The sequence below is a fragment of the Amia ocellicauda genome, chromosome 19, assembly GCF_036373705.1.
Source record: "Amia ocellicauda isolate fAmiCal2 chromosome 19, fAmiCal2.hap1, whole genome shotgun sequence".
Classification (NCBI taxonomy): Eukaryota; Metazoa; Chordata; class Actinopteri; order Amiiformes; family Amiidae; genus Amia; species Amia ocellicauda.
In genome coordinates, this window is record NC_089868.1 from 22,958,846 (window position 1) to 23,030,934 (window position 72,089).

The 72,089-nt window shown below is 37.9% G+C and overlaps 3 protein-coding genes across 3 annotated transcripts; 2 read left to right on the forward strand and 1 right to left on the reverse strand.

Annotated features, from left to right (window-relative positions):
- Positions 1-3,813: 3,813 nt before the first annotated feature.
- Positions 3,814-6,293, forward strand: LOC136714705 (regulator of G-protein signaling 16). The gene is made up of 5 exons (XM_066692306.1): positions 3,814-3,925; positions 4,315-4,404; positions 4,687-4,748; positions 5,227-5,393; positions 5,503-6,293. Exons 1-5 carry the CDS (start codon positions 3,882-3,884, stop codon positions 5,689-5,691), a joined length of 552 nt encoding a protein of 183 aa, XP_066548403.1. The 5' UTR covers positions 3,814-3,881; the 3' UTR covers positions 5,692-6,293.
- Positions 6,294-23,365: 17,072 nt separating this feature from the next.
- Positions 23,366-33,522, forward strand: LOC136714492 (regulator of G-protein signaling 5). Its single transcript, XM_066692021.1, has 5 exons — positions 23,366-23,473; positions 25,528-25,641; positions 28,302-28,363; positions 30,816-30,982; positions 31,126-33,522. The coding sequence occupies exons 1-5, from the start codon at positions 23,430-23,432 to the stop codon at positions 31,285-31,287; spliced, it is 549 nt and encodes a 182-aa protein (XP_066548118.1). The 5' UTR covers positions 23,366-23,429; the 3' UTR covers positions 31,288-33,522.
- A 4,904-nt stretch (positions 33,523-38,426) lies between these two features.
- rgs4 (regulator of G protein signaling 4) lies at positions 38,427-43,308 on the reverse strand. Its single transcript, XM_066692279.1, has 5 exons — positions 43,180-43,308; positions 42,586-42,693; positions 41,810-41,871; positions 40,444-40,610; positions 38,427-40,069 (listed from the first exon to the last, which is right to left on the reverse strand). The coding sequence occupies exons 1-5, from the start codon at positions 43,221-43,223 to the stop codon at positions 39,821-39,823; spliced, it is 630 nt and encodes a 209-aa protein (XP_066548376.1). The 5' UTR covers positions 43,224-43,308; the 3' UTR covers positions 38,427-39,820.
- Between the last annotated feature and the right edge of the window lie 28,781 nt (positions 43,309-72,089).

Consider the following 72,089-nt stretch of genomic DNA (forward strand, 5'->3'; position numbering starts at 1 on the left):
ACTGGATAGGATCCTTGATCACTTAGTTATTAATGGACACCAGACGAACATGATGGGGCGAATGGCCTCCTCTCGATTGGACACTTTCTAATGTTCTTTCTTATGTTCTAAACCACAGTCATAATCTTGTCACTTTCAGCCTCAAGCTGGGAGCAATACAATTCAAACACAATGGTTTTCTAAACATACTGCGCACTGACAGAGGCTGACACATGTGTAGAGCTGAGGTGTTTCATATCTTGGCACATATAAGTGGTCAGTGTTGTATTTTCCACACCAGTGGCTTTGCAGGTGCTAACAGCCGCCTCTTGTTCGCCATGTGTACGTGTCACTTTGCGAGTTCCTTTTTTCTGGTGTGTTTGAAAGATATGTACTAAACAGGGAAAACATAAATACATACACGTGTAAATAGACAGACAGACAAAACTGGCTTCAACCGGTGATTGTAGACAGGGAGAAACTTTGCACTTTGTGTTTCTGTTGCACTGAGCAGAATGTAGCACCCTTTTCAAACATCCTTCCTCCGAACACTGTCTGCCTGCCAACACATCCAGACCAGCTTTATTTTTAATGTAATTAATTCACAGTGAGATATTCTGAGGTGTGACATGTACAGCGCAGTGCTGTATCAAGTGCTTAGTGTATTCATTTTAGCTACTTAAAAGTTTACCTGTGAATGTCATCTAGCTACATTTAAAATACCTATCTGTTTCTCACATGTGATGTTATTTGATGAATCATTGAACTACAAAAGTGGGTCAATGCCAGTACTGTAATTGTGCCTAAAATATAAATAAGTATTCTGTAATCTTAATTTACCTTTTCTATATATAGAAACCTATCCTTTATCCATCAAACTTTTCAACCTCGCTTCATTGATGTTATATATAAAAGATAAACAGATTAGTGCTCTTTAGTAGCTGTATGCACTGGAATTGAATTAATTGAACATTATTTTGAAGCAACCAGACTAAAAAAAGCTCCATTCCCCAATCAATTTGGATGAATAAAGCATGTTTTTTAAAATAAAAAATAGGTATTTATCTTGTATGCAGATTCTTGAAATTATAAAAGTTCACGTGGTAATCGTGCAACAGTTATATAAAGTAAGAATGAAGTTGTTTCTGCAAAACAAAAGTTTGGAATATCTAATCTCCCCCAAAACAGTTGTGTACAAATAACATGTCTATTGGTGAGAATATAGGCATTGAGCAGAGTTTATTTTTACATAGTTTCCTACTTAAAACTTAATGGACTTTGTCAGAATATAGAAACCATCAGCCACTGTGTATTTGTGCCCCATCAATTTCTCTAAATCCCATTTGCCAGCCTGCCATTAAAAATACTTTTCTGTGCACTTTTGCTCCCTTCGCATTTCCTCTCATGTTATGTTTCCTAGAAAAATATATAACAGAAGATGTGACTCATATAATGGTATATTAGTTTTGTAAATAGAAGCAGATTGTGCTCAATTTATGTTGGGTACCATAATTCCCATTTCAGAGTTATACAAATAAAAATAAAGTCATTATTTGAATATAATGTGTGATAAAACTGTTAATTGCATGACCAAAACACACACACACACACACACATTCATATATCATATTGGTATGCTAGAATCTTCTTTTCCTTTACACTATTTTTTGTGCTGTACAACACACATGCACTAACATTCAAACACCACTGTAACAACCTAGTGCAACATTATGACGGACAATTTGTTCATTCAGAATATAATTAACAAAATTAGTTTTTAGTAGTGAAACAACAAACCAGCTAGTTTAAGTTGTGCCTAAACTAGTAGTTGATCTGTAACATCTCAATGCATATCATAAAGGCCCTGTTGTTTTTGTCTTGATGTTTACAAACTGTACAAACATCTACAAAAGAAGCAAATGTACGATTCTGAGGTGTATTTATAACTTTACAATGTACACTGCACACATTTTCACACATAACAGAATCATGCGAGGTCAACGGCCTCCCTGGCTGATCAGATGTTGTCCCAAAGTTGTCCCTTTCAGTGACCTGTCACATGTCACAATATCCAGAGCTCAGAGAGAGAACACAGCACGGCTACACACTTCAATAACAACGCTGGTAAAGCGCTTGTGAAAAACTTGTTTTCCAGGGTACTGTTTGGTTAGTTCATAGCATAACAAGTCCATTCCCAAACTGGGACTCTTACTAGGACAAACATTGGCTTTCTGACTGTACCTGGCATGTCTCCCACATATCTGGAGACTATATTTTGTCTCATATATAATCTCTCTGTCTCTTCTTGAGTTTGAGCAGAAGCTGAAATAGTTGTTTATAATGAGCAGAACACATCTATGCAAACATATACCAGGAGCTTAACAGTTATACTACATTTAAAAAGCACCACAAGCTATCAACACATATTGAATTGGCATAATTGCATTTTTACATAGATGAAAAACAAATTGACAGTCCTTATTCTAGTTTCTAGTTTCCGCATATAGACTCATACCCCCCAGTCCCCTTCCCTATCCGTCCCACAGAGGACACAGTATAATGTGTCTCCTCTGCCTGTTCATTTCTCTAGACCTGATTAAAGTCAGAGGCTGATCTGCGTCAAGGCTTCCCTGCGCCGCTGGCTCTTGCACAAATTGCAATGTACAAACACATTTATTTGCCCGGGCCTTTGGAAGATAATAGAATCTTGTTTTCTCCCCAGAGTGTTCTTCTGAAATTAATTGATCCTCAGCGGCGGAGTGACAGTGGGGGGGGTTACATCATCCCTGAGACTAATGCGCTCAAGGACGGCCTTTGCAATCTCTCTGAATTGTTGCTCCAACAGGAATCCCCCCACGTTTCTTTTTTTTTTTCCGAAAGTATGTAGCAGACTAATTATAATAGGAAAGTACAATGGGTGCCTGCAGGTATAAGCGCTTTGACATCATCGTTATTAAAGCTCTCTGTGTGTAGGTGGGCTCCCCCAGGTTTGAAATGAAGTGGTGTTTATTTATTTATTTAGAAATGAAACGTCTGTGTACTGTCCATGTGAATGCACCAGTGCCTCAGCAATTAAATCTCATTTCTGAATCTCTAATCAGTCCTTGCTTTGTCATTGTGGTGTATCATCACACACGTGGGCTCTATTATTTTTCCGAGTTCTGTATAACACTCTTAATAAGTTGTATAACTTGTAATAAGGGATATAAACATACGAAAAGGTAAAGAATAATGAAACCTGACACTTCTAAACACGGTATTATTCATTATAAATCATTTGTGACTTACGATGCAGAAGACATTTTATGTGTAGTAGTAGAAGTAATAGAATTAATTGTGGTATGATTATTATTATGATTTGTGTTACATAAAATGTTAGTTAAAATGAAGTAAAATGTTTTTACATGTTCTATTTGTCTAACCCACTAATGGACAGCAAATGGTGACTTTTATCCTAAAGCTGGTATTCAGAAATTAGACATGACTTAATTCATTAAATAACAAACAATCCACATTTCAGTACCAAATAAATCATAGTTATCAAATTGCTCCTCCTATATATGCTGTTCCACTTTGCATGTAAGAGTAAAAAGTAAAGTGTAAATCAGTTTATTCCTAACCACTTCAGTTCTACAATATACACGTGTATATTTATATCATTCGAATGCTGTCTGACTGGAAATAAAGGCCTCAACAATGCCCCAATAGCTCATGAGCAATGGGTTGAGCTGTCCCCCCCGTCCACTCCCCCACACTGTCTTTGATTGGCCGGCTGCGCTGCTGATGTCAAAGCTGCCAGCCCATATAAGACCATCCTACCCGGCTCCACACAGCACAGACCTGCGACTGCACACTAACCCCTGAGCATCTGAGGATTAACTGCTCTCTCTCTCGCCTTCACAATGTGCAAAGGGCTTGCATCCCTGCCGTCCACCTGCCTTGAGAGGTAAGCACTTGTGTCCTTCACACAGATGTGCGAAACATCTGCTGGATTACCTGGGAGGCATGGGATCTTTGTGGGATGATTGTGGGTTTTTTTATCATGAAGAAGGCTGACAATATGCTATAGTGCTGCTATAGTACAGTCTGTTTATACAGGGTGGTTACACACATACAGGAAGATGTTTAATGCAGGTTACTTTGGCTATATTTAAAACTGAATCCCACAAAAAATATATGTATATAGTGATTGGCAATGGTTATGTAAAGAGAACAGGATACAGTACAGTATGCCTGATGTGTTATGGTCCCTTTTAAGTATATATACATATGTGTGCATATGTTCTTGTAAGTGTGAATATAAAATAACTCCGGATTTGTCTTTTTTTACTTCAGGGCCAAGGAATTCAAGGCACGCCTGGGTATTTTTCTGCAAAAGACAGAATTCAGCCATCACGGAAGCTCAAACAAAGCCGACAAGCTCAGGTGAGGTGCTAACTGCTGCAAGAAGCCTTCTGTTTGCTCACAGAGTATTTAAAATGTGAATAAATCATAATTAAAACATATTTGGAATGATACTGAGGAAATAAATGCAGCTGTAAATATTTAATCTGTCTTTCACATTCAGAAACACCAGTTAAGATGCTTAATTACATAAACTAGAAAGTAAATAGTCGACAACTGTAAAATGCTAGATATTTAATCCAATCTGTTGAAAACCTGCTGTAGAGACTCATGGGATGTTTCTGTTCAATTCTTTACCCTCAGGCCTACGCAAGAAGAGGCTCTGAAATGGAAAGAGTCGTTTGAAAAACTCCTTGAAAGCAAACGTAAGTACAGTTTCGGTTTTTCACCATCCTATATTTTCATCCAAGTTTCAAACACTTGGCTCAGTTTTGTAGTTATTATTTCGAGTTTGGTCTCTCAGAAGGATATGTGAAAAGCTTGCCTACTTTTGACGTAGACAATCTTTTTATGTTGGGAAAAAAAAACACCAAAAGCCTACTACGCAAGAACAAGAGGTTTTGGGAGTTCAAAGAGGACATCCTAATGACAGAGTATTTCTTGTGCTGTGTGATTCCAGTCCCAGTTTTTAGTTTAAATATTTGTGTTGGCCGAGTTAAAACCATCTTTCTGGAAAGCCACAAATCACACACAACATTTATTTAATAATAAAATGAAGCGTGCATTTTAGAAGAAGTGATTAAACAAGATAATGCATGTTTGGTGATTGGGTTTAAATTGAAAGGTTTTTATCTGTATGATCAGCCAAACATTAAAAGCATATTGGTTTTCTCTCCTGAACAGATGGTTTATGTGCCTTCAGAGCTTTCCTGGTATCCGAATTCAGCGAAGAGAACATCGCTTTCTATCTGGCCTGTGAGGATTACAGGAATACAAAATCAACAGCCAAACTGGAGGCAAAGGCAAAGAAAATATACGAAGAATACATTAAAAGCGACGCCCCAAGAGAGGTAATTACAATGTCATATTAATACCAATGAACTTTGACAGTTTTTTGCGCAAATCCGTCCGGAGAAAACCCTGGCATTGTATTCAATCTTCCTTTCTTCTCTTTCCCAGGTGAACATTGACCATGAGACCAGACAGATCACAAAGGACAACCTTGAGCATCCCACGCTCGCGTCCTTCGACCTGGCGCAGAATAAGATCTACACGCTCATGGAGAAGGACTCTTATCAACGTTTTCTGAGATCGTCCCTCTACCAAGACTTGACCACCAAGCCCAGCAACACGAAGTTGCACACATGAGACCCCCCCCGCATTGGCCTGCGGTTCAGAAACAAGGTGGCGAGGCATAGGGAAGCCCAGTCCATACTGCAACGCGTCAGTCAGTACAGGAAGTCCAATACTGCCTTGGGCAAAGGAGGGAATAAGTTAGGTACATACGAATCTACCGAAAGCTTTTCCACCTGATAATAGTAAAGACTCAGTCCGAGAACTAAGCTGTTTGGGACACAGAAGGGTGAAAGAACGATTTTGAATGTTGGGACGCTCCGTAACGCAACTGGAGAAGTGTTTTATTTCAATATTTGACACAAGAAACACCATTTTGAAAGCTGTTACTACTGATTTTTTTTGTATTCTTTGTACTCTTGTGTATTTATTTATTGATGTATTTATTTATTTAAATGTGACACATTGCAAGAAACGATTATCCTTATTTATTTGTAAATGTTTAAAGTCAATTGATACAGTCTATTTATTGCACAATTGAGAAAAATATGGCAATGTTTTATTCCATGGTTTACATGAATATGCTCACCAGATATCTGAGTGTTGGAGAAGTATTTGCTGGATCACTGGAAAAATAAAATGTTTGTATGGTACACAAATAAACCATAATATCAGCCCCCTTGGTTTTAATGTTTTCACACATACTATCTCCAATCATTTTATTATAATAGAGATACGTATTTTATGTCGACACACATTGTAAGATATTCATACAAAACTAAGTAAATGTATTTTCTTCCTCTCATAATTGAAAACTAAAATATACAGGTCATGTTGGACATGCTACATATGATACAGGTGTTGCACTAGCATGTTTTACAGACATGCAAAACATCTGTATTCTATTTATCTATCTATTTGTAATCTTGTAATTCAGTGACGTCGTTAAAAAACAGTTCAGCTGTCAGTGTAAGAATCTCTGTACCACATTTTTGCTTGTCTCTATTAAATCAGATCATAATCTCAGATCATCTCTTTGCTTCGATTACATCTCAATATGGACAATGGGTATTGTTTCATTAAATACTTGAATTGATGAAATGCCAAACAAAAGAGCCAAAGCTTTGAGATCTTATTATTTTCACTCATCCAAATGCTGAAAATCTCTACTGAGGTGGTGATGAGTGACAATTAAGAAGGAAAAAAAGAAGGTGAATTGACCAAATTAATTGATGGCTGTGTGCATACAGTACCGAGGATGAGAGCGTTAGTCATTCATGTTTGTTCAAGCATTCAATCGTGAACTGACAAGGCTGCGCTACCATTTGACACCTGAAGCTGGGAATGACATCAGAGCTGGGTGAGTAAGAACAGTCTCCACCAGCTTTGAATTATAACTTTCTTTTAAAAACTCTCCACATCCTCTACAGTAACGCAAGGAAAGACAGAGAGAGCAGCAGGTCCTCGACACATTTAAAGCCATTCAATGGGAGGCAAATGAAGGAAGAAAGCTACTTGGGAAAATCTTGGCACCCTAAAGACATTTTAATAGAAAACAACACGGAATGAGATTGTGTCCATGGATACTGTAATTAGCAGCTAAACCCAGTCTCTCTCCTGCCGTGGTGTCGATCAGCTGAGTCATCGCATGTCGCTCAGACCAAACTGTGAATGAATCCCACACAGCACGGTGCGAAATGAGGCTGAATTATTCTGAAGCATAATTTTATTACCTATTCGGGGGTGGAGAAGGTCAACTGTGTTATATATTTATTAAAAGAAAGAATGAATGTAGAGCATCAGCATAAGTAATTGACGAATGTAAGCCCTTCATAGACGGTCTGGATACATGTTTTATTTCTGTTTTTTCAATGCACTGTCGCATTCGGACTTGTGTGCCTTGTAAACAAACACATTGGCTGCTTTTCTTACGTAGGTACGTTCTACTGTATTTGAGGTCAAGGTAAAAAATAAACACATGACAGTGAAAGGTGGAAGTGTATGTGTGACTTGATATCAGAATGTGAAGACATCATTTGGGGTGTCAAAACATACAGTATGTATTAGACTGTAAAGTAGAGTTTTATATTTTACAGATGCAGAAGATTTCCCTTTATACTGTTTCTTAATACTTTATGATCTTCTAGGATCTATTTATTTTATGGTAGAGGTCATTAAGTAAACGGCACTGCAACCAAATAAACACATGATGGTATATTTTATACTCAGTTGTAAAAGGCATGTATTTTGTTCAGACAAAGGGCTATTATTAATTTGGGGACAAGCGTTTCTCCACTGGCAATCGATTGTAGCAGAGATCGACCTCTACGCAAAGGGTTTGTGAGATAATCAACATTACTATAAAACTACAAAACCCTGAAATTCAATTCTTGCCACTGCAGAGCATACAATCAGACACCAGATGCAAACCAGGATTACAGGCCAAACTGAGTCTTCTTTGCAGCATTTTTTAGATGACAAATCTACCAAGATATACATCAATTGAAGACAGTTCCATAGATCAGTTTGCATACATCCGCCTGGTTAGTGATGTGCAAGGGAGTATAATAACCAGATCAATGCCAATTGCTTCAAGATGCATTATTTAAATAATTCAGAATCTGGCCTTTAAATGCACACACTCTGAATAAATAAACTTGGCTTCTATGTTTATTGTTACAAGTAATTTTGAATCACGTTTTATAATTGTGTACACATACTGTTCAGTATAAAAATTTGATAATAATTCATATAAATTCATATTCACTTGGGCCAAAAAACAAAACAAAATCAAAAAAATTGACTTGCCAACAGGAAACTGATCAAAGCAAGTGTCTTTTTCTGACATGCTCTTCAGATTTCCCACGATTACTGGACAAGAACTGATGTTGACATGAAACAATTAGGGAATAAACCATGCCCCCTGCAGGTCCAGCTTCAATACGACACTGAACATTTCTGTTTCGAAATGATGACCTTATTCTTCCATATTCTGTGTGGTTTTCTCCTTGGTCGTTTTTTAATTTCATTTATGCTTTAGTCTCTCTCTCATATGTACTTCTTGCAGTTGCAATCTTTCTGATCAATACCATGCTAACACATTCACCCTTTCACCGATGTCACAGTCTTTGGTTGCTCTAAGACCTATGTATTCGTTTTTCTACCCCTTCTTGTTATTCTTTCAATCTCCATGTACTCAAACACACGCACACAAACACCCACACCTCTTGAGTGACAGGGAGACAAATAATCCACATTGAAAGCATGTCAGTGGAGTAGATAAAATGAAGATATACTGCTTGAGCACCAGATGGCAGTCTGCTCATTGCTTGCCTTAATGATGGTGCATATGTTCAAAAGCAGTACCTAACAAACTTAATAAATCCCTATGGAACTGTTTTTTTTTTTGTCTTCTTTCACTGCCTTTCCTTTTTCAAGTTGAAGCGATTCCTACGCCAAGCATGTCAATTGTGCCGGTTGATGGAATTAATGAGAAATATATATGAATCCCCTGCATATGTCACTATTTCTCCTTCATTAACCAGGTAAATATGTATGAAAACATGTGTTTGACAGCTATCAGTATTTACAGGCCATATGTTTTTAACAGCCCACACTGGGATGCACGGATGGATTTTTTCCAATAACCCAAACTGTAAAATATGTTCTCCTTTGATAAGGGGGGATGGGATGATGTTATGAGAACAGACTGTGTTTTTAGATGATTCCCTCACTGCCGATCAGGACAGTATCTGCAGATGGTGTTCCAGAGAGATGTAAACATCACCTTTGCCCGTCCTTGATTGCATCTTTTGACAGGACTTGCTGCTGAAGGTCACCCTGTTTTCCAAATTAAATCAGTTCAGTTTTATGTGGAGTCTATTAAATAAGTTGATCTAGAACTCCCAATGGATCTTCGTCCCTTCTAACAAGGACGAGATCACACTGGTCTAGTCCACCCAACATGCTAGGAACTTCAGCTTCACTCCAACCGTGGGAAGCATCTCTGTGGCTGTCCCTTGTGGTAAACAGAGACTGTGTTATCCAGAGACATGACAGTTGGATGCTTCAAGCCCCACGTGTGCTCGAGACACACGCCTACTGGGACGCATGCTTCTCGGTTGATTTAATTTGGTTTTATTTAATCCTTCCCAAAGTCACATGGTCTGTAGGTGCTATGATAATCATTCTTGAATATCCATGACTTCATTGGACATTGTTATTGTTGTGTTAAATGCTCGGTGATGCTTTTCTATAATTTGTATCTGATTGAGTGCTGAAGTAAATCTCATAGGAACATAGTCTGTGTAGAAGAACACGGGAGATAAAGTTTGACCCATTTGGTTGCAGATGGTTATGGTATCACACTTTGTGTAATACACATTTATAAATACAGTGACATTTGAGTTTAATGGGATTCAGGTAGCTGTGGCATCATAAACAATCTCTTCCTACATTTCTCCATGATCAGTCAATACCCTAAAGGGACTCCAGCACTTGACAACTCTTACTCTAAGTGACATAAAACATCATATTTTTTTCCCACAAGGGATACTGGCAGGCAGAAACTACTTTGAATTTAATATTTTGTGATGTTCTGCATCATAGGATACTGCACACAGATACAGTGATGCTAAATAAACAGGATATCATATAATGAATACAGTTCAATTCATTAAATAATAGTATCCAATAGTATCTTGGATTCTGATTGTTCCTGTGCCATATATGAAGGGATTTTGTCCTCTAATTTTCTTATTTAAAGGGATTACTGTTTCTGTTTGAGGGTAGTTTTGTTCGCCTTAATAAAGCATCCTCATTTATCTGAATTAAAGACAAAAAAGACCGTGGAAACATCTGCAGTTTCCCCCCCTTGTCTTCGGCAGGCAGAGAAATGTCCTTTAAGAAAATATTTGTTGAGATTCCTCAAGGCAGGGTCATCACTCTGGATAGCTGGACACAAGCAACTGCATCAGCAGAGATCCCCCGAGGAGTGAACCGAACAATTAATAGAATGCCATTTTTCTTTTTTTACATTTGAAATGCATGATAACATGATGATGACATCTCAGGAGTGATCCACTGCAAAGATCTGAAACTATTTAGTGAGCCATTGGTATCTTTTTCCTGTTATTTGTGTTGCTTAACTGGGCTCCTGCCAAGCTCTCAAAAGCTTGCACATCACTTATGAACTTTCACACAGGATTTACTGCCCTCAATCTGTCTGCTGCTGTAGAGAACATGGTCTCACGGACGGGTTTGTCTGAGTGAGGACTAATGCAGCTCTCTCTGACGACTCTGTGGCCTACCAATTGTCCAGTGATCCACCAGTTGAACGGCGGCCTTCTGGAATCAGGGTCTATAGTCAGCTGTAACAAATCTCAGATTCAAACCAGTGCCTGGACTTCTATCAGTGCCATACCTTACGTGATTGCCTACCAGAAAATTGCCTACCAAATTGCCTACCAGAAAAAAAGGGTGAGGAAATATAATCCATGATATGATAGTTTAGACTTTCAGAAAGCTTTTGATAAGGTTCCACACCAAAGATTGATCCTCAAATTGAAAGCTGTAGTCATTCAGGGTAATGTAAGTAGATGGATAATGAACTGGTTGATGTATAGGAAACAGAGGGTGTCGATTAGAGGAGTTGCTTCTAACTGGAGTGAGGTTGTTAGTGGAGTTCCACAGGGATCAGTACTAGGGCCTTTGCTTTTTCTAATCTATATTAATGATCTGGACTCTGGGATAGTTAGCAAACTTGTCAAATTTGCAGATGATACTAAAATAGGTGGCTCAGCATATACATTATCGGTAGCACAGGTTATTCAAAGGGACGTGGATAATATTCAGTTGTGGGCCGACACCTGGCAGATGAAATTCAATGTGGACAAGTGCAAGGTAATACACGCAGGTAACAAAAATGTCCACTATAATTATACTATGAGATGAACAGACCTGGAAGAAGTAACACATGAGAAAGACCTAGGAGTCTATAAGGACTCATCAGTTTCCCCATCCAAACAATGTGGGGAAGCAATAAAAAAGGCAAACACAATGCTAGGGTATATTGTCAAAAGTGTAGAATTGAGAACAAGGGCAGTGATGTTCAGACTGTACAATGCACTAGTTAGAGCTCATCTGGATTATGTGGACAGTTCTGGGCTCCACACTTCAAGAAAGATATCGCTGCTCTAGAGGCAGTTCAGAGGAGAGCAACCAGACTTATTCCAGGTCTGAAGGGAATGTCCTACTGAGAGACTGAGGGACTGAACCTTTTCACCCTGGAACAGAGGAGACTATGTGGGGACTTGTTCCAAGTCTTCAAAATCATGAAGGGCATCGACCACATCAAACCAGAGGAGCTTTTCCAGATCTGCAGGGACACACGCACCCGGGGACACAAATGGAAATTGGGCTTCAAGGCATTCAAGACAGACAACATGAGACACTTCTTCACACAGAGAGGCGTCACAATCTGAACAAACTCCCCAGCGATGAGGTTGAAGCGACAATTTGGGAACATTCAAAAACAGACTGGATAAGATCCTTGGATCACTTAGTTATTAATGGACACCAAACGAGCACGATGGGGTGAATGGCCTCCTCTCGATTGGACACTTTCTTATGTTCTTATGTTCTTCAGACTGCTCCACATATAAAGGAATATATGAGGAATATTCAGTTTACAGTTTTCAGGAACATATCGGTCATGTTCATGGTCTTCCAACTTTCCTTTACTTGCAGGTAGCATTTTAGAATTGAAAAGGTTTATTTTCCACGTAATAAAGAAGTGTGAACATATTAAAAAGAGGGAGAACAGACTGCCCTCCCTGACTATAGCTCAGGCCCCACAATGGTCATGTTTCATCCTGTTAATGACACACACTGACAGGATTTAAGATGGAGGACGACACTGAAGTGAATTGTCTGAGGGAGCATCTATATTTTTAGAGCACCCTGACATCGCTATATCATCTAGTCAGTGCTTAAAGAGACTCCGTGGCCACACTGCCTGGTAAAGGACAGGTCTGTCACTCTTTATAGCATTACGCTTTCCTCCAACTTTACATCACTGAAGTGCTTGCACTCGATGTTCCAGGGTGCAGAATAAATAGAGGTTAAGGTCTCAGAGTAGCAGAAGTGTCGTGTCAGGGAATATGTGCCAGTACAACATTAAATATATCTAATAATATTGTGCTGCAAGTGCAAAAGGTTCTTCTGAAAGGTTTCGATCGTATTTCAGCCTACATTAAAAGTGAGCAAGCTTCCCATTATTTTTTTATCATAGTCCGCGGAAGGTTTATGTTCTGTGAAATGCTACCTGTCAGAAGGGTGCAGTGGGGAATAATTCACACCAAAGTGAGATCATGTCTCTGCTTTTCAAGGAGGCCTCGTTCGTTTACTGCCATGTCACACTTACCCATCTGTTCCTGTCAGAGGAAGGACATCGGCTTCTGTAAAAAGATCAGTTTCTATTCCTTGCACATCCACCTCCCCCTCAGTGCCGATCGATGTTAATCAATGAGAAGAAAATGAACTTGGTGTCAAAGTAACATACACCGATCAGCCATAACATTATGACCACTGACAGGTGAAGTGAATAACACTGATAATCTCGTTATCATGGCACCTGTCAGTGGGTGGGATATATTAGGCAGCAAGTGAACATTTTGTCCTCAAAGTTGATGTGTTAGAAGCAGGAAAAATGGGCAAGCGTAAGGATCTGAGCGACTTTGACAAGGGCCAAATTGTGATGGCTAGACGACTGGGTCAGAGCATCTCCAGAACTGCAGCTCTTGTGGGGTGTTCCCGATCTGCAGTGGTCAGTACCTATCAAAAGTGGTCCAAGGAAGGAAAAGCGGTGAACCGGTGACAGGGTCATGGGCGGCCAAGGCTCATTGATGCACGTGGGGAGCAAAGGCTGGCCCGAGTGGTCCGATCCAACAGACGAGCTACTGTAGCTCAAATTGCTGAAAAAGTGAATGCTGGTTCTGATAGAAAGGTGTCAGAACACACAGTGCATCGCAGTTTGTTGCGTATGGGGCTGCGTAGCCACAGACCAGTCAGGGTGCCCATGCTGACCCCTGTCCACTGCCGAAAGCGCCTACAATGGGCACGTGAGCATCAGAACTGGACCACGGAGCAATGGCAGAAGGTGGCCTGGTCTGATGAATCACGAGTTCAAGGTGTTGACTGGCCTCCAAATTCCCCAGATCTCAATCCAATCGAGCATCTGTGGGATGTGCTGGACAAGCAAGTCTGATCCATGGAGGCCCACCTCGCAACTTACAGGACTTCAAGGATCTGCTGCTAACGTCTTGGTGCCAGATACCACAGCACACCTTCAGAGGTCTAGAGGAGTCCATGCCTCGACGGGTCAGGGCTGTTTTGGTGGCAAAAGGGGGATCTACACAATATTAGGCAGGTGGTCATAATGTTATGGCTGATCGGTGTACATGTTAATACAATAATGGTCTTTGGGCCGGATTAAATAAAAACTTTGACCCACCCATTAATAGAAATCTACAAACCTGTACATCATAGCGGTTATCTAACTAAAAATGAAGCTGCAACTGAGTTCAGTTCTGAAGTTTTCTATTAGCGGGTGGGTCAATGTTTTGATTTAATCCCAGCCTTTTTCTTCATGCGGCCACAAGCGGAAATTACTTCCAGCCTCCTCGGGTTCATTTTGTGGGAACCTTCAGGCCAAACACAGTGGCACATGACAGTTGTTAAAAAGACATTAAACTTATTCAAAGCTTTACAATCTTTATAAAGTCGGGGTTTTGTCATCAGAAACTGTAAAACTGTAAAAGCACACATATGTATGAACAACCATACAACATACAAATCTACATGTAAAGACTATGCCTAGGCTGTTTTTTGTTTATAATTTTGTGTCTTTCATTTCTTGTCATACAAGTATTTGTAGCTTGTAATTGATTCAAGATATTTCACAATAACTATCAGAAAAACTCTTTCAGGCATTTAAGTGCTTTGCAAGAAAACAAACAATCTTGCACAACATGAAATACAATACACATAGGTTTCTGCTTTTTGATGTTGTGTGATTATTATTTCCATGTTTCCTGCATCATTGGACATCATAAGAACAAAATAATGACATTCTGAAGTATAGTTTGTATGCATGCAATGTTAACAAGAGCCATTGCATTTCACATTGTCTACTTTAGCTTGTCCGCAGCACAAGGAACAAATACTGTCAGTCTTATCAATTTAAATTATTTTGACTGATATTAATTTTCTAATCCAATTTGAATGACAAATCTGAACTGAGAAATGAGGGGGATGATCCAGAAATTGCATTTAAAGATGTTCAAATGCAGAAAAGTTCAGTTCCCCATATTTCTGAATGACTTCTTCAGCCTGACTAACTGTTTAAATAGCTGCTATATAAAAATAACAAATGTTCATGTTCAATATATATAAAAAATTAACTAAACTGGCTGGATAGTTATCATAGACACTGGGACATATTCATCAAATATTTGAAAGAATACAATGCATGCAATTTGGCTACATCAGTCCTACAAAATAACACCAGCCTGCCTTTTCTATTTATGTTCCTTTATTTATTAATTTTGAAATGTAATCCCTGTGTTTCAGTCAGTATCTCCCTGAGGGGATAAAGATTATACAGCATGAAGGTCCATAGGGTCCAGCATATTTATATTTCCCACAGTCTCTCTCCAAGGAAAGCTATGACAAAAAGATTGTCTTACATATAAGAGACATCCAAGATCGTTTAAGATCCACCCTAAGACTAAACAAATAAGATTAAGAAGCTTAACATTTGGAGTCAGATTTAGATTTGAACCTATTATTAAATAATTGTATTTATTGTCCTAAATTATGTATAAACCTTTTCCATACCGATACCAGAGCTTTATTTAACAGAACAGTAAGATAACAGAACCAATTCCATGGGAGATGATGAGAGAGAGATGACAACAAATAAAATAGGTCAGTTTCAGAAAATAAATATTAGGTATTGGGAACCTTATTCTATTTTGTACGCAAGCACACTGTTAGTGCTTGAGAGACACATCGTGTAGAGTAATATACACCCTGTTATGGATCAAATATGTGCTATATTATCAAAATAAAGGGAAACTGACTCTCTGTGATGGATTGTACCAGTGTGCTTGTGTGCTATTTAAAGGTATTTTTATGAAGGGCACGGTGACAGCCAACACTCATGGTAATGGTCATATTAGACTGCATATTGCACTGACAGGATCCATCACAGTTTACGGTGATGAGTTCCCCACAAGAACAACACATTAGATCAATGGAATGAGTGTAGCACAAGGGTTCGAGGAGAGAAGCACTGAAAACATGTCCTGACCCAAACTGCATGGAACAAATCTAGATTGAGAATCAGGAAGGGACTGCAGACTGCTCGAGGGACAACAAATCAGGTAACAGACATTGTTGTTTGCAGCCATTGCAGATGAGGGTTTGTTCCAAAGCCAATTAAACACATTGGGAACATATATCTTTTCTATTTAGTCTGTTGTACCCCCTACATGTATGTATATCTGTGTGTGGGCTTGCGTGTTCGGCTCAAGACTTAAACCAGAAGGACAAGAATATACAAGAACATAAAGAATGGGCGATTTGGGTTCTTTGGAAGATGTCTGTTGAGATCTCCTTATCACATGAAGTTGTTTTCACTTATTTTTACAGATACATCCACTGGTCTCGATCTATGTGAAAAATCCAACGTCATTATTGGACTTGACTCCGTCGGCCCCCTCCAGGATTTTCAAAATCTCGATCAAATCTCACCAAAGCTTTATTCGTTCCAGGCAAAACACTTTCTTGGCGCACCATGCACAGTCGTTTGACATGGACAGCGAGTTTCGCTCCTATCCCACCGCTCAAATGCTCTCCTGGATAGCTTTAAAACCTTTTCTAAAGCTTTATTTGAAAGATATGAATAAACAGAAGCTGCTGTCTTCTTCCAGATTGTTAATACCAAACATCTGGTCACAAGAGAGACCCGTTTGCCACATATCTTCTGAAGAATGAATTAGACTTCTATTGTCCAGATTGGTTTCTAGGAATTATCTAATTACCTGTGAAGAATATGAATAGAACATTAAAATAACTATTTGGATATACATTTTTTCTTATTCCTGTTACTATGAATCAGTTTTCTCTGCCACCAAAGAATGGCAACCAAAAACGTAGAATGACGAGAATTTAAGGATTTGTTTTACATGCGTTTTTACAAGAGCATTTTCCAAAACTGACTGATAAGGTTGCAACATCCTCCACTTTACTCAGTGAGTGTGTTTTCTTTACGTACAAATGACTCACAATATGTGTATACTACCCTATTATTTTTTCTCATCAAATCCCTGGTTAGATAGTGTAATGGCATTTTAATTTGTGACAAATCATTTTTACACAGCGTTTCACTGCCCAAAGAAGCCCTTTCTGGAAGGACTTTATAAATAAGCGTTTATTATGTAAGGAACTCAAGTTGCTGTGGGAAAGTCTGTGTGATTTCCTTTAGCCCTCTCAGCGATATGACTTATCTCACAGCGTACCTCCATAATGTCTCTTCAGTTAGTTGCACGGAGATTACGGCAACAGGTTTGGTTTATGTTACAATGATTTAGCACTACACTTTGCAGTTGCGTAACAATATTGTATAAACATGTACTGCAGACATATTTGGCAATCAGATTAGTGTGCTGACAGAATATGAATATAGCAACACAGTTTTTACTAAAGCATATTGGGCCTATTGCAACTCTTTTGCATTCATCTGTTGATGACATAATCTATTAGAAGGATTCCTGGACTAACAGAAGATTACGGTGGCTCGTTGAGGACGTTATGTTTTGATCATGACGTAAATTACCTCCTGTTAACTCATGATCACGACATAAAGGGCTGTTATGTCGTGATCACGAGATAACATTATCTCTCGCTATCAGACAAAATGCAAGTGTTGTCATTTTCATGGGACAACGCTGAGACTGGGGCAGTGCTGTGTCAACACATTCAGTTTTATTTTCAACAAGGCTAATGCAGACAGAAATTGTTTTATGCCTTTCAATAATTTAAGGACTACACATCAAAGTAATGTCCACCCCTTAACTGGCGACACAGGAGCTTTAAATACTGTATTCAATTATTCAATTGAACATTGAACTGCACAGGGACTGGAAGGGGAGAACACAAATTAAAATGTACAAATGTGATATAGGTGCATTTAATCAAAGTAATCAAAGTAATCAAAATGGAAAACATGCAGTGGACTGAGGCCATAAAACCATACACAAACAGTTTCATGCACATCAAAAGGGACCACTGTGCTGTGATTCAGACCACTCGGACAACTCGGTCAATGTGGTCCGGACCTCAGCAAGTGTACACAGATGAAGGCTTAAAATATATAATTTCAAGCAGGCATAACTATACTCAGTGGTTAACAGAGTTATTCCAACCCCTGTATTCTGTGCAATAATAATAACAGTAAAAACATTATTGTTGTAGTAATAACAATGAATACATGTGTGATGGATGCATTTGAAATTCCCCACTTGGGATGTACACTGAGCGCCTCCACCACAGCACAGTGTTCAGCCCACTACACCACAACACAGAGCCTTTCTACAAGTGAGGCTGAACGCTGTACTGAGGGGTTATGTCACTTGTAACGTGTTCATTATGCAGAATGAGCCTATGAACATATTTATGATAATTATGATTGTAATTTGGATAGTTTTGAGGAGCTGTGTCAAGAAAACCAAAACAAATGCCAGACGTGATCAGTTTGCTCTAAGACCAGACCGCGGCAGTCCACACCACTCGGTCAAACCCCTACTGGCACCGCGGACACACACTTGTACAACGGGCACTTTTGAGTGATCAATTAACCTGAATCACATGTCTTTGGACTGGGTGGAAATGGGAGGAAACCAGAATACACTTAGAAAAGACAAGCGAGATACAGAGAGAATACGCAAACTTCACAGACGTTTAATGCAGTTCTCACATTTCAGTCCAGTGGGTAGCCCATACATTAACCAAGAAGTTGTGTTGTAGTGAAACTCGCTACAGTTTCAGGATCACTTCAATATTTGCGTCTGTAAAGACTAAGTCTGGCAAGTTGACATCTCAGGTGGCGCACACTGATGTGTAGTCCTTCAATTACTGAAAGGCATAAAACAATTTCTGTCTGCATTAGCCTTGTTGAAAATGAAACCGAATGTGTTGACACAGCACTGCCCCAGTCTCAGTGTTGTCCCATGAAAATGACAACACTTCCGTTTTCTCTGATAGTGAGAGATAACGTTATCTCAGAGGGGGCTATAACGTTATAACCAGAGGGGCTAGGTTTGTCCTCGGCAAGCCACTGTAGAAGATTGATTTATTTACTTTAAACCATATTAAGATGTTTTAAACATTACACTCGTATTTGTGGCCTTGCTTTACAATTCCATTATGGCATTTCTTACTTTACATCCTTAACTCTAATGAATATTGCTTGTGAAGTCATTTGCAGTCAAAAATAAACTTTAAGGAAGTGCATATTTAATTTGTTACGGAGACAGAATTGACTGTTTTCTCGTTATTTATATTGTGACAAGTCATAATGTTTTATAATAAAATCGTCTAACACGGCTTAAAGGAAATAAAGAAACTCAAAATGACTGATCGATACTGAGATTTGTTTTGTGTAACACATTGCATTGTTGGTATTGCAGAGCACATATTGACGTTTTTTCAGCCAACCAGTGATAATGTCTTCTCATTCATTACACAAAACTGTTGACCGTTTCCAACTGGCCCGGATTTTTGTTTAAAGAACAAAATTGGCCACTGATGAGGTAAAGTGTTCCAGCATGTGAGTGAAAATTAAATGAAAAACAACCAAAATAAGGTTTATTATGAGCGAACATTTTATGTGGAACATATGGTTCCCAAGTGACTCTGAAGGTTTTCATGGACAATTACTTTATAAAAGAGAACAAACACTGAGCAGGATGCCTTTGTGCTGCATTCCTTCTTTTTGTGAGGTAAATGTTTGGTGCATTGATGCCGTTAAATGCTGACCCCAGTTAAGCCCACGTATTTGACATTTAAAATTGCTGTTGTTCTTGCTATTCTCCTATTGGAACGTACCTCGAGGTTTGGGACCCGACAATTTGTTATTAGAAGAATACCACCTATAATATGGAGTTATAAAATGTGCTATATATTGCAAACCACTGAGCAGTGATAACAGAAGTAATCTGAATGGAAAACACGATTAGACTTGTAGATGTGTGTAGATAACTAAAATAATACAACACCTTTTTTGCAACCTCAGCCAGAGAGGGTTTTACCACCGTTCCACTGGTTTTGAACTTTTTCATCATTGCCCTAATAGTGGTAGACATATATTTAGGTTTGTAGCTATTGTTTTGTGACCATTCCCTTATTTCTGAAGGTCAGCAACATTTGTCTGTTTTCATTTGGATTTTAATTGTGTTACCTCCTTTTCCTAAGCCAGTGAGATAGGGAGTCATGTAAAGCCACAACACAATTTCTTAAGACTGAGATGTATTAAAAAGCATGCAGAATCATTAGGGGGTGCCTATAAGTTTGACACCTATCTTTTTGAAAAAAATATTATTACTTTCTCTGAGGAATTGTATTAGAAAAAGATCATATAGTTTCATATAGTTTATAGTTATCATGTAGCATAAAATTGGGGAGGTAACAGTGTATATATATAAAAGAAAAAAAAGTGGTGAATGCAATATATTTAATTTTTAAACAATATATATATATATATATATATATATATATATATATATATATATATATATAAATATATATTGTTTAAAAATTTAATATATTGCATTCACCACTTTTTTTTCTTTTCATTTTTAAGCCAGAATTATAAAAATAACCTTTTTGTCAAAGAGGAAATTCTAAACTGGTGAAAGAGTGGTCCACAAAATAAATACTACTTGGAATGAAGCCCAAAACATGTTTGATTAGAGCAGAAGTTGGAGATCATTGATAGTTTTGTAAAATGCTGCTAAATTGTAATTGCCTGTACCCTTCCTGTTTGGCAAAACATCCTGAACGGCTGCCAGTTTTTATTCTGCCCATGAGCAATTACGTGTAGTACCAGTACGTTTTACCTATATCTGTTACAGCAACATGCTTACACCCCAAATATGTATATTTATATGAATGTAGTATGCATTTATTAATGTCTTATTAATGTGTTCACCTGCATGTTTTTTTCACATACATCTGTGGTTTAACTATAGATATTCAGATTGAACCATAAAGCCTGAACGTTCATCCTTTCAAATATGATGTTCCTTCTCTTTCCAAAGGCTATACCTGCTTTTACGCTTCTGGTACTTTTCCAAACTCCTCATTCCACCGTTGGACTCATTTTCATGTTTTCACACTGCGCTGAACATTATCAAGATGAAACAGTGGCTGGACCTCTCATCAGCGATACGAGCTTCGAGCTTCAGAGATTTCCACAAAGCTTTAAGAGAAAAAGGCAAGAAAAAGAAGGCATTCGATAAGATAGTCCTAACAGAAAACAGATTCATGTAATAGCTTCCTTGACCCTTGCACTAACATTATAATCAATGCTTTCAGCACTCAATGTACTGAACATGTGAAAGAAACAAATACGAGATATCTTTGCCAGCAGTCCTGTATTTGTTTTATCCACATTATAGCAGCCATCACTGTCTTGCTTATATAAACATTTTTCCACAAAGATGCATTTAAACTTGATGAAGTTCAGTCTCCAATAGATGCTTTGTCTGATTTGTTTGTTTTTGTTAGCGTTACTGCTTTCTGACTTCCAAGCTTTATTTTTATTAGTTTTTTGGTGAGTTGGAAACACTAATGAAATCGCATTATGTTGAACGCACTGTTTATGACATTACCACTGAACCTTGAACAATAGAACAATAGGCTTAACTCACTTTGCCATATTGCTTGTTTCTTTCCAGCCTTCCCAGCATTGGGGAACTGTTTTCTCTTTGACGAACTACATTTGCTCAAAGCCAGGAAATATCCAAAGTGTTATGATACAGTACTTAGACATCAACACAATCAAACAAACCAACAAACATACCTGTATGATGTACAGTTTGCCGATAGCACACACACCAACGTGTTTGTTTAATATGACCAAAGGGAAATGGCCGAAAGTGTTACATCATTAAAACCCTGTAGATGTTCGTCTATCACACATTCGAGCATGTAAGAGAAGCCGTAGGGTAGAAAAGTGACAGTATACTGTGACAGCTTACAATATAATAAGGCCTTTAAGTGTGAGCGACGTAGACTGATATATGAATGTATTGCTCGTAAATAATTGAACAATAATGACAGACAAATATATAACGATACAATGGAAAGGTGAACCTCAATTATTCCACTGTGGAATCCAAGAGAAGGGGACTCATTTAACGTCCTGTTATTTTCTTCATTGAAAAGATACGTCGGCTGTAAAGTTGATGAGATGTGACGTAATCATGTCATTTTGTACATCTATGATAATGTTTTAACAAAAGACGAGAAGAAGAATCACTTTAAAATGCTTCGGAATGTTTCTTGTGAAAACTGTAGGTCACCCTGGGTAAGAGCATCTCCAAACAATGAAACAACAAAATGTTTATACCACTTCAAAATAAGTTTTATCAAAATACGTTTGAAAGCCTTTCTTATTCAGTGATTGTCCTGAGTTCTTGCTCAAGCATTCCTCTGAAAAGGCGGTCTTCATCCTCAAAGTTCTCGCCATTGGCCTCTTTTCCTGAGAATCACTTACATAATAAGGTAACGTTTAACGAAGATGCAGAAACTGAACTCCATGTCATGGCTTTCCACACATGCTAATTTAGGAGCACATGGGAAACTTCTCCTGTTGTTTTGGTTTAGGCTGAACTTTTCCCTGCCACCCAAGATTTTGGACAACCCTATCTTACATACGTACCGGACACTAAGGGCAAAAGCATCTGCCTTTGTTCTGAAACAAGACTGATTTGTAATAACATTTTTCTCTCTCTGTGTGTGTATCTCACTCTTTCTCCCTCTTTCTCTGTCTAGAGATACACATCATATTACCAACAGTCATGGGACACACCTTGCTTCATAAATAACATGATTTATGATGTCAAATGCCAATAATTACCATCACAAATGATGAATGAATCAATGTATCTATATTGCCAAACCTGTGTGGATAACATATTGATACTTTCATCCTTACGCAAAAGTTTTCATTTTAAATAAAACAACTAGATGTTTGCCTTTACCTTTCTGTGATTTTATATTTAAAATGAATAACCTTTGGTGATTTAAACAATACAAATATAATTAAATATGTTAATGTAGAACAATATGATCTGATTTAAGTCCAGCAATCTATCAATCAACTTCATAAGATAAGTAACAGTTATTTTCAGACTAAATTTGGGATTAGACATGTTCTCTTAAGTATATATACATATTTTAGTCACTGGATATGACACCTGTGCGGACAAGGTGTATCTATGCTGTGTAAGAGGTTTCTCTAAAGCTGAATTGCATTGGAAGAAACCCACGGTGATGTCAGTGACTTTTCCTGGGCTCCTTTGTCTGCAATTAAACTGGCCGGTGTGATTGGCTGAGCCCTGGCCCTGGTCCAACACGCTGACTCTATATAACTGCAGGGGCTGAGACACAGCGGCAATAAAGAAAAAGTTGACTGAGAGTTCTAGTGGCAGACATACCCTGTACCTCGAGAGTGAAAGCTTGAGAAAATGTGCAAAGGATTATCGGCATTGCCCCAGACATGCCTGGAGAGGTGAGACGTTCATCCACTTACTATTGTCTTTAAATCATGTCATTCTGTCTGGGATTGTGGGGATGTTTAAATGCTACTCACACTTGCAATCAACATTCATTCAATGTGTGTGTGAGTGTGAAAAATATATACCTAGATATAAGTATTTTTTGTCAGCACAGAATTCTGCTATATATTTCTTTTAGCAAATGAGAAAACAGGATATTCAAATTAAAGTTTTCTGCAATGTAATGTATTGTTTAATGCTATTATTGCTGTTATTATTATTATATACACATGCTGATGGTACTTTGGTGACACACACTCAAATATAGTTACATTTTAAAGGTATACATGTACATAGCTTGGTTTAACAGAATTGTGCATAGATACAACATACAGCAAGTACAGAAACATTGGAGAAAAACGAAACAGTAAAGTGCTTGAATATCAAACTGCTGTAGATCAGTTTACTTGATTTCCTGAGAGCTCCTTCACTTGGATACCAGGATTATATCGCCTCTCAGGAACTCAGATGTATTTAACTCGGTTCCTGTATTGTGTTATAAATGACAGTTTCTCTGTTTCTATTCCATAGCTGCAAACATATGGTCACCATTGTCCCTCTTATCTGAAACAAATGTTTACATTATTGCACACACACTGCACAATATATATGTGTCTGTATCATTTGAAAGACACTGTCATTTTGTACCACAGAATGGTTTGTGTGAAAACTATAAGAGCAATTACTGGAGACGGATGCTCTCACACAATATGTTATAGAAGACAGCTTATCAGACTTCCTTTTAAGTAGCTGGTCAACGGTTTGATCCGGGTTGCAACAGCACATCCAAAATAAAGTCAAATCGATCTTTCCTATGAAAAGAAAACGCCGAAACAAAAATAATTTGCTTGTCGCTTACATTACCGTTAAACAGGAGGGACACTGAATTTGTTTTCAGCGTCTGACAAACACCAATCTATCGGCACCTCTGTGGTTCTGCAGGCTTTTTTGTTCCGCTCATTAAAAATGCATCACGCTTTGGTGGCATTGAAAAGCATCTCTCATCTCCCCGAAAGAGTAAATGATCATCTAAGTGCTTTGCAATCATGTTTTCTTGTGTGACACCTTTTGTGTGCCCAAACTTTGTGTTTCATGCACTGTTTATAATCATGAATGGATTGGTTGACATGCCTTGATTGGTTTTGTTTTCTTCCTCTCTCGGCTTTTATGTTCCTCCTAATTGTTGCGTTGTCCAAATAATAGATTAACCCAGAACAGAGATAAAGACCGAAAACAAAAGTAGCGGGTAACATTTAAACATGTTGGAAATGATCAAACGTGAAATCTAGTTACAAATCTGCTGGGGGATATCCATCACTTTATACTGTACAGTACAACTCGGGTGATGCAATCTCTTTCTTTTGCAATAGTTTGTTAGTTTGTTCTTTCCTTATCCCGTTCCTTTCCTGCATTGATAAGAATGTGAAGAGATTGTTTCCCTTCCTTCCACAGAGAGTTTGTGAAAATGTTACTAATGGCACATACAGCATGTATGTGAATAGGTAAAAAGGAATGTAAAATGTCAAAAGCAGAGGATTGAGGATTTAAGGTGTCTGACATGACTTGTTTGTAGTAAAATTAACTGCAAAAGTACATCAGAAACACATGTCTAACACTAGGGACGATCAGTTCAGTTACATTAGTGTCACACTGTAATGTATTGAACCCCTGAGAAAAAACTGATGTCGAGAGGGTTATGGGAAACAAGGGAGCTATTAGGGAGGAGTAGTTGTCATTTTTTTTCAATCTTTTACAGTAAGCCACGCCCAAATATCTGAAACCACAGAGTGTTGCAGCATCCAAGAAAAGTTGACAACAGTGTTTAAATAACCTGGTCAATCAACGGTTATGTAACTGAAACAGTGCTGCTGATACTAGAGTTTTGATCTGCAAGTGTCACAATGAATGTAATTAATGCAAGATAGACTTTGAATGCAAGCAATTAAAGAATACTCCAAGCTTTGGTTAATTGTGCTGAGTATGTTTCGTTTTCTTCTTGCATTTTCAGAGCTAAAGAGATCAAGACTAAGTTAGGAACTCTGCTCCAAAAGCCAGAGAATGCCATCGACCTTATCATACCCTACCCCGAAAAGCCGGAGAAGAAAACAGAAAAGCTTCAGAAGTAAGTCCATAAGATGTAATATTCATAAGCACAACTCAGATGAAGTGTGACGAATAAAAAGATCAGGTGGAGTCCCTGTGTTTCCCCACAGTTGTTGATCAATCACGTATCACGTTGTCATGATTTTGTTTTCCATACATCCCCTGCTTCCCCACACAATGAAAGGTGTAAGTTTCAACCCACATAGACAAGGTGCCATATTCTTTTGGTAATAATCTTACCAAACCATTAGATGTATTAATAATGTATACATCCATAGATCCCTTATTCTTACCTTGCCTTTTGAGTCAAGAGAACATCTAGAAATCAACCGGATAGATTTGACTGAAGACACAAGGAAAGATAGTCTTGTTGTCGTATTGTTTACCTGTCCTTGTTCACCCCAGTTGTGTATCTGCCTTCTGTCAGCATGTTTGGTTTCATTGAAAAATACAGGAGCACCAAACCCAGAGATGAACATGTACTAGAAAGTCCCAGAACAGAAGAAATACAATTTGTCAGCTAGGGGGGAATGACACAACGCCTCACAAATTCAGTACATTCCTTGCCTCAGTACATTCCTATAACCAACCACTTTTTTTGAATGTATTTTGGGAAACATGGAAGTCTGCGTAACAAGTCTAATAAACTTGCCAATCCAATCACATGACGTAAAGGTCTTGGAGCTTCTGTAGGCTGAACTCCTAAACACTTTTTTTTGTTCCTAAATGTTTACCTTGTTTCTTGGCTTTGTTTATTCATGTGATGTCTCTCCACTGTCACCATTTTCTTTTCTCAATACTTGAGGTCGGTCCTTATTTCCGAATGTTCTGAAATTATACCTGAAACAACAAGGGGGTAGATGATGGATAGAGAATAGGAGAATACTGGGTAATGGAAAGATTAAACACTTTTATTTATAACGAGGTGTAAATCTTGGCGGAGGGGCTGGTGTGAAGTAATTATGTCTTGGCACTCTTACGTGCTTGCAGCTCAAAAGGCTCTGTTTAATGAAATGCAGGACCATGTTTCCAATAGAGACCATGAAATAGAATCAAATATGATTTCCACCAAAACACAGTCTACTTCTCTCTCGTGTCAACGTGTGAAGGACATAAGAAATCTGTAGAGGTCAAACAAAGGAGCAGAAGTGGTCGAACAGTCTACTAAATCTTTAATCACATGTTAGAGTAAGTACATATATGTACACAATCCACCTGATCAATACCTCAACTTCTATTTGGTTCACTGCGCATTATAGATTGTATCTTTTCACACTGTTTTATAGAAACACACACAAATTGAGCCGCAATTTCCTTTTGTATCCGGCAAGAAACTTCAGATTTAGTAAACATTTGGCTTGATGTTTAATTCTTTTCTGCGTACGTATATATAACCGAGGAAGATACCATAAAAGTCCAAAAGCTTATAAGAGGAATTTAAAGAGTCTTTAGATATTTGGAGACATCTGTATAAAGTTTTAGAATGTATTTTAAACAAAAGTATTATGTTACAATGTGCTGGTTTAATACAGATGTACCGAAAAGCTGCAGAGCAAAAATCATATTCTCAGGAGCATTTTGTTTCACAAAAAAATAGATGACTGCTTCTTTTCATGGAAATGCAAACTGACACACATTAATGTAGGGTACACAAAGGCCATCCGTCTGCCTGTTTTAGTGTAACATTAATTACTCAAGGCTATCGGTCCAACATTGAGTGAATTTGTCTTTAGAAAAGTAATTCCATTTGGAGAGCCTTCCAGCCAGCTGGTCAAATTAAGGTACAACAGATGGCCAGCTTGAGTCATATTTCACGGTTTGATCGACTGTTGCCCTGGGCAGAAATAATTTGCGCGAATCAGATGGCATTGCCTACATTCACCTGTACATTCACTTTCCAGTCGAATGAAACAAAGGCTTGGCTACAGCATGAGAGAACTGGACATTCAAGACGATGTGTGCTTGTTCTGTTAGGCCATTAATCAATGCTGCAGTTTGTGTAATAACTCCTATTGCGCCATTCTCTCATTTAAAAAAAAATAAAGAAATTGTATGCCGACAAGAAACTAATTTCACCAATGCCTGTCTTGATGACATCTGTGAAAAGTGGAGACCAATGTGTGAAGCCTCTGAGAAACAAGGGAACTAATGAGATCTAATGAGTACACATAGTTGGTATTGATCTTTTCTTCAGACAAGTTGGTCTCCTTCCTCCAGCAAATGAACAAAAGTCTCCCGGAGTTGGAACCCTTTGAAACATGTTAAAAAGCTCTGAATATGTTTTAAAACACAGTATGACACAACTCAATAATGAAACTTTGCCTTTTATCAGCAAGTTAACAGTGTCAAGGTACCACCAACCGCCTCTCCCATCAATTATACAAATCTGGGCTCTTGTCAGACTAGTATGTGGGTGAATTGTATACTCTGTACGAATTATTGGTGTTGTAATCCTGTGGTATCCCTATATTAATTCATGAGGAATCACACCAGTTTATTTGGAAGTGTGACCAAAAATAGTTGTGTTTCTTCTAGTATGAAGTACCTCCAGTCACAATATTACAGTCACCCAGTACTTGAATGCTCCTCTAAATCAACTCCCTTACCACACATTTACGAAGTCTTCCTGTAAGCACAGATTTAAGGGGATTTTTTGTGTGTTCGTGTCTTGCTCTGTAGGCCGTCCGCCGAGGAAGCCCTGCAGTGGCGCGAGTCCCTGGATAAAGTCCTGTACAACAGCTGTGAGTTATTGACCTTCCTGTCTGTAAAGTCGAAATATTATTGACATAACATTTAACCCTAATTGTGGAGCCGTGCTTACCAAACACGCTCAAGAACGGCAAATTTCCTGGTAAGAGGAGCGACTTTAACTCGCTGCGCTGGCTGTGAGAAACCTGAAGCCTGGAGAGGAAGCCGTGCAAAATATTTAGCTTGGCCTGACCGTTTTAAGCAACGGAAGAAGCCTCTTAAACATCAATAATCATTTTGTTTACATGCCTGGAGACATCCTAAGAAAGTTAAGTAAGGTAGATATGTGGTATCTTTATGGTATGTATAAACAATCTGTCCTTAGTTTACATATTGAAAAGCTTTCATATGCATCCTCTGTAATGTTACAAAAGAAAGCTGTTGAGAGGTCTCCATAGCGTCTGATAACTTTTGGGTTACATAGAATATACATATATATATGAGTGTGAGTCATGTGTATTTGTGTATGTGTGTTTTATGTAATAGACAAAAAAGTACAAACTAAAGCAGATTGGTAATGACTTTGGTGGGACTTTTTGAGAATGCACCTTTAAATCAGCTCAACCTTTAAATCCTAGAATCGTATAATCAGCTGGAAACACACTGTATTCTAGAATAAAAACAATAAACAACAATCTCCAAATCTTTCTTTTCTTTTTTGGAAGCCCACTGTCGACGGCCAGGCCAAAATTAGGGCACGTATACATTCATTTAAATCAACGGGATTTCCTCTCGGGGTGGGTGCTCTATGGAGTTAAAAGATAGAGATCATGTGTGTTCCACTATATCTATGTTTAGTCAGGGGAATAATTCCCAATCACCATGGGCTGCTGTAAATACCCTGAACGGAAAGCTCAATGGTGTTTCAGGTTGTGTTTTGACACTTACCAGGGAGCAGACTAGACTGGATGGGATGGGATTTTAAAGTACAGTTAGTCTTCTATTAACGGGGGTTCAAACTACTTATTTTTGCCATAACATAGTTTATCCTTTACTACCCATTGTCCCGATAACATGCACTATTTTCGCAATTACGCAGTTCGTACACAGCTCTCGGTAGTGCTGAGCCGTACATGCTCCATAAAGGCCATCTTTGTCCAGTTAGATTTGCCCCTTACCAAATTACATCTCCCAGAAGCATCTCCAGGACATATTTTGTTCTCTTTATATGGCTTTAGTCATAAAGTGTATATCGTTATTTTGGCTCCTGAGTGTGCGAACACTGATTCTGAAGAGCGATAAAAGCGTGAAAACGCTTCCTTTGAGAGAGAAATTAGACCTGATCGCTCAATTTGATTGTGGAGAGTCTCAAAGTTGTTTGCAAAGTCCCACCCTTTCAGGATGATTTTGACTCCGACTGGGTATGATTTTGCTGTCTGTCAGCTTCAGTCAGTGAAGTGCACTTGCCAATCCCCCCAACTCCCCACTTCGAGTAATAGATACAAAAGCAAATGTATGTACCTTCGGCCTTTAAACTGAGAAGTGTACTGAGTGCACAATACCTGAGTATGACGTCTTGTGAAAGATGTTGGTCTCTAGTTTCAAAGAAACCATGAACCACACCTCTGTGTTTTGTGGATTTAGTGCTCGGGTCATTGGCAATCTGAGAACAAATATTTTGATTGTAAAAAGTTAAACATTGTAATTTGGTGTCTTATATTTACTTTGTGTTGTTATTGTGTACTTGTTTGATATTCCGGTAATATAAGCCAGACATTTACATGGGTTTTTTATGGGAATATGTCTTTCCATTAATAATTTCAATTAACGCTAATATTTCCAGGAACTACCGTGTTATTCAAGGATTACTGGCAGCCTATAAAGAGGAAGATATTAATAACAATTTAATTAGATATTATTTACTCCATTGCCAGATTGAGTGTCATTGCACTGCAATAACTACATCCATTAAATGTTCATGACACGTTCATATTCTTCTTATTTATGTGCTTGCTGTTATTGATATGATAAATGTGCTGTGTATCTAACATTAATTATTCATAAAATAATAAATTATCATTATAAATATCGGATGTAATATAGCCAATTTGGCGTGATGATGTAAATAATGCCTGATTAATTGTTAATGTCTTTCTGATTTAAGGCTATGTTTAAATCCTGTCCCATCTCAAAGTGTCGTGGTGAACACAGAGCTTCCTTCTTTATGGGATTTACACCAGCAATGATAGTGATGAAAGTTGTATGTTTACATTTTCAAAGTTATTAAAATGCTAGAATCACAGATCGTTTACTTACATACATTACTACTAACACATGAGTACATATCAATCATTAGAAATCTTATATACAGTCAAATAATTAAGAGATCTGGAGCAGATTCATATTTACTTACTTTGTGAGGTTGGTGATTTTAGTCCCTGCCAATTGATGGCTTCTCATTGGTTATGAACCCAGGAAAACCATATTCCATGTGTTGTTTTTTAGATGGTCTGGCCACTTTCAGAAGCTTCCTGAGATCCGAGTTCAGTGAGGAAAACATTGAGTTTTGGGTGGCCTGTGAGGACTTCAAGAAGACCAAGTCTCCTGCTAAGAAGGCCATCAAAGCTAAGAAGATCTATGAGGAATTCATTCAGACCGAAGCTCCTAAAGAGGTGTGTTGGTTTTTTGATACTGTACTCTACATGTTTTAATTGAGAAGTATGTATCAATGATACAGTGCACAATGAAGAGCTATATTGGGTGGGAAAAGGGAGGAGAGTTGAGGATTTGAAACTCATATCTTGGTCTCTCGCAGGTGAACATCGATCACTTCACCAAGGAAGTGACTCTGAGGAACCTCGTGCAGCTCTCGCCTGCCACCTTTGAACTGGCCCAGAAGCGGATCCACGCCCTGATGGAGAAGGACTCATTCGGCAGGTTCTTGCGCTCAGAACAATATCAGGAACTGATAAAGTAGCCACGTGGCTGGGCTGTGCAAAGCGTTCTGGTTGCTAATAAGTCATCTCTGCGTTTTAGTAAACCAGCTCACTACCTTTAATTTTAACTAAATTCTGGTCTAAATCAAGTGGTTTTAATTGATATCCTTCCCGGTGATAATGAATATAATTGAATGGGCTCAGCACTGTGTGCCTTTGTCAGCCTATAAAGCCCAAGAAAAACGATTTCCCGGCTGACATGAAAACCTAACATTTAAATCACATAAAACCATCTTGATCACTAAACTTAATGTAAAATAATTTACTTATTTCTGCATTTTGTCTCCAGACAGGGATATTAAAAGAGTAATTGTAGTACTTTCTGTTTCAACAAACAGAAACAATTGACATCCAGTATTAGCTTTATTTTTGTCCTTCCAAAATGTCTTTGCACAGCTGTAAAAGTGCCACATGTGAACTGCATAGCAACCAGTGCAGTCGTTTTCCATCTTCATTAAAGCAAAATCTTTTGTCCCTTTTTATGTATGCAATGCAGTGAGTAAACTCTGTCTGTATTAAGTGCCAACTCTGTATTTCTCTATTATCCCCATTTGAAGTTGATGATATACTAAAAAAGTAAAAAGCCATGAAAAACTTTCAATTATTCAATTAGTCTTGTTTTGCTATTAGAATCAAGGAACACCCCCTGACTGTTCTAGATTCTCTGTTCATCAATGTTTCTGCATTTTAAATTTGTCTCTCCTGGAGTCTCAATAAAAAGTAACTGCAGCATCTGTTACAAAGCACATTCCAATGTATAATATTTCCAAAAAGGCCAAAAAGGTTCATGTGAGAGTCATTGTGTAGGCTGACCTTCTGAAGAATGCTAGTGACCAGAATACTGAGAAACTTAGAGAGTCTTCAGGAAGTCCAACAATAAACAGACAAATCTTCCATTACGACAACTTCAATTAAGAGTAACCCTCTCTGTCGTGCGCGATGTTCCTGGGAACATTGCAGGCTTTCAGTAAGACTTGGTTAAGTAGTAGTTCTGATAAATTTACCACGAACAGTAGGTTGCCACGATGGAAATAAACAACTGGAGTGGAACTCAATCAGAAGTGTAAAAGTTTAGTGTAATCAGAAGGAAGGTTTATTCTGAGAAGGATAAACATCAACTGGTTCAGTCCAGGTTGAGCTATGATTATCTCACTGCCTTCCTACAATTAGAGAGGAAATTGACTGGTAAATAAGTACATAAATGGTTAATTAAATAAATAAAACCATCTATTAATTATATCACATTGCTAATCAGCGAAGACTTGTACTCATTATAAAGTCGTTGATTGCTTAATGATTACGCAATAATTAAACATTTTCTCAAATGAAGCTTCAGATTTAAAGTTATTATTTGTCAAGCAATGATTCATCCAAACACAGTACAAAATTAAATAAATTCAAATACAAATATATATATATTTTTAAAGTACAATACAATCCAAAATCTACATTCAATACAATATATATTCTGTTATTTTCAGTACAGTACCAAACATTCATGTACGTGTCTGTTAACCTACACTTTTGTATTAGACATAATCAGTTATGCATGTTTTTAATTAACACTCTGTTGTTATTATCACACTTCAATTATATAAAAAAAACATTCTCTATTAATAGATTTAGTACTGCATTCAATAAAGTCCTTATTGCTTAACACAATAAAACACAAATTAATTAATCCTGCAGGACAGAACTTAGATTTGTACAATATTGACATAATTTATACAATCAAGGTAAACCCTCTCAAAGTTCAGCTGTGTGTTTTTTTGGTTGTTGTTTATTATACTAAACCTCAAAGAAAAAAAAAAACTAATTTTGTTGTCAACTTTTGATAGAGAAAAAAAAAAGGAGTTAAACATAAGAACATATTACCAGCATTGTAAAAGTAAAACAATAATAGTAATTGAATGTACTGCTAATTTAGTTTTGATTGAGATTGTGAAGTGAATAAGGACTTATTGAGTCAGTGCTATAAGAAATATATATTTGACCTCGTATATGCATGTATGTTTTGTAGTCAACAATATAAAAATGCATTAATACATTAAATTCTTCAAGATGTATTTATTCTTCATGTAAATGTTTATCGTTTGCAATGAGTTGTTTAAGTTATTCAGTCGATGCCACACTGGAATGAATGTTTCTCAGGATACAGGAGCTCAGGAGCATGTGGGCGCACTTGAGCTTACATAAAAAGAAACTGTTGTCATTTTTCTTTGTCGTTGGTCATGATTTTGTTCTGAGGGAAGCTGTGTTGTGTTTGTTGGTCACTTAGTGTCCTGTTCTGACGCAGGCGTGTATCCGAGCACGTCACTCGATATCTGGGTGTGTTTTTTATTTGACGCACTCATTTAAAATGCTCCAAGTACATGGGCATGTCTGTTATTGAACCTGGCCAGACACAATTTTGCCAATTTAAGCTACCCTGAGTTTTTGATTGAGCTTCATTACACAATCAAACAATAGAGTGTGTTTTGATTGTAATTAGGATAAAGCCACACTATAATGAATATATCAAAGTAGGTTTGGAAGACAGATATAGATATCCATTAAAAATGTTTGTCCTTATTGTTGGACCTCAAAGAAGTAATGGTAACATGTAACACAATTACGTGGTACTAATTTGCTACATGACTTTTAATTGTCTGATTTACTTCAACCAAACCCGCAAATTATGATTTTTTAAAGGGCAGAAGGAAGAAGCTTCTATAAAACAAAAAACAATAAGAATAACCAGGACAAATATGATGTGTTTCAACTTCTTTAAATGTTAGATGCACCTGCAGTATCATTGAGCTTTACAAATAAATTGCACCTTCAAACAGAAAAAGAAAACATCGCCGATTATGACAGAGCAAGCAGGCTGATCAAAATAACAGACTGTACCACACTGTTCTGTCCCAACTTCTTAGAAAATAGATGAGCTGGAGTTGATAATGATAAGAGATCATTAATGGGGTTTAAATTAAGTTGAGCTTTGGCATTCATCATTCATCAAGTCATTCATCAGAGAGTCCTTGGGACGGACCAGTTGCCAAAAGGGAGAGCGCACCATTAATTGTGGCCTTTACAGCAAGTGCAAGTTCTTTATAAGGGATTGAAACAGTTCATATATCAATACTCTATCTCTGAAATGTCTGTGTACTGTTCTCAAACCATCAAACTTTTAACATTTAGCTCAGGGGAAGGACACGTTCTTGAAATTTGATTGAAAGCATCGTGAAAAATGTGAATTGTGATTTTATATACATATAAAAGTATTTCCGTTAGAATACAATATATGCAGAGATGTGTTGATTAAAATCATAATACTAGTTTAACTCTAGAGAGAGAGATGCATTTATTAATATCATGATCAGAGGTTACTGTGGTGCCAGTATTACGCAGTCTGTCAATATTGGCTGTCTAAATACGCTCTGTTTATTTTTTTCATTTAGTCCGGGTTCATTCTTAAAACAGAGCTCTGTGCAGGCAACAATAACGAATCACGGAAGGAAATCATAGTGAACCGTCTTTTCATACAAGTAAAGACTGAGCATTGAACCACAATTAGTTGATTTTCCAATTAGGTTGTTAAAATGCATTACCTTACATGATGAAAAAGCACACATCAGGAATCGCAATCACAGATTAAAAGTTTGAAACAGTTTCGCCCATAGACACCCTGAAAACGGCCTCAAACAACTGCTGCATTTTGCACTAGCAAGCTTGAACAGAGAGTTGTGGCTGAAATAACTGAAACTATCATATAAATGACTTGTTTTATTCGATTAACTCAGTCGATAATCTGATTAGTCAAGACGTCTAGGTTTATAGCCTAGCATTACCCTTGAATTCAAATGAAAGAAATGTCCAGATCTGTGCCTAATTCACATTTAAAAAGATAAAATCGAGGAACAGTAAAACTACTTTGATTGTTTAAATAAAACATCAGTCTCTTGTGTGCCCAATTTATAAGGCTCACACACAAACACATGCATGTTCACTTTATTACTAAAATAAATATAAGCACGTATGTTAAATATGGATTTGGAGAGTATTTATTTATGTTAAATCTAAATCTAAATATAGATCTAAATCTAAACACACAGAAATCCACTAAAATCACAATATTTACTTTTACTTTTGGAAAGTAGATAATTTTTTACTTTTATTCAAGTACTGTTTGAATGGGAGACTTTCTACTTTTACTGGAGTACGTTTTTGATAGAGTAGTTTTACTTGAACTCAAGTGTAACTTACATCTGCTAGACAGTACAACATAATCACTGTTTGTCTTTTACGTGGTGTGCCAGTGGATTTGTGTGTGTTTAAATTTAGATGTAACATTTACAACACTCACTGAGAGCTTTTGAACATAATGAAATACTCTCCAAATCCATATTTAACATAAGTGCTTATTTAACACCAAAACACGCTCGTATCTTGAGCAGGGAACCGGGATTTGTGATTTATATAAAGGGGAGGAAGGGCAACGGTTTAGAATCGTGTATCATTCTTTAAAATCGGCCATATTTAACCTTTTAAAACAATCAGGCGTCTCAGCAAGGTTGATTACTAACTTGGCTCTGCTTTAAAGATGCAGGAATGTAGCACACTGTAAACACATCTGGATTTTGGCAGCAACTAGAAAACAGTCTGATTAAATAGCAATAAATTATATATATATATATATATATATATATATATATATATATATATATATCATTAGCAGACTTTATCGAACTACTGCTGGACAAAGGCCTGCCCAAGATGGCTCCACTCGATACAGTCTACCAGCTCACGCCAGCAACGTTTCTCAATTAATCTCATCTTTCATGTGATCTTGGTTCCATTCTGGAGCAAATATTTAGTCCATCTTTGGTCTATTCTTCAGGCAAAGTATCCGTCCCATTGCCATTGTAACATTTCACTATTTGAATAATGCACAAACGTGTATTGAACCCAACTTCACCTAAACAGAGGAGGCAATAACCAGGCACATATAAGTCTTCATTAACATATTTTCTCTTAGTACACAGGATTGGGCTCTTATTTTGGGACTCTGCACAACCTTTGTGGCCAGCCTTTCTCAGCAGTACCTCTTAGTTCTCTTCAGAAGATAAATCCATGGAACCTGAAATATCATCCGTGACTGAAAACCCAACCGAGAGATACGGATAAAAAATTCAGGACTGTATGGGAATTCATAAAACAATAAAGAAGCGATGGACTGTGAAATTGCACTAGGATATATTGTACCGGGGAGGGATTTCTTACTTCACAGGCTTTACAGCAAAGCATCTTGGAATTCTACGTTTTCTATTCGAACAGGTTGGATCAGAAGAAACGGGTTCTCCTTCAGAAATTCTTGTATCAGCAGGAAAATCTGTTTTGTGAAGTTTCAGGTCGTTTCAGTTTTTCCACACCATGGGCTTTTGTGTCATTTCAAAAACATCCACATTGCAAGAATAAAACATCTCAACATGGGAATTGTGACCATCTGGGGACCATCCAAACGAAAAGTCACAGCCAAAGCAGCATTTATATCTACTTATTTTAAATGTGCATAAATCAAGCGCAAACTGCTTTTACTGTACAGTTTCCCAGCTGTCCTCCTACTATTTTTCTAATAAGAGATACTGGTTCATATCTTGTGTTATTTTAAGTTCCTACCCATGGACTTTTTTATTTTATTTCGTTAATCAACCAATGTGAAACGTGGGGGATGATTGTGTGTCAGTAACTGTAGGCGTTTTAATATTGCATCCAGGGAGCACTTCAAAGTAGTAGATTAACATCACCTTGCCGGGAGGCGTGCAAGCCAACGGATTGGTAATTGAGATTCGAGATCGTTAAAGTGCGGCAGTGAGGCAGTCATGTTCGGCAGGTTGACGGCATCTTCATAACGTTGATTTCTGTCAGCAGTGAAGTGAATCATCTTCTAAACGAGTGGTAGGCATGTATCGTAGGCCTAACCTAGGAAAAGATCTCTACCCCGTCCGAGGAAACATTTAGCCTTACTGGTCTACAAGGCTGATAAAGTCACCACAGTGAGACTAATAGACATACTTAGAGATGGTGTTACCTCAGAAGGTACATCTGTGCATTCCTGAATAAATGACACACACTTATGATTCTTCTGACAGATTATAGGCTCTGTTAGTAACTGGGTAAATGACTGACTTTTGCTATTTATTAACTGCATGATATTAACAAGAGATAGGTCTATATGTAGATGTGTGTATATATAGATCATATTTTAACTTCTTTGACTCACAACAGATTGTCTCAATGCACATACCTTCTGCAAAGATTGTTTATCCAAATGGAATTTTAATTAAAAATGTGACCAATTATCAAACACATTCAGTCTTGGTCTATAAAGGATAGTCAAATAAAGAAATAAATGTTGGAATAAATAAACACATGGGGATTTATTTATGCATCCATTCACTGAATTCAACATTTATTTGTTTGTTTATTTATTTATACATTTTCAGTGGAATAGCCTCCATTTTGGTTTCACGGTGGTTCAGTCATTATGAGAATATACTGTAGTTTAAATGTTTCAAATGCCAAGTAAAATAGAAATAAAGTAAATCTACCTTTACAATGTGCAGGACATTATGCAATTAAGACAATCGGAATTGGAATGTGTCTTTATAGGTCTGGAAACAAGTGCCACTAAATGCTATAAATGCTATAATTGTATTTTCTGACTTTTCTGCCTATATATTGAACGAGATATAAAATATTGAGAAGTAATGTTAACTGAGGCTAAACCTGAATGCTTATGAAACAAGGTTTTATTCTTTTTTTGCCGAAGGGAATCATTTTCTATGTTTGTGTCTGGATATATTTGTCATGGAAACAGAGATCCTGTGATGCCTATTTTTGACTCCCACTTGAGAATAGCCACCCAATTAATAACAAACCAGAAGAAGGTCTTTTACAAAACCATTGTCTAAACAACCTAAAAAGACTCACTGTTTCAGGGAAAACAAATACAATATAATAATTGGGTATTTATAACTTCCCAAAAGGAACTCATAATGTTTCACTACCAGAATCTGGGAAATGTAACATGAATACTAACATAAAATACAATTATATTTAACATTCTTCTACAAATACATTTATGTGAGACATTAGTAGTAATTTATTTTGATTTGAGACAAGTACAAATGAGATTTGTATTGTATTCATACTTTACTGTAAAACAGGCTTTTGTTTAATCCTTCTACTACACCAAATGAAACGCAAATCAGGAAATAAGCCAATGTTTTAATTGTAAGTGGCATAAAAGAAACAGTGGGGCTTAGTTTTAACATAAAACTGTATAAAAAATAATGTCCATGCCATAAAAAGACATTATAAAATGAGATGAGACAATAAGTTAAATAACTATAATACAATCAAAGTACAGGTATGTCAACACATTTATATCCATGGTCTTCTCTGCAACAATAGGAAATTAGAAAATATTTATACATGATATTTCCATTCTTTACATGCAGAAAATGCATAATGAACAGACTTTCAAAAACATACAGTAACAGTCTTTTAACATTTCAGCCTAAAACAAAGGACAAAACACATGAACAATTAGACAATTAAACCTGCTTTAGTAATATTTATATATATATATATATATATATATATATATATACTATATATATTTGTCTTTGCATGATAAAGTACAAATAACAGACTGCGAAACTCTGGGTCAGGTCAAGCTGGGGAGGGTAATGAGGTGGAAACTTTCATTAAAAAAATCTCATGCAGTCTCAATATTTAACAAAGGCTTAACCTCAAGTCTACATAGTCCCTTACTACATATAAGGCCTTTTCACGGCAGTCTTAAAATGTGCATGTGTCGTTTTATACCCGTTTGCTTGCTTCCGCTGAGTCACAACCCGTTCTAACACAATGTGAAATGAACGACTCTAAACATTTCGATAAGGATGTCTTTGCTACCTTAAACAAATGCAGAACAAGTCATGCGAGTCATAAAAGTCTTTACTCAATAAACACAGGGTCCCGTGACTATATAAGTATATTTAAGTTCATAAATTGACAACCAGGGATCTCAATTGCATTTGAAATTTCAGCGGCTACTATATGTTTATGAGAGCTAGATGTGTAGGAAGTTTTGCACCAGTTATTTGTCGGTATTTCATAAAAAAACCAACCGGTAAAAACTGATCACTGTGCCGTTCTCCTTCAAAGCACCGTTTAGACTTTAATGCTCAACTTCATCCCTATTGACAAGAAACCTAAATCCCATCAGCTATAGTACATGCGGATTGTGAATTTACCTTTTAGAGCCAGATGAGAAAGGTAATTATTTCACTGTGGGCTGTTTACTCTTTTTCTATTTTTTTTATTGGTCTTCTCCGGGTGTTTCAAGTCAGTCTAGCAACCCTATCTCTGCAGGCCAAGCTCTGGTGTAATAGACAGTACTGCTAAGTCTTGGCAATGAAATAAATTAGAAATAAATAATGAAGCTCCGTTTGAAAACCCGGGTGTTTAGGCACACAGTGGAAGCAGCTGGTTGAACTCAGACACGTGTCCCTTCCCTCTCTTCTCCGCGCTACAGGTGCCGCTGCTCCCAGGGTGCTGGAGTAAGTCTCGGTAAGTCTTTGATTTCAAGAAACGCCGGTAAGAGTCCTTCTCCATCAGCAGAAAGATCTTCCGCTGGGCTTCGTCGAAGGAGGAGGCTGTGGGGTCTTCAAGGTTCCTCTTGGTCTCTTCTCTAGTCGAGGAATCAAGGTTAACCTGAAAATTGAATAGATGGTTACTGACTGAGGAAGATATCTGAATTCAAGGCAGTAATTAAAATGGTGTTCATTGCCGTTAAACACCAAACACAATATGTAATAAAACACGGTGTTCCAAGTTCCTATATTGCTGTTCAAAGCTTACAAATTGGGTCGAGCAGTGATCTTAAAATATGATCAAACAGTTGCTTGTTTGCTTTGTTAGTTTAGGAGTATGTAATCGCCGTATATATATGGCACCGGATAATGATAATAAAGTCTAACAGTATTCGTGTTTGTCTTCTTTCATCCAGTGAGTCCATCCAGGCTGTTCAGATCCCGGGGTAGTGATTTAAATTAAAGACCGCTTTCATGTTTCTTCGGGTCGCATACCTCTTTCTCAGATTCCACGGCGACGTACTGCTCGTAGATCTTCTTCGCTTTAGCTGCCCGTTTGGTCTGAGACATGGTCCTCTTGTATTCCTCGCAGCTCGCCCAGAACTCGATGTTCTCCTCGCTGAACTCCGACTTCAGGAAAGTTGTAAAAGCGGCCAGGCCAACTGAAAGGAGAAGAAAACAGTCTTATAGCCATATTTGTACATCAAAGGGATAAAATATTACATATCATAGATTTTTACATCATGACTCATAAGTATGTGTGAAAAGAGATGATGGAAAAGTCTAGACCTCTCCAGAAAGAGGTTGTGGGTTGTGAATTTGTGGTGCGGAAGTCTAAATGAGAAAGTAACTGCTTGGAGACGTTTTTGTCCACTAACGATTACCCGCATCGATTGGCACAAACGAGCTACGTGTCATACATTTCCTTTCCTCCCTTCCAAGTGAGAGTAGGTCACTAAGTCAAGGCAGTGAGCCGAGGAAAGGAAAGGTCAGCATGTGAGCGATTCTCAGGAGGTCGTTGCTCCTTTAGCAGCATCTCCACATGGCTAACACTTGAACAGCTGCCAGCATAAACTAATAGTTCCTTCAGGGGCCACTCAGGGGCTTCCGTGGGACACGTACGCCACGTTGAGAGCTTCAAGATTGAGCCGGCTTAGCCACGAGGGGCTGTCGTGGAGGATTAGATGCCCAACATTGATTTGATAAGAAAACACTTTGACATGTTCCAAAACTCGGCCAGAGTCGGATCCCAGACCCTCGGACGTCACGAGGGACACAGTGACTCAGACGCAGTCACGGTTGGGTCTTGTTCGCAGAGATGAGAGGGATGTCACAGCTAGCCTACGTTTTCTCAGTTGGGCTCAGTGGCAGATTGCCTGGCCTCTCGTGATGTACAGAGACTTCTTGAACATTGAACATGTTGAGCCTTTATAGAAGTGGCCACCAGGGTATCAATAATAGTTTTTAAAAAAGAGATTGTAAATGGTGCTGACAACAATACTCAAAGATTTTTTGGGTGTAAATGATGTTGAGACAATAGGAGAAATAAAATACTGTAATGTACTGCACAGTAGAGCAGGTATTGTCATTGTGTTTGTGTATAGAGAGTATAACAGTTACATTAAGGTAAAGATCTCAAGCTTATGGAAGTTATGACATTTTTTGAAGATCTTACATTAAGATATATCATCAAAAATGTGACACAAACCCGATTGACAAATTGTCATTTTGTTTTTGAAAACGAGCCATTGTAAGGGGCCGTTATAAAAGCAGGTGACAGGGGGCAGCAGTGAGCCAATGGTGACATAATGTGAGTCGAAGTGCACGTCTCATCGATAGTGCTTTTTATTCAACTACTCACCTTCGTTGTTCAGCAGGTTCTCCAACGACTCTCCCCATTTCTTGACTTCAGTCGGACAGATCCTATCGAGGAAAGAAATGTCACATTATATTGACATGGAATCCAACTATATTTTCAGCCAATAACATAGAAGTAATATATCGCTGTGCCTATCTGCCTTTAAAGCTCTAATTAGCATCATTAATCCATCTGTGTCTCTTAATTCAATTGCAGAGACTGGTGACAAATTACACATTTATTATTATTGCACTTTACGCTGCAAGCAGGTGATACAGAAGAAATCGATGTAGTCTGTCAATGTGCCGTCGTGTTACTCTTCGAGTGCAAAGAAAGAGTTTATCAGAGCCAATAGATTAGTCTTGTATTTGTTTTTCAATTAAAGAATGATGCGATGGCACACATGAGATGAGTTATTTACCCTGACAGGTCCATTGCTGTGAGCCACCTGAATCCAGTTTAAGGAGCATCCTTCGAATTGAGAGCAGTCATTAATAAATGCATGATATTTCATCAGATCTCTGTGGTATCATTGATAAATGCACATGGATTAATGATGCTTTAATTACGGGAAGGGACACACATTTTTTTTCACCATTATAGGTTGGAATTTGCCCTTTAGGACAACATGGGAATCTAAAATTTGATGACGTGAAACTTATGCCTTGTTTTGTAGTGGGGGTGTCATGTATAGCTCTATAGGCAAAGTGCCTCATTGTAAATCAAAATTATAGGCATAATTGAATGCATTGTATATAATTGGTGGATTATTCACTCACTTCTTCCCTCCAAAAGCTTTCTCTTTCTTGTTGCTGACATTACTCTGATCCAGCATCGCATCTGGTTTCTGAAGAAGAATCCCAAATCGATGCTTCATGTCTTTTGCACTGCAAGCAAAACATATTACACGTCAGTCAAAGAAATAAAGACAGACTTTTCATTTATAAGTGAAAATTATTTACTGGAAAATATGATTTCTCTAAACCTACTATAGATGTACACATGTGGCATTAAGGTGGAAGGGAGAATTGCTCAAATTGGGGGCATGCTGCAATGCAGTATTTTGTGTAAAATAGACTGCAGAACGGAATAAAAGTTATCTTTTCTGTATTGTCTGTATAAAAACATTGTGGGGGACATAATTTACTTCATTGTGTAACTAGCACATCCATCCTTATTTCAGGCATAAAGAATAATCTTCATTTCAAGCTCTCAAAATCTCAGCATTCGGTTGTTGAAAAATCTAATTTTACTCAAGTAAAACAATAAAATATAAGTATTTGTTACAGATTAAACATTACAAGTGAGGATATTCAGTTCCAACAGAGCTGCTCTCTGCAAAACTCCTTTAAACAACATTAAAATCCTCCTACCTTTTCAGGCATGTTGCTGGAAGTGCAGCCAGTCCCTTACACATGTTGAATCTGGGTTACAATTCCAGGTCAGGCAGATAAAACAATAATGTTTCTGTGCAGCCGGCGGTGCGGTGCTGTGCACTCTGTGTCTGCTGGTGCTTTATTGCAGGTCTCTCAGCCCCTGGGTTTTATAGCAGCCTGTCGATGGGGCCAGCAGGCTAGCCAATCACGTGTGTGCTTTTAAAACAGCAGCTGAGCAGAGGATCACAGCGGAGGAGAGAGGAAATGCAATAACAACACCACTCAGTAGAGCAGTTTTCTATTCCACGCAGTAAAGGCAAGGGGTGACAGAATAAATGTGTGGGGATTTGTGTATTTGTATTTGATGTGAAAAGAGTCCAGGCTCTATATATAGACATATACAGGTACTTATGTGCATTAGGAGCCTGGTCTATCGTATTGGGGGTTTGTAAAGAGCCTCAAATGAAATTATGTTGTTATATATAATGTGTGTGTATCGCTGTGTCCATGTTTTGCAGATTAGTATGTTGTTCCACTAACACTCTCCAGATTTGTTTAAAATCCCTTAATGTATAGGGGGTGAAAAGTGTAATGACAAAAATAATTCTAAACTCTCAATAAGTCTAAGTAATTTCAGAGATTAATAAAGATACTGAAATATACTTTATCATAAAAAATGACATGACACACACCTGAAGGTCAAAGTGAAATACAGGCATCTGTAATGAGAAACTTTCTAGTTTCTACTTCTAGAATTTAGAATGTGTTTAAGATAAAATACACTGGAATGCTTAAAAGAGAATGTATTACTGTATTATTAATGTACAGCTATTAATACACTATTATTATTGTGAAAAGCATTACAATATGTTATCATTATTATTACTGATCTCTCAGTAAGTAGTTTGCATGTGATTTAGTGCTCAAAATACATCATTTGACCAACAGAGACAATCGGACTCCCCTTCCCCTTCAGTCTATTAAAACAAGGAGTCAATGTATAAATTAATCTTTCTTTTTTATTACGTCTGTTAGTAACCATTTAATTTGACTATATTGATTTGAACTGGTAAAATGAAATGTAAAATGGGGGGGGGATGACCAATTAAATACAAATTTTGATTTATTTGTTTTGATGACAGTTATTTGCTACTATTACAGTATGTTTATCAAATTCAATAGCTATGTGCGTGCAGAAAACTCCTGGCCTGGACATCACAAAATTTGCATCCGACACGTTCCTGTCGCCAGTCATAAACATCTCCAGCGAGATTAAGTTTCTGGAACACGAGTTCTTATGTCGCAGGGAAATAAATGGTAGAACTAGTTTGCATAGTTGTCTTATTTTATAAATATAGAAAGCACGTGTAGTCTTAGTTTTCCAATGTCAAAATGCCAAAGAGACATGAACTTGGCTTCCATTGATGCTGTAGAAGGTTTATTTACTGTTGCATCTTTGTTATCAAACACAAAGCACAATACTGTGAGTAATAATTCCAACACATAGTAACTGAAGCCTCCACTGCCCGCGCTTGAAACAGGCCAGTACTTTGTTAGTAGGAAGTGAGCATCAATTAAATGAATGTGCTATTAAACAAATCACAAAGCAAAACAAAAAAAAAGTATTTTCAGATGTATATGTTTAATGTTAGCTTTTATATATGTTTTTAGTTTTTTATACAAGGAAAACACATGTCTGTAAGCAACTAGTCACTTCAGAGCTGAGTGGTATCCTCCCCTCTCACTCTGACAGCTGCAGAGACACGCCGATGTCACTGAGTTCATCTGAGAAGTTGATAAAAAGCAGTGTATGTGCCGTGTGACACTGACGACCGCGTATCAAATTCAGGGGAGGATGGAGGAGGCATCTGCATTTTGTTCAGTCTGGTTTTCATGTCTGGAGCCTGATTCATTCCACCTGGAGAGAATAAAAAGTAAAAACATGTTTGTATCCTAAATTCCAGTCTTACAACGTAGATGCTTAAATATATTCCTGAAGTATAGAGTAAACATTGATTTCAGTTTCCACATGAGACAATGAGATAATTATATGCATACACCGATCAGCCATAACATTATGACCACCTGCCTAATATTGTGTAGGTCCCAAAACAGCCCTGACCCGTCGAGTCATGGACTCCACTAGACCTCTGAAGGTGTGCTGGCACCAAGATGTTAGCAGCAGATCCTTTAATTCCTGTAAGTCAAGTCCTTAAGTCCTTTTGATAGGTACTGACCACTGCAGACCGGGAACACCCCACAAGAGCTGCAGTTTTGGAGATGCTCTGACCCAGTCGTCTTGACATCATAATTTAGCCCTTGTCAAAGTCGCTCAGATCCTTACGCTTGCCCATTTTTCCTGCTTCTAACATGTCAACTTTGAGGACAAAATGTTCACTTGCTGCCTAATGTATCCCACCCACTGACAGGTGCCATGATAACAAGATTATCCATGTTATTCACTTCACCTGTCAGTGGTCATAATGTTATGGCTGATCGGTGTGTATTATATCACCATCAGCCTATCTCAGTCCACTGCTGGATGAATGCCTCCCCAAGATGTCTCCACTTGTTTCGATCTTCAGCTTCTCTCTTCCACGTCACGCCTGCAGTTTATTTTATCTTGTCATCTTCCACATTTTCAGCTCTTCCTTTTTAATCTCTTATTCAATAGCTTCCTTTGTCCATCTTTGATCTGTGCTTCCTACAGTGTGTCCGGTCTATATATAATTTAAATATTGTGACTAGTATTTGATTAAGATCTCCAGGCAAGATGTTTAGCATGACATTGGACAAGTTACTAATAAGCAGTAATTGGGGCGAGATTGTGCTGTCCTATCTGGTTGAAGAATAAGTGTCTCCATAGCATTGCAGAAAAGCCACGAACTTCCCTGCCTCAATACGTCTGTGTTGTTTTGGACTTTTGGACGTGTCAGTATGACTTTAGAGAACACAGTAACACATTTTGTAAAGATTAACACCCATCTTCCGTCCAGACTATGATAACACAACACATATTCTGACGAAAGCATATCGTACAACACAGAAAAAACAGACGTCTTCATTACAACAGCGGCATATTTTTTTTAAAAGGCCTCCGTCACCTCATGTGTCAGACACTTAAAGAAGCCTTCAGAAACATCTCAGTAAGAGCTTTGTGGAGCATTCATAAAAGCTTGCATTCAAATCAGCCTCTTTCCTCAGATTCGTCACCTGCTAAAACTATGAGACGCAATTTGACAACATGTGAAGGCAAACGTGTGAAGCTACAGGTGCCTACAGAGCTTAAGATGAGATAAAAATAGCGACTGCTCCCTTATTGAAAAGCCACAGCCCCCCGGTGCTTCATCAGTGATAATTACCAGCGGCACTTAATCACCTGTGGGACAGCTGGAGAATTATTCTCCGTTCACCGGCACAATGGAGTCTGCCAAGACAGAAATACATAAACAATAAAAATGTCAGGTTCCTTAATTTATTGGTGCTGCTGCACTCAAGGATTTCCGACGATGAGAGACAACAGTCCTGCGGTCATGAGTCGTTCAGCTCCTACTGTCATTGTATTGTTTCGCTATCGCTAAATTGTTGAAACACAAAGTCTCCGTCCCTCTCCCTGTGGTACAAATGAGTACTGGATGAGAAAAAAGTCTTCAAAATATTGTTTTACCTTTTTGTGAAGCAGAATTGTATATATTGCTCTGTCTTATTTGAAATAATGTGACAGTCTAGAAGGCCTAGACCACTTCAAGACTATGACCTACCCCCAAATCGCAAATTACAAACCATTCATTGTGGTTTACCATGGGACACAGTCCAGAGAAAGATCAATGCGGACATTGTGGCAAGTCTCAGATGCTCTTTGAATGTATTTCAATGGAAATTCATTTGAAAACGATTGAAGCTGGTATGATCGCAAGAAAATGCACTCGAACACAGATAAAATATATTTTTTTATTTTGTTCATGCTGATTTGATTTCAATTGACACCTTCATGTCGTGCGACTCTCCGGGTTCACGCACTGACCCAACCGTGCAGGCCTGATGAAGACGTTATTAACCTTTTTCTAAGTGACACATTTCCACTGCCCCCGGATGAATCTGTACATTGGGCTGGTAACATGATTAAATCCTTTTTCAGAGCAGTAATTACATGACTGAGGAATGGTCGGTGAGAAAGCGCTTGATTGAATTTCCAACTATAGTTAAACTATTCTCAATGGTAACCTGCTTAAATATCACCAGAGAGAGACAGTTGGAGATGCATGTGATTTTGCCGGCACGTGTGAATCCTTCAGGCACAGCGAAACGTGAGGAAACACACTTTGCATATATTTTTTAGTAATATTGAAGTGCTACAATTAGCTGGCTGTGCTTTTTTAATTAGACAGCAGCTGCCACTTACTTCCAGTAATATTTTCCTCATGCTGTGAGCTTCACATTCTTACTTTAACCTGTTCTGTTCTTATTAAGTATTTTTCATAATCACTCATGACTTACCTACCTACTTAATCTCCTTATTGTTTTTACCTCAGTTTACCACAGTACAGTTTGATAGAGATATCCATTTTAACAGCACATTTTCTTACTAACTGAAAAACGGTCGGACCACAAACATCGTACATAAATATTTGTAGATTGGATCGCTGCAGCTAAGAAATTGCTTTCCTGAATTTTTCCGTAAGAGATGTGAGATTTCACAAGCTTATGGAGGAAAGCGATACACAAATAACATGCTTGGGCTGCTTTATGCACATTTTTTTTTAAAGATTTATGTTTCACCATATTTTGAATTTTTATCATCGTCACCGTTTCAACATATTCCATCTCGGTGACGAATAGATTTGATAGAAAACTTCTGGAGGACCCGATAACTAAATACTGCCGGTCTTAATACTTTTAATCTCACATCAATGATTGTTTTCTTCTCAAGCTATATTTGTTTAGCAAGAAGGGCACCATCAATATGGTTGGATTTGTCAAGCAGTATCATTATTTTGCGGAGTTAAGGTTGTTTTGTGATTTCAGACACAAAACATAAACTGAAATCTAGAGTGTGGATTTGTCCTTCAGAGCTATTAATATAATCCCAGCTCCCTAACTACTTTAGTTTATTAACATTCAGGATTAAAACCCATTTCTTTGGTGCAATTATTGAATAGTGTGTCTTAGTGTGTTACGAAAATAACATACTTATATCCAATATTAATTTCATATAAATGATTCTCTCTCTCACACATTTTTCAAATAATTTTGGTGAATTTTAATCATATCTCATTCATACAGTGTCTATAAGGTTGTTTTGTGTACATATCCATTGTGTAGCCATTTTAAGATATATCAGGGTGATGCTTTTGTCGTCAGTACATTTCATCTGTTATTATTGTCTTTTGCTGTGTGGTTGTATTCATCAGAACCCTGAATATAACCTTTCTGTAATTGTGTATTTTATTTCCATTTCTTCTAAATACGACATCTGCTTTGCCTGTGGTTTGCATTAATAATAATCTCACACAACGTGGCCTATCCAAAATTATTTTACACAACGCCACCTGCCACTCACTGTGGTTTAGTTTCCTCCATAGAAAAACAGCCCTAATACTGACAGAGGTCTTTGTGTTGTCGTTTCTCTGTCCCTGACCATGCACTGGCACATGATACGAGAATTGATAAGACTATAATAAAACATTGAAGCACACCCAACTGGTACCTATGGTCTTGTTGTCATTGTATGAAGTCTATTTACATGCCTACGGTATTCGAGGGAGTCAGGGTTGTCCTCTCACAATCAATGACACAAAATCCAGTTCTTCCTGCGTAAACAAAATGCCTCTCTCTTAAAAATGTCCTGTCTTTCTAAAGTAGAGATTAAATGATGCAAGCAAATCGCCAACATGTGTTTTTATATCTTAGGGAATTGTAGCCTCACGTGAACTTTATCTCAGGCCAATAAAAGCATCCCATCTGAGTACGAAATACAGCATCAAAAATAGTTCGGTGTTTTGTGAAGTTAGATCATTTTAACGGCTGTTCAAAATACAAATGCACTTACTAAAACTTGCATGTTAAGATGATTTTTTAAACAATAACACCGAGCATTTTACAAACTGGGCTTCATTCCAGTGTGACACATAAGAAAATGGTCCTGCAATCAGTGGTGATTGATGTTAAAATCCAGTCCATGCAGCACACGGCAGATGTGAGAACAAAACAGCACCGGATCGTAATGTTCTCAGAGCACCAGCTAATAGAAAACTCACTCAAAATAATGAGCCACGGGAGAAAGTGCAGCCCTAGATGTGTTTTAAGGTTCAAACACATAATGGACCGGGCACAATTTGATTACATGTCACCAGGAAGAAATATAAGACAACAAAGTAACACAAGTTATTCAATATAGTTGCGGTTTATGTATTTCACATAACACATGCACCACATTTATATTCATTAGGCTGTAGGAAACATAAAACACATTTTGGGAATCAAAACAATGTCATACGATACTCATGGAGCCGAACAGAACACAATACATTGGACAGAGTTTATACATTTAAATTGTGAGATTAAAGGCATTCCTAACATTGATTAATTGTTTAGTATTGTAGGAGTATGGGGGGGGGGGTAGGCGGGTAGCTATTGTTTTTGCTAAATATGAGATACATTTCTGATGGGTTTATGGAAAGGGTAACTAAATGAGCAATATGTGTTATGCTAGTTTCCCAGAACTGAAGGATGGGGATAAAGGAGGAATAAAGGAAAGAGCAAAATCTGATTCATGGAGTGTAGAAGTAATTTGGTATAATGTTTGTTTATTCGCAATCGCTCAGATTGCTATTGAAGACTGGAAAACTGGATCATTCTGGAATCACCTGAGATTCAATCACCGTCACTACACTGAATCAAAGGAAGTGTAAAAACCGGTGTAAGGTTTCTAGCTGTATGCTTACATAACTTGCTTAGGTGCATTTCTTGTCATCACTATTTAACAAGTCATGGGGGGGCGGTGGAGTCAAACAAATACATATTTTAAGCAATGCAAACACCTATTTCTCCTGCCACTGGTTTCCACTTGAAACAACAGAAAAACTGGCCTCATCACACTATCACACTACATTACATACAAAAAAACACGACACTCCGCTGTACTTTTACAAGGACAACCAGCGGACAGATGGGCTCTGTCAGAGGGACCCATCTGCTCTGTGTGTTTGCTATCCTTGGAGCCGACATGGTCAACGGCATCTCCATCCACACTAACCTTAACACACTTGACCATCTGCCTGGATTGTGTGTGTAAATTATAGAACATGAAGCCCCAAAGCAGAGAGTTTATAGAAAGGTTATGTCTTGAATAAATAATATCTTGAATAATGATGTCTGTGTGGCAGAACGAACATTCTAGAACTCCATCTATATATTATTGTTATTATCTATCTTCTCTTCTGATATTACTATTACATATTTATTACATTATTACAAGCTACATATATTATTACACACTTTCACTTTGTAAAAGGTTAAATTTACCAGATTCTAATATATATATTAAGACACATTAAACACTTGCTAAACTCCTTAAACCTTTGCTACAATTTCAGACACAGAAGCAGCATTGCCAGCCAGACGTACCCATTAGGGACAATTCTACTTATAGATAAAGTTGTGCAAACTAACAACAACTTTGTTATTATATTTCTTATCAGACACCCTTATCCAGGGCGACTTAGAATTGTTATAATATATTCCATAATTGTTTCATTGTTTCAATTACCCATTTATACAGATGGGTTTGTACTTGGAGCATTCTGTGTAAAGTGCCTTGCTCAAGGGTACAACAGTGAAAATCTCTTTCAGTTTAACTGGATACCAATCAAAAAATGTCTACAACAGTGTCAGCTTTTCAGTTCCCGAGTTGTTACACACGGTAATACTGGCTGTTTCTGAGGAGGCAGAGTTCAGGTGGCCGGTTTATTGAGGGTGTATATGTATATATTATTATTAATGTTTGTTTACAAAGGCTCATTCAAGATGCCAGGCTTGTTATCTTCATTTCTATTTCCGTAGTTTTGTTTATATGGTATGTTGAAAGGAACTGAGTTGGATACCTTTTTCTTAGAAATTGTAACAGAAAAATACATGGTAACCTTTTTGAATACTATATATTTGAATAGTCTTGGTATAATTTATATTCTGAAGATGACTCAACAGCATATTCCTATAAATGTTCTATATATATATATATATATATATATATATATATATATATATATATATATCCCTAACCGCATGTTCCCTGTCTATTCTGGGGAATATGTCTTTGCTATAAAACAAAATGTTCACCATGTCTTTGTTTCCAGTACAATGGAAATCAAAATACTGAAATGTAGTTGTCTAAATTTGATTATACACACAACAGTCCTCTGAGTTCACTGTGTCGGAATACAAATGTTCTCAGGTTGGACACGGGCAAGAGTAAGAGCAAAATAAATCATTTTTGGTGTATATATCAATATAGATTCAGGGCAAACTCTTCTACAGAGAAATCAGTGGGTAGGTTCCAGAGGAAAAACTGTAGGTTCATCAGAAACATATGCGAATGTGACGGGGGTGAGGTGGGTACTATCGCAAGGCGAGTGAAGCCTTACACAAATAAACTGATTGTAGTCGTAGTGGATTCAGGGCACTAGGACCCAGAAAGGAACCGTTGCTTCTTTTGATTTCTCTTCCACACCTCTGGTTCGAATATCCCTAGTTGCGCCTCTTGAACCAGGACCACCATACAACACCATGCACAGGACGGACTCCAATTTAAAAGCAATAATTAGCAATTAATACAAAGGGAACAGCAGAGTCCTGGGGGACACGCTGATGCCACGCACCCAGCAGTCTGGTTAGTGAGTCCTCCTTGACTTCCAAAGGGGAGAGGACAGAACCCAGGATGACTATGGGGGAAAATAAAACAGTGCACCGCCTCGTAACTTCTTGGGAACGGTTCCTCCAATGTGTTCAGTTGTCTGTCTGTCTTTTTGCGTTCCCCTCACATCTGCCCTTCCGTGTACCCTCCTGCTCCACCTTGCTCTGAGCTCGGTTTGCTCGGTTTCTTTCCTCTGCTCTCTTCTCCAATCTGTGCACTCAATCTCCTCTCCTCTGCCTCTGTAACCTCGCTTTAAAAAGGCTCTTAAAATGCAATTAAAAGAACGTGGGCCAATCAAGTCTTGAGTTAATGGATTGCCAATTGGTCACTGATTGCGCCCAGTTGGAAAATCCCCAGCAATTGTTTTTTTTTTTTTGAGGTGTCACCTCAGAATCTGTCCACGAGGAAACCAGTCCCAGTTGAAAAATAAGTTCAAACAACATGTAATAATAGTGATAGCATTAAATAAGTGATAAGTGATACTCATAATAATTATAATAATGATAATAGTGATAAAATATAATATACACCCAGGTTCAAGGAAAAAAGTGAATAAAATGCACTCTTAGTCTCCCACATGACACAAACAACACTCAGCCCTGCATTGAAACAATTAACCGATTTGCGTAACATTACCAGATATTAACGAGGGTCGGCGTCTGAAATCTGAAATAAACACAGGGATATTTGAAAGGGTTTCATAAACATGCTGTTCTGAGTAAAGTAATATTTATGCTATTATTTAGAGAAATGTACAAGCATTAAAACATTCAGTTGGGCATTCAAAAATAATATACACTGGCCCTGGGGCACGATGCCAAATCGCATTGTAATTGTTTCCACATAGCTCCTTCTGGAAAAGTATATTTTATCACATTGAGTGACACTAAAATGGGGGATGTCATATAACAGAGAGTGAGATTAGTTAACCAAGACTTGGCAGCTGGTGCAAATCTTTGTCACCGTCAGGACGTTAGCTGTCAATGTTATAATACAGTGATAAGAGTGTGTAAGAATATAAAGGTTACACAGCTGAGGAAAACAGGAACTGCTTTTTCACGTGTATAAGAACTTATCACCACTAATCATTACACACACGTGTACAGTATGTATGTATGTATGTATGTACGAATCAGTATATATTGTTTCCAGATCCCGAGGAGGGTTTTTTCCCGGGGAGGGGACTTTCATTTACAAGAGACAAAGCCAGACAATCTTGCTAAGATCACAGTCACCACTGTAATAAAGAGTGACACTTTTAATCTTAAATGCCTGTTCTGCGGTAAATATGCTCGTTGCTTATCAAATATTCCACATTTACTGTCAAGGGAAATCTAATTTCTCACCAAATGGAAGATTCTGGGGCATTTAAAGGCTTACACAACACCAAATTAACCTGATTAGCTTTATATCATTACAAATCATCCACCTCAGCCGGGCTGCAGATGTACAGCCTCTCTAGGAGGAGCATGAGGGCATTGGCAGAGTGGAGGTTCAGCGTGGGTTTAATGTGCCAGCCTCACACAATGACATACCTCTTCTCAAAATGATGCCAGCTCTAAAATTACTTCCTCTAATATCAGTGCCACTTTTTGACATGTGATACCGTTTTATATACAGATGTGTGACAAATGAAAGGAAAAAACAACATAAAGTGTCTCAGTAAGGTGTTGGGCACCACGAGCCCCAGAACAGCTTCAATGCTCTTGGCACAGATTCTACGAGTCTCTGGACTCTACTGGAGAGATGAACACCATTCTTCCAAAAGATACAGTGAGGGAATAAAGTATTTGATCCCCTGCTGATTTTGTACGTTTGCCCACTGACAAAGAAATGATCAGTCTATAATTTTAATGGTAGGTGTATTTTAACAGTGAGAGACAGAATAACAACAAAAAAATCCAGAAAAACACATTTCAAAAAAGTTATAAATTGATTTGCATGTTAATGAGGGAAATAAGTATTTGACCCCTTCGACTTAGTACTTGGTGTCAAAACCCTTGTTGGCAATCACAGAGGTCAGACGTTTCTTGTAGTTGGCCACCAGGTTTGCACACATCTCAGGAGGGATTTTGTCCCACTCCTCTTTACAGATCCTCTCCAAGTCATTAAGGTTTCAAGGCTGACGTTTGGCAACTCGAACCTTCAGTTCCCTCCACAGATTTTATATGGGATTAAGGTCTGGAGACTGTCTAGGCCACTCCAGGACCTTGTGCTACTTCTTGAGCCACTTGGGTCATTGTCATGCTGGAATACCCATCCATGACCCATTTTCAATGCCCTGGCTGAGGGAAGGAGGTTCTCACCCATGATTTGACGGTACATGGCCCCATCCATCGTCCCTTTGATACGGTGCAGTTGTCCTGTCTCCTTAGCAGAAAAACACCCCCAAAGCATAATGTTTCCACCTCCATGTTTGATGGTGGGGATAGTGTTCTTGGGGTCATTCCTCCTCCTCCAAACACAGCGAGTTGAGTTGATGCCAAAGAGCTCGATTTTGGTTTCATCTGACCACAACACTTTCACCCAGTTCTCCTCTGAATCATTCAGATGTTCATTAAAAACTTCAGACGGGCCTGTACATGTGCTTTCTTGAACAGGGGGGCCTTGCGGGCACTGCAGGATTTCAGTCCTTCACGGCGTAGTGTGTTACCAATTGTTTTCTTGGTGACTATGGTCCCAGCTGCCTTGAGATCATTAACAAGATCCTCCCGTGTAGTTCTGGGCTGATTCCTCACCGTTCTCATGATCATTGAAACTCCACAAGGTGAGATCTTGCATGGAGCCCCAGACCAAGGGAGACTGACAGTTATTTTGTGTTTCTTCCATTTGCGAATAATCGCACCAACTGTTGTCACCTTCTCACCAAGCTGCTTGGCGATGGTCTAGTAGCCCATTCCAGCCTTGTGTAGGTCTACAATCTTGTCCCTGACATCCTTGGACAGCTCTTTGGTCTTGGCCATGGTGGAGAGTTTGGAATCTGATTGATTGATTGCTTCTGTGGACAGGTGTCTTTTATACAGGGAACGAGCTGAGATTAGGAGCACTCCCTTTAAGAGAGTGGTCCTAATCTCAGCTCGTTACCTGTATAAAAGACACCTGGGAGCCAGAAATCTTGTTGATTGATAGGGGATCAAATACTTATTTCCCTCATTAACATGCAAATCAATTTATAACTTTTTTGAAATGTGTTTTTCTGGATTTTATTGTTGTTATTCTGTCTCTCACTGTTAAAATACACCTACCATTAAAATTATAGACTGATCATTTCTTTGTCAGTGGACAAACATACAAAATCAGCAGGGGATCAAATACTTTTTTCCCTCACTGTATTCCCTCATTTGGGGTTTTGATGATGGTGGTGGAGAGCGCTGTCTAACACGTCGGTCCAGAATCTCCCATAGGTGTTCAATTGGGTTGAGATCTGGTGACTGCGAAGGCCATAGCATATGATTCACATCATTTTCATCCTCATCACACCATTCAGTGACCCTCGTGCCCTGTGGATGGGGGCATTGTCATCCTGGAAGAGACCACTCCCATTAGGAGAGAAATGTGTCACCATAGGATAAAGGTGATCACTCAGAATAACTGTCATGATTTGCAGTGACCCTTCCCTCTAAGGGGACAAGTGGACCCAAACCATGTTTTCATCCTTTCATTTTGCCATCTTGATCCAATCAAGGTCAATTGGGCCTGCTCAGCATTTGTATACATGCCACAGAGCATGATGGGATGTTAATTGCTTAATTGCATCATGCAGTGCACCTGTTTGGAGGCATCTGCATTCATTATGTTCCTCCACTCATTTATTCAGGTATTCATATGAGTGTCTAAAATGGTTCATAGAGATATTATAATTAAACTCCTGTACATTAATAAAATCTGTCTTCTGTTATTTAATTTTTACCCCATTTGTATTGTCTTCAAGGCTGTCCTCTTTAAATAACTCTAGTTTAACTCCTCAAGTAAAGTTAAGTTTTGTGGAAACATGGAGTGGGGGGCACAGTAGACTGATGCTGCACAGACTTCTGGGTACAAAGCCTCCCTGATTGACAGTTATCCTGAACTAACATTTGACATATTTACTAACATCCAGTGGTTTAATAGTCAATTCAGAAATAAAAATGTCCTATAGGATGTGTGACAAAGGGACATTTGAAATCGACAGGGTTGTGTTTAATTCCCAAACAAAAATTTATTAAGTGCATTTGCTGCATCAGACTCCAATGAGTCATCCTGGCTTTTGAATGCAACAATATTGTAATCAATAAATGAGAGACACGAGTAAACAGTGAAATGTTTCTTGCACTGCTAGATATGGGATGAAACAGACTTAAATTGAACTTTGATTTCCACGTGCCGGCTCCAGGCAAGCTCGGCTGCCTTTTCTGTTCCACTTAACACATTTTAATTCCCATTAAAACACAAATGTACGAGTCCTGGCTTTTGAAAAGGTGGCACACCAGAAAATGGGCTGCCCAGAGTAATCTTTTCTCATTACTGGAAAAGGCAAACACCATTAGAGCTGGTGCATAATAGTTTTTTTGATTTATGGAAGACGGGCCATGTTTTGTGTGAATTTTTGATAAGCAAGGGTCTTAGGATTAGGAGGCACACTCTGAGCAGTGGATGCTAATTGACATTTAAACTCGGTGAGGTGTTATATTGTAAGCTTATGTGTCTTAGAAATCAAAATGCAGAGGCTCCCAATATCCAGAATGTAACATATTGCTAAAATGATCTCTCTGTCTGTCTAACTATATTTATTTATATCTATATACACCACTAGCCTAACTACTGGGATTCAAAACCTGTGATAAATAGCGTGACAGCAATGACAAAACAGGAAGAGGCTACATTAATATTTCATAGATATTTACAATATGTTCATTCACTTCCTGTCTCTCTACATCGGGGAGTCACATGTTCACTGTAATAGGAAGCAAGTGATTAAAAGCTGTAAAAACATGTCATTTTCAGTAGATGATGTTTTTTCTTTTGTGTGTGTTTTTATCTTGACTGAATGTAGATCGGTATTGATTGTTGAGATCCCCCTCAGAAGAAGCATTTACTACTAACACCACAATCCAACACCTATTTGATTTACAGTTGTAGGAAATGACGCGAATGGGAATATATTAACAGGATATCTCTACTTTTCCAGGACATAAATCAAAGAGTTATGTTGTAAATGTGTCATGCAGTAAACTTTGAACTGAGATAGCTGCATAGTTTAATAAATCATGAACAGATACTGTATATGTCAAATTATTATTTCTCTAAATAATGTAAACGTCCATCAATTTAAACACATACAAATATACACATAAATAGAATGGGATAATGCCATTTTTAGAGTGTGAAATAATTTCAGAAATGTAGCTGCTTTACAGGGAATTCATTATTGCACACAAATCAAATTCAGATGGTTTTTTTGCCAGTAATTCCACTCTCCGTATGCTACTATATAATTTGTATCAACATGTGTATTTATCCCACAAGCACATTTACACAAACAACAACACAGATATGTGGTTTATCTTTGTAAATCTGGTGTAGATTTATTGCATGTTGCATCACACAAATTGCTGACTTTCCTAAAATTAACACAATATGAAGATTTTGCTCATTGGTCTGTAAACATTTACCAGCTGGAACACATTGTCCTACCCTCCTTGAGAGAAGTCGAATTACCAAGATTAAGATTCTTGATTTAAGTAAGTAAAACAAGCATAAAATATATGTGTGTGTTGATTATTTGAAATATATCAACATATCACTACATTATTTTATTATTTTATGACATAAATGGCTTTTATTCTAATACAGTAGCTCTTACAAATATAATCTGCACTATTAATTAACATGGCTGTGATTTGCACAAACCAAAGCATTTCAAAACGTGTTGCCTCTTCAATTTCTAGCCCTTGAAGTGTTCTCTGGAAACTGCTTTATACGTGTGACAGACAATAGCATCTGTATAATAAAACGTCTTTCGAAATATAGTTACCCAATAAAAACTTGTTCTACACATATTCACCCCCCGTACACCTTGTGATGAAACCGTCTGTATTTATTCCTACTGAATGTTTATTCTTCCACTTCAGTATCATCCTTTGATTACAGACAACTGGCTTTGTTTCCTATCATCCACCATAAACTTGTATTAAAGGAAACAAGCAATACATCACTGTAATGTTGCTACAAATAGTCATCCAGAAACATTTGCATTGATGTAATAGCTAGGTTTGATATCCTAAATAAATTTAAAATAGGTTTTATTGTCTGCTAAGAAATGTAATAATAATAATCATAAATAAAAGATAACACCCAGTGAAACTAGATTTTGCCCAGACTGTGAGAAACCGGTTCATTGACAGCTTTCAGAGACATTTGTGTTTCTTAAGCAATAAATTAACCTTTCAAATAAAATAAACACACTCTTATTTGAACACACATGCTTGAAGTATCAAATGGTCTTTAACGAGGAGAAAATGGGGGGCTGGATTAATTGCACATGACTGCAATCTCGGAGCACAGACTGAGTTAAGGTAAAATAAATACCACAGGCTACGTGCACTGCGGCACTCGGGCACAGATAGTCATCAGACCAGATGTCGCCAGGCAATCGTCCGTCTGGCTTTGATGCAGGACGAGAGGTTCTTGGGGCATAAAGTCTGCAACCAATCTTCCCTGAGCGTAGGAGACTGATCCTCATCTGATGTGTGGAATTCAAAACTTTCAATTAATTTTCGACACTACATTGAATAATGAGCCTCACATCATGCATTCATGCTCTGGAAATAATGCCTCTGCTGAAATGTGTGTTTTTTGTAAGTGACATCAGGTCACTTACCTCTTCATTAAAAGAACATTTGAAAAAATATGTATCTGAGTCATTAATGAGGTGATTTAATTGTCTTTGGAGGAGGCAAATTGCCTTGCTTTTCCCCTAATGGTTATGAATTATAGGTTCGACTATTGTCTAAGATACTATAAAACAGCACATCATCATTTATTAGATTTTGTTCCGGATGAGATGCAGATCATTTTAAATCACAATTGTTTTTAAATATATATTTTAAATGTCATTCCTTGACTTAAAAAAAATATTTTAGCTTTACTAGAAAGAAGGGGGTGTCTTCATATGTTATAATTACACAAAATAAAGTAAGAACATGATGGTATGACACTGCAGGTTTCAGATTTAAGGAAGACTGATCAGAATCTTTACACAAAGAGATGTGGGTGTGTGGAACAACTGCGGGAGCCATGATGTTGAGGGTGAATACTTATATACCATCAGGAAGAAGTTTGATGCAGTTCTTGGATCTTGAAGCTATTTCAACCACATAAGCAAGACAGGCCAAATGGTCTCCTCTTGTTCTTATGAGTGCATTTAAAACAATCCTGTAACCAACAAATAATTAAGAAAGTGTGTTAAAGATCTAAGTGTGTCAAAAGATTCTAACACTTATTTTGAGCTTAATTTGCTCAATTCAATAACTTTTTGTTAAGCATAATTATGTGCACTTCAAATGAAATTTGCTGTATTTAAGAGATAAGTGCTTTGCCCACTTATAATAATTCATTTTGAGACTTTCTAAGGGGACGCTAGTAGTTTTTAAATGTGGTTAAATTGTAAATCAAAGCCGCTCAATATTGCAGGAGTAAAAGCTTCACACACATTGATTTGAACTTCATAGATTTCTTTTCATTGCTGCCTTATTGTCTCTCTGATAAGATACATTCATGTGACTTATATTTACAAATAATGTCTTTGTCTGGATTGCACTCAGTCCTCACCTCATTTATAGAGACTGATTGTAAGTACGATCGGTGCTTTTCAACGCTTCTTTTTTTTCAAGTCTCGACTTTTCTTTCAGACCCTTAAAACAATCCCTATTATTATTTAAAATACTTTCCTGGAAGCACCCTGGTGTCTTTTCGAAGTTTCTCGGAAAAGAAATACTGAAATAATTGTTGTAATTCATGCTAACAATAGCATTCAACCACCATATCATTAGTAAGAGCCTTTTTCTTAGAAAGCAATCGTGTTCAAGACAAGCCTCCAGCTGGGAAGTGGAGAAAATAAGGTTCACTGAGGAGTAATCTAATTGAAATACTTTTTTTATTAAGTAGAAATACCTTTCCTGAGATGTAACTGTTTTGAAACCAGCGTTATGAAAGTGATGATGCAAAAACAGGCTGGAAACAATGTTACAATTCCACAGTGTTGAGGTTTCAATCATTCATGGGCTCCTTCTCTTTTGAACACAATAAACTACAAAGATGTTTTTTAAGATATTGCCTTCGGTGTTCTTCTGAAGCTTACATCTGAATGCCCCATTTCTATTGAGCACCTTTCACAAGAAGAACTGCTGACAAAGGCATGATTTGAGGCTTCCACGCTCTTTGATTTCATTTCTTCGAAACAGAGACACATTAAAGCTGGAGCTAAAAAGACAGTCTTTCTGGATACTTTAACCAAAGAGGCTCCACGTATGGCGGGGATCTTTCAAAACAGCATAATTAACACTAATCTCGGTGGTGTGGATGTACATTGAAAAGGTCAATGTTGCTAGCTGTGTTGAAAATAACAAAATACATCATCACCTAATCAGGTTTAAATCCGATATAAATGAGCTGTCATTATGATCTGTGCTAGAGATTATTGTTGGGTCTAATCCGTCCCCGAGAGAAAACTCAATCAACAGCAACAATACAAAAGCAGTAGTTCTTGGAGAAGCACAAAAACAACAATACAGTAAGTGAAATACTAGATATATCTGAATGAAAGTTGATGTACATTATATAATCATTGACATTTATCATGATGAATTCCAACACACAATTCACGTTCATTTCCGGTCTGATTGGTTTTGTTGTTGTTGTTGTAGTTTCCAAGCGAAGTGGACAATCAGATCGCACACCAGCAGCATGTTGTGTATTTGTTTATTTATTTTCCCATGCCTTAACCATGGAGATTGGGATTTGAGTTGGGATCTCGCCCCCACAAACCGAAAGAGGATAATCCCTCCCTCCTGCCGAAATACATATCTCTCCAGCTCTTGTCTCACTGGACCTCGGGAAGGAGGACATGCCGGCCTGCTCTTGACCTCGCTGCATCCTGCCTCGGGAGGGAGTTGTGTAACTACCATGGGATTAGCACGCTTGTACAATGATAGTGCATGGTACAGTTCAGTACTCTGATGGTACATGCACGGTACATTATCGTACACTGTAGTACATGGCTGGTACATGCATGGTACAGTATAGGACAGTGTAGTACATGCATGGTACAGTATAGTACAGTGTAGTACATGGCTGGTACATGCATGGTACAGTATAGGACAGTGTAGTACATGTATGATACAGTATAGTACAGTGTAATACATGATGGTACATGTATGGTACAGTATATTACAGTGTAGTACATGTATGGTACAGTATAGTACAATGTAGTACATGATGGTACATGTATGGTACAGTATATTACAGTGTAGTACATGATGGTACATGTATGGTACAGTATATTACAGTGTAGTACATGTATGGTACAGTATATTACAGTGTAGTACATGATGGTGCATGTATGGTACAGTATATGACAGTGTAGTACATACATGGTACAGCATAGTACAGTGTAGTACATGGCAGGTACATGCATGGTACATTATAGTACATGGTACATGCATGGTACAGTGTACTACATGAATGGTACATGAATAATACATGGATGGTACATTCTAGAGTGTAGTACATGGATGGTACCACAGTATATACCACCACAGTAAGTAAATCATGTTCCCATGTTATTCATGTGTATTCATGTTACTTCTAAGGATAACTAAGGGTTTTAATTAAAACAAAATTATACATATTCCATTGGGTTTTTAGAAATGTATGAGTAAGGTGTGTATGTTTTTTTTTTACATTCTGATAACTTTCTTACACTTTTAAATGTCACTCTACTCTGTTGAAGGTGGTTACACGTGAAGTGAGTGTAGAAGGAGCTTCAGAACTGCATTTATTTCCCCCATTGTCTTACATATGTGAGCAGAATGCAATTGACAGGTGCATTCAAAGCTTGTAGCACAGTGAACTGTACTTTAAAAGTATAAAAACATAGTCAGGATGTCAAAGAAAAAGCATTAAAACAAGACAACTTACTTAAACAGTTGTAGCAACATAGGAACATATAACACAATAATACTACTAATAAACATTTAGACACCCTTTAAGTTTTTTGGTAACAATCCTTTTTATTTATGCTACACACAAAAGTGTAAATAACTGCCTCTGATGTAACATATTGTCAAATTATAGCGATTGCAAAACTAAGAAAGAAAGAAGAAAGTGATAACAATTGTTTATTTATCCTTATGAATAGCTATTCCTCATCTGTTGTTGTGGGAAAGAAGCTGTGGGAACAACTTGCATGCCGAAAACCCTTCAAAAGCCACCAACACGTGAACCACCCTGTTCTGCTTCGAGGGAGAGCCGACAGCCTCAAGAAATGGTAAGCATGCATCATTCCATTCTGCTTTTTCTTTCTTTTAATTGTGTTTTCTCCTTAAATTATCTCACAATGTGTTCTCTAGTTAATGTGCCCTGGATAAGGGTGTCTGTCAAGAAATAAATCATAATAATAATAATGTTTATCCTTTGGTTACATGTTTATATTATGCTACACAAATAATAGAAATGCATTTCAGTGCGAAGAACATAATATTGTTACATACTGTTCGCACTTTATAATATTAAAATAACGAATAACACGGCAAAAATAGTATATGAAATATCTGGATGTTGCTAATATTTTATAATACGTTATTTCTCATATTTCTGCAAAGGTATATATTGTTTCAGGAAATGACACAGCTTTCACCTGGCATTGCTATAAAAACCGCAAAATTGAGATGCTGCCACAAAACAACCAAAGAGCTTGTGGCAGAGCTGCTCATATCTCTGGTTCCCTGGGAGGGTTTAGCAAGCTGTTCACTAACAAGAGCATCCAGCCATGCCGCCAAAGACACCAAGCCCCAGAAAGACAAACGCAATGAAGAGGTCGTTGATGCCATTATTTGTGAGTTTCAGATCATATTTCTAATAAGTATCTATTTTGTTTATTCCCTTACCCCACACTCACAATACATTCACCTCGTTGTCAAATACACTAAACAATTACCATAATGATTGCATAAATCACATCTTAAACTTTCTTTAACTTCATTATATTCACCATCCAGTCATTCACAGAAAAACTTGCAAAATGTCTTCGTATGGACTTAGGATGATGCAATATGTAGTATATATACACCGATCAGCCATAACATTATGACCACTGACAGGTGAAGTGAATAACACTGATAATCTCGTTATCATGGCACCTGTCAGTGGGTGGGATATATTAGGCAGCAAGTGAACATTTTGTCCTCAAAGTTGATGTGTTAGAAGCAGGAATAATGGGCAGCGTAAGGATCTGAGCGACTTTGACAAGGGCCAAATTGTGATGGCTAGACGACTGGGTCAGAGCATCTCCAAAACTGCAGCTCTTGTGGGGTGTTCCCGGTCTGCAGTGGTCAGTACCTATCAAAAGTGGTCCAAGGAAGGAAAAGCGGTGAACTGGTGACAGGGTCATGGGCGGCCAAGGCTCATTGATGCACGTGGGGAGCGAAGGCTGGCCCGTGTGGTCAGATCCAACAGACGAGCTACTGCAGCTCAAATTGCTGAAAAAGTGAATGCTGGTTCTGATAGAAAGGTGTCAACACACAGTGCATCGCAGTTTGTTGCATATGGGGCTGCGTAGCCGCAGACCAGTCAGGGTGCCCATGCTGACCCCCGTCCACTGCCGAAAGCGCCTACAATGGGCCTCCATGGATCGGGCTTTGTTGTCCAGCACATCCCACAGATGCTCGACTGGATTGAGATCTGGGGAATTTGGAGGCCAAGTCATCACCTTGAACTCGCGATTCATCAGAACTGGACCAGGGAGCAATGGAAGAAGGTGGTCTGATGAATCACGAGTGGGATGTGCTGGACAAACAAGTCCGATCCATGGAGGCCCCACCTTGCAACTTACAGGACTTAAAGGATCTGCTGCTAATGTCTTGGTGCCAGATACCACAGCACACCTTCAGAGGTCTAGTGGAGTCCATGCCTTGACGGGTCAGGGCTGTTTTGGCGGCAAAAGGGGGGCCTACACAATATTAGGCAGGTGGTCATAATGTTATGGCTGATCGGTGTATATTTCAGTTGTACTTTGTACCATGGTTCTGTCCAATATACATCAGAAATACCATGGTACATTTTTCATGATAATCCCATGGTACTTTTTTGTAAGGGTAAGAGGCAGCTGGTATCCGGTCCTGGGGACCGACAAGGCTGTCCTAACTCTCCCAGCCGGTTTGCAGCCAAAACCAACAGCCCGGGTCGGGGCGGCTTCCTCTCGGCTGCTTGGCTCGGTTTAGACAAAATGAGAAGTGATTCTTTAAGGTCTGCCAGGCTTAGCCTATTAGCAGTTTTTTAATGTAATCTCTGTCCTGATATTTTTGGGTGTGTCCTTAATATGATCTCTTCTTCTACTTCTATTTCATCTTCTGCTCTTGAATCATCCTCCCCTGAGGGCCGATGATTTTCCATCCACTCCCCGAGGGCTGCAGCGCCACTTAAGAACTTCCTGATCTTCTTGCTGCTGTATCGTATAATTACACCACCTGGAGGGGAGGCAAGAGTAAGGACTAGCCCTTTAGCTGCGGACCCCCAGGGGTTCGTTTTCTCCGAGAACAGTCTGCCATCCTGTAGGAGTTTGGGTTTGTCTCTCCTCCGTGCTTAATAGTATTCTAGTTTTTTTATTCATAATTTTTTTAATATTTCATTTATTTGTTTATATTCAGTTGGTGGCTACCCTGTGAAAGGCGCTATACTAAATACAAATTGATTGATCGATTGATTGATTCTGGGTTTATTTTCATTATATGCATACATTTGTATTTGAATCTGCTCAGCATTGTGTGAGGCACCCCCACTTTCTCTTTACGGATAAATAAAATATGGTATGCATTCCTTACGTTCACCAGAAGGGCCATATTATCAACGCATTACAGTGGACATGTATAGGGCTTTGCACTTAATCTGAAAGCAAGATCAAATGCCTGTTATACAACGTTGATTAATATTGATCCTCCACTTGTTTACCTTGTAACATTCTCAGTTGTAAATGTAGTCCAACTCAATAAATCTGCTACTGGACCAAAGAACAAGGCGTTGTTTATAGTGTTTGCTCTCGCCTGATACGTAATTGTGGCATTACTCTTTTTGACAGGTTTGACAGCATGCTTTTCTTTCGACCAGCTCTTATCACATGCAGCAAGTTTCACCTTCACACAAAAAAATGATTTCGGTTTCTTGCAAGGCGGTTTGGAGAATGTTTGGAAAAACATATTTTCACTTTCTAACTTGAGGACATTGCTTTCTTGTGTTGAACAATAACACAATATCTGTTTGTAGTATTTTTAAGTGTTACATGTCAACCAATCAACACATTGATGGCATGAGTAAACTAGTGACATCAGCAAGAACAAGCAGAATGTGATTTTGTGGATGCACACGATGTATATGTTAGTTTCCAGGTCAGTTAAAGCAGAGTAACATCAGTCATAAAAATGCTATCAGGATCATTTCTAGTGTATGAAAATGGTTTGGCTTTTTTCCCTTAAATCTCTAATAAGCTTGTGTATAAAGGGATACAAACAAAACACAGCAGAAGCCTTAAAACTAATTTCTAAAGCAGTAACAACACAATAAAACAAAAACTAGTGTGAAAATGTTGCATTAACTGGCAATTCAATATGTCTTCAGAGGATCATAATTTCTGATTGAGACACTAATAAGACCAGATTTGTATTTTAATATAAATATGTAATGTGCTCATTCAGGTGCAATTGCTCTGAATCATGGTAATTTGCATTCACATAAAACTTGTTAACATTTTAAGAGTCACTTGCAAGGCTTAGGGCTGTTTTTCTTGGGGGAATTCTTCAAACACTTATAGAGTCAGCGAGAGGTATTTTCTCACCGATGTAAAGCACCGACTGCACTCATTATATGTATGTGAATGGCAGTTACTGAGAGATCAGCAAATAACACCAACTGTTACGATGTAATACGTTCCCATCCTGCTATTTGGATTGTATCTATTTAGCTCTGATGGGAGTTTTGTATCAATAGGGGAGTGATACCTGAGCACTATTGATATTGGATTTCTTCAGGATTTAAGACAACCAAGTGCTTCATAAAGTGGATGAGAGAAAATGAATTTAAATGAAGCTCGAGTCGTTATATAAGCGAATATCCTTGCGACTGAAGAGAAGAAGAATACATTGACAAGGTGTCGATGACGCTGCATTTGCTGCTGAAAGTGCAGCTCTCTCTGGTAGTGTGAGAAGTCTTCATTACAGCAGGTGAAAATTGACTTAGCCAATTAAACATGAGAGGTAAAATGAAGTAGGCTGCCAGACTGAGGGAGCACGTTCTGTGCCACGAGATCTTGAACGACCACAGTTATTAAGGGACTCGGCTAAACGGTGCTGCGTTGTTTTGTTGTTTTTCTTGTCCAACAGGGAGAGGCCGAGCGTCTTCAGCCCTTGATTGGATTGGGACTTTAAAAAATAGCAGCGCACCATTCACGTCTGCTGCGGAAACAGGAACCACGGTCCTGAATTGAATCTGAGAGATGGCACTACTAAGACCAAAGTGCATATTTTCCTACGGCAGACGCTGATTACTAAAGTGTCGACAGACAATTTCCTCTCCTGGATAAATATTGACCTCCGCCTGCAGGGACTGAGTTTGAAACACATTTGGAAACAACATTTTCAACTGCACAACTGCTGTGTATGTAAGGAAGTAGCAGGGACAAGAAACACTGTATCCTCTTGGTACAGCTCTGTAAATAAAGAAGTCCAAAACAATGCTTGGGGATGAGGGATTATGGGTGTATTTTAAGACCAGATCACATTTAATTGCATACACTTTAACATTTGAATGGTGGTGAAGTGTTTGGAAATTCAGAGCAGGTCTAAGTAACCGCTAGTGCTTTTAAAATGATGTACAAGAGTAGTGGATCTCTAGTGACATCATGTGGCTCCTAAACAAACACCCACTAAATCTAAATCTGCTGTTTTAATGTTTCACCTGTTCAAATACCTGTTATTATTTTCTTTAATGTTTAAAATACACATATACTTGCAAGTAAATAAATAAAGGATCCCAAGCCACTGCATTTGTCTTAATTCCATCCTGTATTTTTCAATATAATCTTCAGGACAAGATCCAATTAAAATAAGAAAACATTCTCAATTAGATCAATTATTATTATTATTATTATTATTATTATTATTATTATTATTATTATTATTATTATTAATAGTAGTAGTAGTAGTAGTAGTAGTAGTAGTAGTAGTAGTAGTAGTAGTAGTATTTGTTTTTACATTATTATTGTTGCTGTTGTTATTGTATTGTTTTTCTATTTAGTTAGACATTGATCTTGAAAAAATGATTGTTTAAAATATGTAATTAATATAATCATTAATGATCATGATTCCAACAAAAACATTTGCTATTCAAATTCTGCTACCTGACTGCTCAATGCACAGTAGAACAACTAGTAAAACAGTTAAAACCCTCCCACTGGGATAGCAATTAAATCGCTCCCCCACCGTCCACAAACACAAACCCCACACGAAGCAAACAACGCTCTCTTCCTCTTCAGGTTGTGGCTGACTGATGATTTTGTAATGCAATGCTTAGCTGGACATTGAGACTGCCTTTAAAGCAAGAACATGTCGTACTTATATAAACCCCTAAGGGGACCAGAAACAAATCGCATGTCGTTTGGCAGTTGGTTACTTTTAATGATTTGTATAGTTAACAAACATTTTTCATAAAACAGGGCAACAGCATGTTTACTATCACAAAAAACAAACAAAAAAACAACAGCATCCTTATGTTATCTTATTATTAGGCATCGCCAGACACATAAATATTGTAATCTTTATAAGGTACACGGTGGAAATATTTGTTCAGCAGCTGATCAGTTAAACGTATAAGTTGGAAAAGTTTAATACTCAGTACTGGATATAAACAGTTGATAAAACAGTTGAAATTTTAAAATGGCGTTTAATGTCTGTTTAAGTGACCGTCAGATCTTGGTCTTACAAATACACATACATTATAAAACTACTCGTAAAAATACAGGTAAAACTACACTTAATGGCTGAAGTTAACTTTACAGTGCTCAATTAATTCTGTACCTAATTGGTAACAAAATCATTTTGTTCTCCATTATGTAAGTGACATTATAAAAGCTAATACTTCCCCATTTTCTCTCTATAAACATGACTAAACGACTGCAGTTTCACTTGTGTTTTCCTAATTATAGGCAGTAGGTGTTGAGTAAATGTTGTATGAAATTGCAAATTTGTTTATTTTGGATGTAATGCCTAAGCCACTTTTATTACACGTCGAAATACTGCTAGCAGTTTTGTTCAAGAGTTTGCTGAAATGAAAGATTTGTATCAAATAAATAAAACATACTGACGCACAACTCATTTGAGAGAGTGTGTAGAATACATTACAAGCTCTGTAGCTGACTGGATAAAATACCTATTTATTTGTTTATGGTTGTTTTTTCAGCTCTACGTTTTGAATACATCCAGAGAGGGGAACAAATCAGGAACTTTCTAATACAATTCCATGAAATACACAAAAAGATTTGGGAGAAGAGGTTATTGTAGCCTTAAATTGAAAATGAATCCCACATGAAAAGATACCTGGAGGACGCTTTGGCTTCCTACATGGCTGCCTTTCCGCTCCGAGGACCGTGAAAATCGAACAGAGCAGCTGGTTGTTGAGACAGGGGAGGGGGAAAAAAATCCAACTAAGCTGCTTCCTTCCCAGCTTTCATCCCTGCAGATTAAACCAGTGCGCCCCACTAAATAAATCATCCCGTGTGGTGGGGCTTTCACAGTCCGGCACAGATTCGGTGAAGGCTTTCCAGACTGAACTGGTGTCTAAAGTGAAAAGGTTTATTATTCAATAGTATGTCAAGCACAACTTTGCACACAATATCTCTTTGTTGATTTAAATGTGTTTCACAGTGTCTGATCTTTGTTTCAAGATACTGTCACTGTTTGTATACATTTTGTAGACGTTCCTGGTCGCACACTGCACACAATTTGCTATCTAGCATATATTATTGACAGGGAAAAGTGGATACAAATTGTACTGGCACTGAAACGGCTGGCTCTGCTTGGCTCAGAAGTCTCTGTCGTTCAGCCCAGTCTGTGGTCATTGTTTCACCTCACAAAGAGTGGATGAATTAAAGACCGAAATGCCGGTCAATCTGAACTCAGCTGGGTTTTCCTTTCCTGGGGGGAAGGACGTCAGTAGGCCGAGTGAGTCAGAGTCACCATGAAGCCTCGCTAAGAATCAAATGATCAAATCTGAAAAGCAAACTATGACACTGAAACCAAATCTGTGGGCTTCACTGAAGTATATGCTTGCCTAATCTTCCTATTGTTAATTGCTATGGTTTGTGTTCTATAAAAGGCTTTGTAATGGTCTTTAATTTCCTCTGTTCTTCCCGGGGAAATTTACAGACTAAATACCTGCACTTGTAAAGCAAAGGGGAAGTTCTGTTCAATTAACACGTGGCACAAGGTAGAAACACGTGTCTATATTGTGTGACTGAATATTGTTGCTGTAGAGTGGGATGCATTGAATTGAACACATAATAAACAGCCTTTCAGTGTGTATTTCTTTGAGTGTATTCAGTTGTCGTTGTTATTATGAATCATCATCAGACAAACTGAAAAGAAAGAAGCACCTTTAACGTTCGTGGTTGTCTCTCTCTATGAAATTGTGTCTGCACTCTGAATGCCAGGAGAGGTGCTTTGCTGCTTCTGTAAAGGACTTAAATTAAGACGGCGATGATAAGAAGATAACTGACGCAGCAGCAGAAGTCAGAGAGAGAAGTGTTATGTTATAGTTCTGTGCTTAACAGGGTTTGCAGTTAAAATGTCATTTAGCTGACGGATATACATTCAACTGTATAACACGTGCTTCATTGAAAGTAAATCAGTGTTAGTCTACATCTAATGAATACTATAAACATCTAATAAGTTTGTTTATTTTCCTCATTATCGTCTGACATTTAAGGTCTGAGTCAAAGAAGTTGTTACATAAACCAGGAATAAAGCCGTGGCATGGAAGCCGAACACGGGGTGCCTGTGTCTATTGTTCTGTGGAGGGAAGAACAGTGGAAAAAAAACTTTGAAACAGCTTATTGCAGTTCATAAATGGCATAGGCTTCAAGTCGAGTACTGTGGAGTAAAAGACAAGTGTAAAGACGTGAAACTGTTCACCTGGAACATTGTGTGCAAAAACCCACACTTGAAATATACATGACATTGTGAAAAGGTCGTGTTTTGCATGCAATCTGGTCTCCCTAAAGTATTCAGATGTGTGTCGATGCGTTATTTGTAACACACAGAGCACTTGCACCCTCGTGTGGGTTCCTCAGATACTGCACACCCAAGCCTGCGAGCAGGATCATACACGCACTTTAATTATTGTCATCTGTTGTGTGTCTGTCTCAGCCTTAACCAAATATCTACTTTAATTGTTGCTGCCCTACAGGAGTCAACATCAGTGTGTCTGAGGGCCGCTGTTTACATCTGTAAAACATTAGATTATGCCAACAGAACTGCTTTTGATTTATTCAGTTATTTCAGTCGCGCACCCCTGAGATACACTATCTTGTGTATAAATGTTACCTTAATGAAAACAGAGACTAATTATTCTTGCATATATTCCCAGGCCTGCCTAGATATTCTTAGGGATAATAACATTTTCAAATAAAGGATAGGGAGCAACCTGGGGTTTTAATGTGGTGTATTAAATAGCTCCGGTCAAGCTTCCAACACTCAAACGTCTATTAAAATGTGATAAAAACTACTTTCCATTGACATTTGACCGAATGGTTTCACTTATTTGAGATTATAGCCCACATGAGTCATTCATAATGCGTCTGCCTACAGACCCACAATGTGGAAAAGCTTTTTTACAGTTCTGCTTTCTCTGTTTACCAGCTTTATCATGATGACATAAAAAAAAAGGCATCTGTGTAGGCTGGGGCACGTATGATTAATTATACTCTGTGCTTTCGATGCCAGGCGTATATTTACATCAGACACAAGGGTAGGGTCGCAGAAGTTATTTCAAAAACAAGTGAGAGGCGCTGATGGGAAAATGAGCTGTTAAGAGTTCTGACGTGAAGCCACTCACAATTCAAATTAAAATAGTGGATCTGTGCCAGTATCTGTGAGGTAAACATACAATGCCCACCGGCTGATATTCACGTTGATCCATTTGTTATTTACTAGATGTTGGCTAGCTGAAGAAAAGTTATCTTGTGGCATGACTAATTCAGATTGTACAGTTACGAAACAATCATATTTCAGGACAACAATCTGTGTTCCATGGGTAGCATATTGTACCCACAACTTCAAAATCCAGGTGGTCAGTTGTTGATTGTGTCAGATGAGACATCCTCTGCTTAACAGTGCCACTTTATTGAACAAAAATCAATCAATATATAAAGGAAGACATAGAAGAAAAACAATATCACCAAGAATCATCCTGTTCATGGGAAAATACCATGTATCTGATTGTGAACAAATTAATGAATTAAGGTAACTTTATTAAAATGAATTATCTTCATCGTTAAGTAATTAACTGTATAGTGTGTACATTCCAGATACTCACCAGCCGAAAACAACAACAAAAAGTGAAAGTGTTGACATGATAATAAACTGCTGAAGTTATCATTTTACCAAACTTTAAAAAAAGGTTTTCAAAGATCTTAGAAAAAAGTCTGTATTACCAGTTCTGGGAGTAATTCAAAACAGTCCATTAAAAAGCTCTTCAG

Excerpts from the sequence above, each read along its gene's own strand:
- LOC136714705 (XM_066692306.1), top strand. The coding sequence starts at position 3,882 with ATGTGCAAAGGGCTTGCATCCCTGCCGTCCACCTGCCTTGAGAG. Across the intron at positions 3,926-4,314 it reads CCGTCCACCTGCCTTGAGAG|GGCCAAGGAATTCAAGGCAC; the intron begins GTAAGCACTTGT and ends TTTTTACTTCAG. Across the intron at positions 4,749-5,226 it reads AAAACTCCTTGAAAGCAAAC|ATGGTTTATGTGCCTTCAGA; the intron begins GTAAGTACAGTT and ends TCTCCTGAACAG.
- LOC136714492 (XM_066692021.1), top strand. The coding sequence starts at position 23,430 with ATGTGCAAAGGATTATCGGCATTGCCCCAGACATGCCTGGAGAG. Across the intron at positions 23,474-25,527 it reads CCCCAGACATGCCTGGAGAG|AGCTAAAGAGATCAAGACTA; the intron begins GTGAGACGTTCA and ends TTGCATTTTCAG. Across the intron at positions 25,642-28,301 it reads AAAACAGAAAAGCTTCAGAA|GCCGTCCGCCGAGGAAGCCC; the intron begins GTAAGTCCATAA and ends CTTGCTCTGTAG.
- rgs4 (XM_066692279.1), bottom strand. The coding sequence starts at position 43,223 with ATGTGTAAGGGACTGGCTGCACTTCCAGCAACATGCCTGAAAAG. Across the intron at positions 42,694-43,179 it reads CCAGCAACATGCCTGAAAAG|TGCAAAAGACATGAAGCATC; the intron begins GTAGGAGGATTT and ends TTTTGCTTGCAG. Across the intron at positions 41,872-42,585 it reads AAAGCTTTTGGAGGGAAGAA|GATCTGTCCGACTGAAGTCA; the intron begins GTGAGTGAATAA and ends TTTCCTCGATAG.